We start from the raw sequence: 65,912 nt of genomic DNA, 5'->3' as shown, positions 1-65,912 counted from the left end.
TCAAATTTACCTTTATTTTAATCGTAGAAACTAAAAATGTAATAATATCCAGGGTGTTCCATTTAAAAACATACAACTTTGATATTTTTTACTTATTTGGGACACTCTGTATCTTGTCAAATTATTTTTAAATTGTACCTCTAATAGTCCTTCACGCACCCAAAACTTGAAATTTGTAAAAATGTAATCGTTTAGCTACAATACTCCGTGTCGTATGTGGTGAACAACCCTGTATATTTTTCAAATGAACAATTTTTTTGCATACTTACTAATGAACTTTAACTAGATTTTCATCTTTTGGTGAAAAATACAATAAGCTAAAAAAATGTTTGTTAGATTGTTAGTCATGTGCCAAACTGCTGCATAGAGAGATATTTAAATAATATTTTTAAATTAATAATGCCATAACCTATTACAACAAAAATTTCGTTTACTCAGTACAAATCTGCTGATGTAAAATAGGAGTTTAAAAACCCGACAAAGTAGTCTCTAGCTGTTGAACCTCGTTGCCAATCAAAAAATGACTAATGATGTTTTGGACATCATGAATCATTTAGACGATGATCCGATGTCGATTTGCACACGGCCTGGGGTAAAAGATCGATGCTTACAATGTCGAGTTTCCCCTAAAATCAGCCATCGCTTGATATTGTGGGTCCTAAATGGCTTTACCGTTTAATGGTCGTGGTCTGCTAAAACGGAAACTATCATAGATATTTCGCAAATATCAGAAAACTATAACTTTATCGTAAGCACTGTAGTTGAATGAACACTTGAGTATATTGAAGCTAAGGAACAATGGCGAGTGCAGATTCTGTGGGGAAAATGGGGAAACACCAGATCACCTTATCACTGAGTGCGCCGAGACAACAACCGTTCGTGCCGTACACTTTGGTACGGTTGACGTCAGAGATGGAGAGCTGGCCTCTGGTGGAGCCGTCTGAGATTTTGTCAAAGCCCTGAGACTATGATGAGTTATAACTTGTCATATCTGTATGGTCGCGGTTATTAAACCCCTCCTAGACATTTTACATTCTACAACAGATTTTTATATGCGCTTCTATTGAGTATTATTAGTCCAAATACAGAGACTTTAAAAATACATAACTTAAATGTGGCATTCTTTCAAATTTTTAATTTATAAATATTTTTCTACAGGGTGGACCGAACTGTATTCCGGAAACTGTGGCAGAATATTCTGCTGATAAAAGTACGTATAAATGTATGTCCCAGAAATGCATAGTTTCGGAGATACAGGGTGTAGAAGTTTCATTTTTATTTTTTTTTTCCAAATCATTTCTGAAGTAACATCAATATTTGAATCAAAATTGGTGTCTGGGACGTTTTTGACATGAGAACTTAGATTTTGATGTCAACCTACATGTGTTTTAACTATTTTGAAGAGTAATATTTTTTGTCCGTACCTGTATAAAACTACTGAGTGAAAAAATATACATTGCTGTGATTTTATACATAAAAAAATGTCTCTTGATAAAAGTCGCTACGAACAACCGTTTTTAAGAAATTTAGAATGGAAATAGTCAATACACGTCATTATTGACAAAAAAATAAATATATTTATTTTTTCTGGTATTTTTTTTTTGAATAATTATTTGAGTGGAATGATACATTTTTGAACTTTTTTTAATTTTTCTTCGATAAAATTATGATAAAACAGTTTCTGTTGAACTTTTGGCACATAACATTTCAAATTATTGATTTCAGTCTAATAACTATTTAGTCAACATGTTTAATTTATGTCAATGATGACAGGTATTGATAATTTCGATTCCAAATATTTCGGGAACCATTACTCTTAGCGATTTTTTACCAAGATACTTTTTTTTACCTCAAAAACGTCGTAAATGCATTTTTTTACTCAGTAGTTTTATACAGGTACGGGCGAAAACTTATTATAACTCTTCAAATCAGTTAAAAAATATGTAGGTGACGCCCTCTACATGTAGGAGTCATATTGACATCAAAATCAAATTTCTTATGGCAAAAAACTCTCAGACACCAATTTTCATCCAAATATTTACGTTACTTCAGAAATTATTTGGAAAAAATCGAAATAAAAATGAAACTTCTACACACTGTATCTTCGAAACTAAGCATTTTAGGACATACATTATTTATAAGAACTTTTTTACTTATTTTTATCTGCAGAATATGCTGCCGAAGTTTCCGGAATACCGTTCGGACCACCCTGTATATCACAAACTCATTCTAACTTATAACAACTAAAAAACACTTCAAACAACGCTAAAAAATTATTATCAGATAATTATTTCTAAAGCATTTATTCCAAAACTAGTCACTATACCCTCTTCATTAAAATTCTATTTTATGCTAAATCCTACATTATTCACCATAAAAATTCTACATTATTAATAACAACAAAACTAAAATATGAAACAGATAAATCTATTGATATTTATATTGTAAACCATTGAAAACTTTCAAACGCTCTAAACCCACTCTAACGGCCATGTTTAAAGCTTATAAAGCGCAAGCTCGAAGAACTTTCTCTATGCTAGAGGCAGCTGCGAATATCATTGTGGCCAAGTGCACAAGGGTACTGAAATGAATAGTGCGGCCATATTATGGCGACTGTTTGGCTTTATTATAAAAATTTGCACAAGTTTTACTTATAAACCTTCAGAGATTTTAGTATTATTTTTGTTATTATGTACTTTTAGTTTGTTAGGTGTGTTAATTAGTGTTTTGTGGTATATTAAGAAAAAATGTGGTGATTAGGTAAAAAAGAGTAATGTAAAGAAAGAAAATATCGAAAAACATGAATGTGTTATTTTAAAGTTATTTTTAAACGTTTTTCTTCTTTGTTATTTATTAATGATGTAGGATTTTAAAGTTTAATATGTGATTTTATTACAAGGAAATAGGTATATAAAAATAACTATACAAAATTTTATATTTGGGTATTATTAGATACTTTATTATATCCTTGTAAGGATTATATACAGACAGTTTGAGGATTAGTTGGCTTACTTTTATCTCCTTAGATAATTGTTATCAGGTAGTAATTATTGTTAATTTTGATGTTTAACTTGATATAATAATATGTAATAAGTTACAAAAATATCAGCAACATAAGGTAGCAGTATTATAGGCTTTTTTGAAAAAATATTTATTGTATTATTTTCAAAATCTTCCATAAAAATATCGCTTATCAAAGGAGAGAGAGAGATGATCCCATTGCCATACCGAAATCTTGTTAAAAAAATTGTTATTTAATTGAAAATAAGTAGTTTTAAAGTGTTAGCAATTTCAAAATACTATCTATGTTTAATTTTGTTCTATCTTTTAAATTTTGATCTTTTTCTAAACTATCCCTAACTATTTTGAGTGATTTTTCTACCGGTATATTAGTGAAAAGACTAACAACGTCAAAACTAACCATTAAACTGTTAGATGTTATATTAATTTTTTAATTTTTTTTCTATAAAATGTGTTATATTTATATTATTTCGTATATTTTTAATTTTACTGATTTTATGGAAAGCACTGTTCATTAAAATATTGTATTCTATGTTATAGGGCTTGTTTCTCTCTACAATATTCTGCCTCACAATGTACCGTTTGTGTCGGGGAAGGAATCATAGTTTCATAGTTGTCGATTTTCGAAAGAAATCAGTACATGTATATTATTTCGAATATTTTTCATTTTATCGATTTTATGGAAAGCACTGTTCATTAAAGTGTTGTATCCTATGTGATAAGGCTTGTTTCTCTCTACAATTTCCTGTCTTACAATGTACCGTTTGGGTCGGGGAAGGGATCATAGTTTCATAGTTGTCGATTTTTGAAAGAAATCTATATTATTTCGTATATTTTTGATTTTATTCGTTTATTCATATAACATTATATAAAATGTTATTTGGAATCGGATGTCTAGTAAAAATTTTGCTAACGAATGGCGTGGCGATCTATATGTCTTTTCTTTAAGATACAATAATCTGTTCACTAACACCACTCTTTTTTTTAAAGCATTCATTTCAGAAATTATTCTCCATTTATTTTTTTTTTGGCCCAGTATAATTCTCTTTTTTTTTCTGCTCTAGTTTATGTTGTACCTTACCTCCTTTTTCTATAACCCATAGAAAATCTAACAAAATTTCTCCTCTACCTGACCATAACTAACTCAGAGTCTCATCCCGACCATTAGTTTTATTTATGGCAGTTGTAAAATTAGCAAATGTCCGCTTTGTTGGAATTTCGCCGAGTCAGGATTATCTGTCATAATCTTGTCAAAACATCTTGTAAATTAGGATTTTGGAGGATGCCAAGGGTATATGGAAAGGGTTGATAGTGTATTGGTTAAACAAGCGTAAACAAACTGCCTACAATATTATTATATATCTTTTGAAAAATTAAAATAGACACAATTCAAGCATAAAATTTTATTATCTCTAAATATTATACGTTAAAAACGTTATTTTCAATATATACAAAGTTTGGTTGAATTATTACATCAGTCTAATATCTCTCCTATTTTAATTTGAACTACCTACCTACAAGCTTCATTCAGGACCTCGAAATTACTGGAATAAATTAGTGGTTTCAATTACTAGCGTAGAAGTTTATTAGTCTAATCTCAATGTAAGCATTCAGAGCGTCAAAATTAGTGGTAGTAATTATAGTAGTATAGTTAGAAATGAAAAGTTTATTATTTTATAAGCAATTTATTAGGCTTTCTCTATGGATACAACTGACTACCGCAAGATGTTGCTAGGATATTCTATTAATTTTAAATGTATTTTTTAGACATTTGAATGATCATAAATTTTTAACTATAAAGTGTAACTGAAACCATTAATTTTATCCAATAACTTTGAGGTACCGAATAAGACTATATAAAATGATAATATTGACTGTAAATAATGAGGTACTTTGAGAAAATTTTTGGTTTTTTTCGTTTCTACGTCTTGCTAAACTTAAATATAATATCTACAAGTATACCTATATGTTATATTTTAATAAATGCATATAAAAATGTCGATATGTTTGTATAGTCATAGTATACAATAAATTAGACAAAATTAAAAAAAAAACAGAAAACTTATTTAAAATTGGTTACTATACTATTCTCAAGACTTTCTAGGAGAAATTACATTTAATTAAATTAATATAAAAATATAGGTACCTTATTTTCTGAGCGTTTAATAATATACACTATTACCTTGTGTAATTTAGGAACTATACAATAAAGAGGCACAAATTGTATGAGAAGCAAGGTAATTAAAATATCATACTTATCATGTCAATGGCAGATTTTTCTCCGTCGTCAGACGCAAAAGAAGAGAATAAAAAGTACCATTTAAAATATCTGAAATGCCCATGCCGTGGCATTTTAGCAAAAGCAATTTTTAGATATACTTACTAATCACAAAGTAGGTATATTTTAAATTTAATACAGAAAAAATATACAAATTAACACTACACAATTTTTAATATACTTACTTTTAAAAATTGATATAAAAATATATACCTATTTATATCTCTGAGACACAACATTAAAAAATATATTTTTCCAAATCCTGAATGTCTTTTCACACATAATATTTTACATTTTTATTTTTGATTGTAGCTCCTTAACTGTTTATACCGTACGTTCGAAAAAAAAACGGCGTCCAGTTGGCTTGGAAATCACAATGGTCGATGACATATCATAGCCATCGCTGACGCCATTTTTTTTTTCGATCATAACTAATTTAACATTTTTTCGATCATAACATTGTAGAAGTGTAAACTGTAGATTCTTCAATATAATCACGGTGAAATTGGTGGTATGGGTAAATTTTTTAAGTGTGGGGGCAGTTCTTGGTCGTTTACGCAGAAGGGGTTTCTCGCTTGATCGCCCGTTTGAATCTCCACTGAAACATGAATTTATACATACAAGGTGTTTCAAAAATCATGTGCCATCTCTAGTGGGAAGATTCTTCACTTAAAAATAAGATTTATTTCTTATATTAACATAGGTCCTATTCAGCTTTGTTTCGTAGCTACAGGGGGTTAAAATCTTTTTTTTTTTCGATTTATTATAATTTTCTTCCAAGTGCTTTTGAGTGATTCTAATGAAATTTTCAGGGTAAAAGTTACTATAAGTGTTACATATTTTAATGATAAAAAAGTATTGATATATTCACCAGGGACGTGCATATGGGTTATAACTAAATAACAGAATGAATGATTTTTTTTGTACGTAAAAATCTCCTTACTAGAGATGACACATGTTTTCATAAGTTTGTAATTGATTTTAACTATTCTATTTTTTCAGTTGATTGACAATATTTAGTACAGTGTTGTAGATATTCAAATGGATCATAATATAATTCTAAAATCAATATACTTACAACCATAAGGGGAGTTTTCAGATATGGCACTTCCTGTAGGTGATCCCATATAGAAATTCTTAAAACTTGAATTACTTGGAAAGCTACTACCTTGCTGATTCATATTGATATCTTCGCTAGCCGATGTAAAGTCATAAGACAAGCCATATTTTGAGTCCTTTTTAGCCTTCATTCGTCTGAATTAGAAAAATAAATATCTTTTATGAAAAAAAAGCCGTATAAATTTTTAGGTTAAATAATTTACCTATTTTGAAACCATATTTTTATCTGCCTCTCTGTCAGACACAGGCTGTGAGCTATTTCTATCCTTCTCCGTCTGTTCAGATATTTGTTTGAGTGGAATTCTTTCTCTAGTTCTAGCGTTTGGAATCTAGTGTAAGTTTGTCTAGTGCGCTTGCTACCTTGGTTAGCTGTTTCAGCTGAAAATAGCAATTTAATAGTTACAATAGCAATTTTATATTACTTTAGTGGTGTAAAACCTTGTCGAAAAAAATGTTACGCGCAAAAAAACGTTTTGTCGTTTTGAGCTAGCAAATTGTTAATATAAGGCTGCAAATTACAGAATCTTATTTTATTTAAAAACATAAATTATAGACCCGGAAATTATAGTTGAGTTGAACCTTTGGTGTTACAACAGCAAAATATAACACTAGGTTTCTAATCGTTTTCCTTCAATTAAATTTACCTCTGAAATTGAGAACAACGATAGATTACCATTTCTAGATGTATTAGTTATTAGAATACTAATAATTGCTTGGAATTTGATATCTATATCTATAAAAATATACCACTACCAACCACTACATGCAGATAATATATTCCTAATGAGCTTATCATAGTGCTGAATATAAGATGGCTAGTTTAAATTTCTTGGTCCATAGATTACTTAGTTTTTCATTTTAAAATAACAAATAGGAAGAAATTAAATTAAGAATGTAGCTGAGTGATTCGACTTTAAGAAAGATACGTCAAAATATATTTCAATACCTTTTGATAGAGAGTTATCGCGCGGTTTAAAACCATTCTTAAGAATGTCAATTATAAACTTGTGTATAGTGCTAATAATAAATTACAACAACTATTAGGTAATTCTAAAGATAAAACTCCTCCACTGGAAAGGTCGGATATTTATGAGATTGCATGTAAAGATTGTAATCAGAAATATATTGGGCAAACTAGAAGATCAATATTAACTAAATTTAAAGAACATATGACATAGATAATGTATGGTAGACTGGATAAATCTTGCGTTGCTCAACATATTGTTGATAACAGTATATTGTTTCATTAGGAGTAAAAATGATATGTACTTTTGGTGGCGAGGCTGTATTTTTACAGGCGAGACACAAAAAGTCAATTTTGCTCCGAATAAAACATGCTATTTTTTTTCAAACGCCACTAATAATTTTTTAAACAATTTCAAACGTTCCAAATAATATAAAAATATGTTAAAGTAATACCTTGTAGGTAATTATATATCGAGAAACTATGGCTACGGTCGTTGAATTTTACTCTTTATGTCAGTTTGATAATATATTTTCGAACTTTTATGCTCAGGCGTTAAAATGACTATCTATGTTGTCAATCACATGGCAAAAGTTAACACTTTTGTGACGTTTGAAACAAAGATCATTGTATAGACACTATACAATGATCTAATAATTTAAAATTAATTAAACAAGTCTCAACCGCTTAGCTAGAATCCTTGTTTATTTTATATACAAGGCTAGAATACACACAACCTTACTAACTACTACTTAGAATAGGTTTTGATAAATAAGTTATTACATATTTATTGAGTTTTGCAGAAAAATAATCATGTAAAAACCAAAGAAAATGAGGCAAAATTATATTTAAAACCGTTAAAGAAATTACTATGCAAATAGGCTTATTATTACTGGATTACGTCTGATGAATTTTGATATTGCTTATGAATAAAATCGTTTTAATGAAATCATTATATCCAGTCTAAAAAAGATCGTAATACTTTAATAATTTTCTCCAAGACTTTCAAAAACTAAGTTATTAAATGTCATCAATACGTAATTAATTTTTTATACTATTTGGCAAAATAATCTAGGTAAGAAAAACCTACAATTTTACCTGCAATCAAGGAAGAGATAAATTTTTATTAGACTTAGTTATGAATATATAAAGTTATATACAGGGTCTTGCGATATCCTGTAGACATAGAACTAATACGTGTTTTTGGAATCGTAATATTTAACTGGACACAATTTACCTTTGTACAAAAGTGCTTCATTTGTCCGTTATGCCGTGTCCAGACCAAGCAGACAAAATAACGACAAGACAGAAACATTCATGTTTTACGACAAAATTGCGACAAATCCAATACATTCCTGCGACATTTTTGTTTGGTTTCAAAATTCGGAGACTTTTCAATGTCCCGTCTCGAGTCGGTAAAGATCAAAGTGTCTATGTTTTGTTCGTGTATTTTACGACAAGTTGTCCACGCAGTGTGGATGGCGTGTGCTGCCAACAGTAGGAGACCAGTAAAATTACACATGGTTTATAAAACTTATTCGTAACAACTAAACTTTTGACTTTGCTGTACTTTTGTCCTTGCGGTGTGAACAGTTTATCTCAAGTTTGTCTTGTCAGAATTTCCCATTTTTTGTCGCAAGTTTGTCTTGTTTTTGTCTCAAGATCGTGTTTACTTTGTGTCGCCTTGGTTTGGACTCGGCATTAGAGATAAATAACTATTTTATGGTGTAGATTTTCTTACATGGCATGTATGTAACGAAATTATTTCTTCAAAAAAATTCAATTCTTTTTTGAAGAAATAATGGATGTTAGATCTATAAATTTTCTTAAATACAACTTATAACATCTATCAAATTTAGAAAACAATTCCTTCTTCTTCTTCTTCTTTTAGAAGGCGTATCGCCTGTTTAGTTCCGGTTTCCTCCTCGTCTGAGCAACTCTTGCGAGGTTGACTGCCAACTGTCTTGCCAACGTTTAGGTGGTCGTCCAGTAGGTCTTCTGCCATGGGGTACGTTGTTGCGAATTATTATGGCCATTCTGTCGGGGCCCATTCGATTGACATGCTGGTTCCATTCTCTTCTTCTCTGCCTTATCCATCTGACAAGGTCGTTGTTTGGCACTTTTCTCTTATGTCTACATTTCTCTGTCTGTCCCTCAATGAGCATCCAGTTATCATTCTTAAGGTCTTCATTTCAGTAGTTCGTAGGATTCTCTTTGTTACTGATGTTTCAGCTCTGGTTTCCGCACCATATGTCATCACTGGTCGTATGCAGGTTTTGTATATTCTTGACTTACATTCTGTACTCAAATGTTTGTTTTTCCATACGGGATATTTAAGATGTCCTCATATTGCGGCAGCTTTATTGGCTTGTTTCCTTACTTCTTCTTCCAGGAATCCTGAGCTTGTAATTTTGCATCCGAGGTATTCGAATGACATTATCTGATCAATAGTTTTGTTTTTTATTACCAATTTGCACCGTAGAGGTATAGGTATTGCACCTTATTCGATATCCTAATCCAGTATTCTTGACGGTTTTTATTACTTGATCCATGATTGTGTTGAATAACAGAGGGCTGAGGCTGTCACCTTGGCGAATACCAGTTGTAGTTCGAAGATGCTGCGTTAAAGTAAAGTTTGTTCTTATTTGGGTTGTTGTGTTTGTGTTTAAGTCCTTGATAAGTTCTGTGAGTTCTTTCGAGACATTACTGATTTCCAAGATGGTGATGATGTCTTTTAGTTGGACTCTATCAAAGGCCTTTGTTAAATCTATAAAACATAGATAGGCTGGAGAGTTATATTCTAAGGATTTTTCAACTAGTTGCCTGAGTATGAATAGTGCATCGGTAGTTGATCGGTTTCTTCGGAATCCTTGTTGTTCCTCGCTTATTGGCACTATTGAGGAGATTTTGTCCGCAATGATCTTAGTCAGAAGTTTTAGCGAGGTGCTCAGTAATGTTATTCCTCTATAGTTTGCTGGGTCTGTTTTATCTCCCTTTTTAAAAATGGGTATTGTTATACTTTGTTTCCATTTTTCTGGTATTTTCTTATGTTGTAATATAATGTTAAACAGTTTTGAAAACAATTCCGTATACTATAAAATAACTCGATAACACTCCACAGACCCTACACCATCGATTTTAAAATCCGCTCCATATGGCCGATACAATTCCGAACAATAGTCTCACATCGGTTCAAGCAAATAGAAAAGGAACAAAAAAAGGGCGATCCCGTCCCACAAAATGGCCTGCATATGGCCCCACGTCACTTCTATACACCGACTTAAAATGTCAAAGTGTCAACGTGTGAGTTCACGTCAAATGTTTTTTTTTCTCCCACTGTGTAGCATTTAGATTACATATACCATGTCTCGGATATCGAATAGCGTACTAAATATCGTGTTCCTTGTTTTTATAGAAGTCGTGTTATTTGTTTAGGAATATACAGGGTGTTAGTTTCTTAATATGTTCTAGTTTTAAACGCGTAGTAGTTTTATACTCCTTCGTTAACGGTTTTAGTCAAAGATCTGAATAGAATAGAAGTATTAATCTAATAATCTATACTAATATATAAAATCCTTAAGTGACATACTAATTAATCACGATGCTGCTCAAACCACTCAACGTAAGAAGCTCAATTTTGGCATACAGGTTGATTCTAGGATGTAGAGGTTCGATAAGAAGGGATTTTTCGAAATTCCAGTTCCAAGAGGGTGAAACCACCCCTCAAATATTACAATATTTTTTTATTTAAGAAACGGCCAAGTTTCCGAAAAAACGCTTAAACACGTATATTATATTTTGTTTTTTACATATTTTAAGATTTTTTAAAAATGTACAGTATTGGCCAAAAGTGGACGAACCAATACCAATAATTGCGAAGAAAATCAGATTTGAGGTGTTAAATATCAAAATTATTTTATGTACCTTTGTATGTTAAAAGTTTAATACATTCTCACCAAAATACTACAAACAAATATAAATTCTTCTGTTAGTCCTATCATTTATAGATAAGAATTGGCAAATATTGCATTTTTGTCTTGGACAAAAGTAGATGAACCAAATATTTTTAAAAATCGTTAGTTTCATTTGTTCTGCTTTTATGAACAATTGCGATTTAAAAACATTTGAGCTCTTGTGATATATCATGCCACGGGGAATTAACTTGTCTGCAGATCTTAAGTTGTGAGTAGTGAATGCTTTTAAGGATGGTTTGAAGCAATCGGAAATCGCTAAGCAATTAAGCCTCGGAAAATCAGCGGTACATTATATTTTAAAGAGATATAATGAGAGAGGAGATGTCTCTATAAAAAGAAAACCAGGACGACCTAAAAAAGTTGGTCCCAATATGATAAAAGCCATAAAACGAATTTCTTCACAAGATCCATTTTTGCCGTCAACGAAGATAAAAGCAAAACTTGAAGAAATGGGCTATCCACCAGTGAGTACAAGGACGATCCGACGTAAATTAGTTGACCAGAAATTGTTTTCCCGAAGACCCACCAAGAAACCACTGCTAGCAAAAAAAAATTTGAAGGCCCGATTAGCATTTGCCAAGGAATATCAAACCTGGACTGTGACACAATGGAAAAAAGTTTGTTTTAGTGATGAATCAAAGTTTAATTTGGTTTCATCAGATGGAATTCAACATGTAAGAAAACCTCCCAACACACGATTGCTACCAAAGTACACGCGATCCACTCTAAAACATGGTGGGGGCATCGCAATCCCCAGACCTGAATCCAATAGAAAATTTATGGGAAATTTTGGATCAACACATTAGGACCAAATTCTACAAAAATAAGCAAGAATTATTTGCAGCTTTGGAAGAGTCTTGGAAAAATATGGATTTTTCTATAATTGAAAATCTTCTGGGATCCATGCCTAAGCGATGTCTGAAAGTAATTAAGAATAAGGGTTATTACACTAAGTACTAGTAAATTATAAGTTAATTTTTCAGTTTTTGTTAACATAAGATTTTTTTTTATTAAATATATATTTTGTTCATCTACTTTTGTCCAATAGTTTTTTTCAATTTAATTTTTTTGCTACCTTATTAAAGCACATTTTAAAAAAACAGTGCGATTTATTTTTATAGCACTGACACTAGACTTCAAGTAAATATAGCTCAAATTCTAATTTTAAACATATTAGGAAAAACCCATTATTTTAACAAAGTTCATCCACTTATGGCCAATACTGTATACAGGGTGTTTCGAAAAATCTGGTCATTGATTAATCACGATCCTGCTTAAAGCGTTTGACATAAAAAGCTGATTTTTGGAAAACAGATTGACTTTAGGGTGTAGAGGTTCGATAAGAAGGGATTTTTCGAAACTCGAATTTTAAGGGGGTGAAACTATCCCTCAAATATTAAAATGTTTTTAATTTAAAAACCGGTGAGTTTTTCGGAAAAACACAAACACGTATATTTTATTTTGTTGTTTTACATATTTTAAGATTTTTTATAAATTTATACAGGGTGTTTCATAAAATATGGCCATTGAGTAATTTGATTCTGCTTAAAATGTTTGACGTTTAAAGCTGATTTTTGGCAAACGGATTGACTGTGGGTTGTAGAGGTTCGATAAGGAGGGGTTTCTCGAATCTCATATTCCAAGAGGGTGAAAACGCCCTTCAAATATTACAATATTTGTTATTTAAAAAAACTGTTAGTCTTCCGGGAAGACGCTTAAACACGTGTATTTTATTTGTTTTTTTTACATATTTTGAAATTTTTTAAAAAATCATATATATTTTCGAAAGTCAAATTCCAACGAGATGAAACTACCCCTCAAATATTACCAAGTTATATAATAATATCGCCATATTGTTTTTTCTCATGCTGACATAAATGTAAGAAAATTTTATCTAGTTTGTATGTTAATGGAAATTCTTGCTTTGCTTTATCATCATCATTACAAATGATTAATTCGACGCGAACGAAGTCGCTGGTACACGCTAGTAATGAAATAAAATCCTTACCATTGGTTTTCATCCAGGGATATATATTTTTTGCGACATTGTCAGGACTGTATTCGCTGTCCGGTGCGCTGTTGCCGTCTTTCTCACCACAGACGTACCTATGGGGAGATTCGTCGGATTCTGTGGATTTTCTCAAGGTGGAATAGTCATAAGTAATTTTCTCGTGACTGGGTTTGTTCAATAGCGCTCTCAATGCAGGCGAATCTTCTTTTTTGGATTTAGACGTATCCAGAGGTTTGCACTGAAAAGAAAAAATAAGAGATTTGGATTATTTTTTCTTCAATTTGTGTTTAGTAAACTCGTAATCCGAATATACATATTTCATATATTAAGTTACAGTATTGACACTTTTGTGAATACAGTAACAAAACATTTTTGGCAGTCATTTTGTACTTCGGTGTTCATGACTGATCTAATTCTAACTAAAGTAGAGCCACATTTTGATGTATTTTGTGAAATTTTTTCACTTTTAAATGGATATAAAATATGGAGAATAACTTTTTTATTATTAACATTTTGAGAAAAATGCATTCTCGGTAAAAAGTTTTGCTTGTTCTAAAATGGTTAATCCAGTTTGTACTTTTCCAAATTTCCATACCGTTTTATAGAGAAAAATAAAAAAACTAAAAATAAAGCTGAACCTTTCCGTCCTAAAAACTGAAACGCGTTTCTATGATCTATATTTCATTTTCATTTTTTGATAGATTGTTATTAATTTTGATTAACCTCATATTTTGTGCTATTTTAAAATGTTAAAGAAGCACAAAATTTATTTAGTTCAATGCTACTGAAAAGGTGATACTATATAGTTATCGGTTGGATGATACCGAGGATGATACTTTAACAGCAATTTTTTTTGCGTTTTGATTTTTAGGGCTTAGAAAAAAATCAACAATATTTCCATGTTTATTTCTTTAATTTTCTGAGAAATGCTATGGAAATTTGGAAGAGGAGTCTTGATCTCGATTTTATATTTGCTAATCACTGGAAAGATGGCGGTTTTCGCAGTAGTAGACTGTTTCTTAGGGAACTAGAAAATGCTATAATTCAATTTCAAACAGACCTCTAAAGTCTGTCAAGCAAAAAGATATCTGAATAATCTTTGAATAAAGAAAATAAGAATGTAGTAAAATGCTATTATACTCGCTCAGCATATTTATGCATGGTAGACCTAGATGTGGGGACCTATAGTGTGACCAACGGATCTGTAGCTACGGGGTATCGGCAGGGGAATGCAGTTGTAAACAAAACACGCCCAATTTCATTCATAAAATAGGCATGGGCGTACGGTGTTATATGAAAATAATGTGTATCATAAATATAATACTCAGATTAATATTTTTTTTCAAAAAACTTTATGCTGTTTGAATCGTTACTGTTGAGTTAGCAGATAAACACTAAAAGCTTTTATTAAAGCTCCCTTAAATATTTTGAATCATTTTATTATATTGTTAATATAATAGAAGAAATAATTACAGCTGGGGTTGGAACCTTTGGTGTTACACAGCAAAATAAAACACTAAATCAGTACAATACACCAAAACACTTTTAATTTTACACTGGACGCATGTTTCGCTAACCATGTCTGCCATCAGCAGATGATCAAGACTGAGTCTTGAGGTATATTTATTTATATATCTGTACTAACTATATTTTTTCTATAATACATAGTTTTAGATATAACTATTTCCAGCAAAAATCTTGAAAATAGTTAACTTTGGAAGCGCAAACAAAACATAATTTTACTCACCAGTAGATCAAATATTGCCTATTACACCAGATATGGTATCGCTCCGCCAGCAGTTTTAAAGGTTAGGTCATTGTCTACCCATATGTTTCATCCAAATAGATAATACTTGGCTATATTTTCGAATTTCGCGTATATATTTATATCTCTCTCTGCAATATAATGGGCCGCTCCATTAATATTTATCTGTTATTATTTTACGCCAAAAAATTCATTTGATTTTAATAACCCCTAAGCGTTTCCCTGCAAAGGAAAATTCGATTCTTCCTGCAATTTTTGCAAAAGCTTTCTAATTCCTGACCACTTCGAAAAAGTCGTCGAGTTTTCGACAGCAGTCTCTCGTGGTCGTTTCTTTCCAGAGCTGGATATCATTTTATCGGGGTTAGTTTTCAGCCTTTTTTTTTATCTTCTGTGTGAATCTTTTTATAGCCGATACGCTAACTCCGGTATTATATAACACGTTATTATTAACATACCTATATAAATTAGCTATTATTTCTCTTGTCTGACTATGTAGCGTCTTACCCTTAACAAATTTATTCATTTTAAAACACAAATATACGATCAAACTTGATGTTAATAATTAAAAACTACGAACGAAAAACATTATAACAATATAACAAAATAATAAAACACAACTTAACTATCAAATATACGAAAAACATAGGAATAAAGTTTAGGATAACCGGTAAAAAATAATGAAATAAAGTAATAATGATCAAAAAAATTACACCGCCACTGGATATTTCAATAGTATTCAATATTCCTACTCTTTTCAGAAGAGACCGTGAAGTTGGGGATAAAGCAAGCGAATAGGAAAGGCGTAAAAGCCATGGCAACCGCGTGGTAACAAATCCTGTGGCGTACTCTGGCCAATGATGTTCAATGAATAGGCGGCCATGCGCGGCGATGCCGATTTGCCAATGATATCGTTGAAAAATCTTCAACTTTCATAATAAGCAGATTATACAGAATGAAAGAAATAAGTTATTAAATAAAACATATCGAACAATATGAACTACGTTAAAATTCCTTAATAATATACGTCAGAATATATGCTAAACACATTATATATAATAAAAATATATTAAATTTATAGTTCATGTCTGGCAATTTTGCAATTTTATAGATAAACGTGGCAATATCGATTTTTTTTTCTCGCATTCCTTCCGTAGCTTCAGATCCGCTGGTCAAACAGTAGGGTGATCTTTGACAGTTCTGTTTGACGATTCATTTGACATATTTGAGTTTGATTTGAAATTTTGTGGAGTTGTTGGTTTTTACTGTGTTTATTTTGTATTCCACACCTGCTAGTTGTTTAGAGGTATTAAGTCTAGAATGAAATTGTGGCAGAACTTAAATAAACAGTGACATTTTTGCGATTTATCGAAAAAGACTGTAAAATAGTTGATTGTGTAGCGTGCGGTAGATCTCGGTCACAAATCGAGGTAAATAACTGAATAACTTTTCACTAGTAAGTGACTACATAATATACATACGTATAGTAATAGATCATTTATGAGAAATTCACTTAAAATTAACTAATTATATATTTTTCTTGCATTTCTGTTTTGATTTACTACTTGTCAAAGAATTTAGGTACGTGAATTTGACATGAATTTGACTTACCTGTATCGTATCGGATGTTTGTGTTAATAAATAATTATTATAACTTATCTATTTTTATTAGAATCATATATTTTTATAGCAATTTTAATAACTACCAACATTAATTGCCCAAGTAGCATCTATCTGACTTCGAACTAAATCTGACCTGAAGCGACGTCAGACTTTGTGCAAATTTAGGTAGGGTGCTCGTGATACGACCTGTGACGTCGCTTTCCTATTAAAAGCGACGTCGTTGGATCCGAGTCGGTAAATCCAACGATATGTCGACGTACAAAATAACAACGTACCATTTTTATTAATTTCCCAACGTCGTTCCCACGTTGGCTTGCACGACGTACATATACTTGAACTAGCCCGACGTCTACCCGTTGTCCGAATAAGATACGTTTCACTGATAATCCCTAAAGTAACGTCCAATTATATTTTGTTGTATTTTATGTTCATATTTATAACCTAATTTACGTATCTCTATTTATGTCCGTAAATACAACCCATTAAGTAGCATTTGCGACCTAATGAACATCATGAACATAACCTAATAAAAAGTTTTTGTAAACAAACTTAAATTATTTATTATGCCTAAAAAAACACTAAAAAGGCATTTAGACATTCATCTACATTTTACAGAAAGAGGTCGAGGCTTTTGCAAAATAATAATAGTAGTAGTGATGTCTTGCCTCCACCTGTAAATGCTTTTTATCCGGAAGAGATACTGCATTACACTGGTGCATCTTAATTTCATTTTTTAGCTTAGGATACCAGCAGACCCCATCCTCCTCCGACATGTGAGGTTAGGCTTAAATAAGTGGCTGCCCATTTTTTTTAACGAGAAAACAAAAATTAAAATATAGTTGCACAAATCCACAAATCACTGATATGCAAAATGCAAAGTGAGGTTATGTGGCGTACGTTGGAATTATATACGTCATAATACGATTGCCGGTCGTCCGGTTTGATGACTTCGGTCGTGTGAGACGACTAATGTTGGAGACCCGGTCGGAATTGGTATATTGGTAGTTCATATTAAGTCGGACACAGAAATCCGCCATTCTTAACACGTGTCCGATTGTCAGCCATTTTAAAATCGTTTTTTGTTTTTAAAATTTATATTCACATTTCGATTTCTAGTAGAATAATATTGATAAGGTTGAGTTTGGGGGGAACCACAGTACAGTTTTATGATTAAACCAGCTAGAAAATTAAAAAAATATTTTGCAAGTTACCTTTTTATAGATATTTTTATTTCATAAATCTACCTAATTTTGAAGGCGCTCGTTGTTTTCCGGAGTATTTTAATCAGATATATCAAGAAAGTCACTTCCATTGACAAAACTGGTGTCCGGATTAATGATTCAGAATTATTATAATATGAAATTAGATAGGCACTTATAGTTATATTCGAGGAGTGATTATGAATCCATTTGTAATTAAGTAGTTTGGTTAGGTTTTTATGTATTCTTGGTAGCGAATATGAAACCAAACGTAACGTAAGTGCTTAGCGACGAATTTTAAGTGACTAAAATCCAACGTAATATGACGTTGGTAATTGGTAGAATTACATTCCCTATTAGGTCAGATACCGACGTCGAGGCGACCCGAATCTGTATTCCCCATTTAGGTGCAAATAAGGGTCGTCAGGCGGTCGAACCGACGTTGGTACCGACGTCGGGTTTATTGAACGCGACGTATACCCGACGTTAGATAACGTCCAAATGCTACTTGGGTGACAACGTAAAATAAAACAACAAATTATTGAGTCTACCCTACATCATATTTTTACACGTTTTTGAATAAAATTAGAACACTGATAAACCGGAATTTAAGTTAATTATTTATTTTTTGAATATCGTCCGTGGAAAACTTCTGACAAACTTTAGTATTGCTTTTTAATCTCCGCTCATAAGCGAGATACCCCATAAAACATATAAAAATGGGACAACATTTTACTTTTACATATGGCTGCTAGGAAAGAGAGACATTTCAATAGAAATAAAAAATCCTTCGAAATTACGTAACAGTTCAAAACTTTTTACACCTTCATTTACCTCCGATTCTTTCATAGACCCCGTCGGCGATACGGCTGCTGCAGCCTCATTAGTACCTCTTCTGCGATCGCCATTCACGAATCCCAAATCGTAGGCACCGGCGAAATGGTGTTGTTGATGAAGATGATTGATGTTGGTCGGTGGGGGGCTGGTTGAATTGTCCGGAGTACAGTCCGGATTTGAATACGGCTCGTTTTGGGGGGAACTATAGCGGCAAGTACTGCCGTAAGGCGCGCGGTGTTGCGCGGATGTGGCGGAAGGTTCTTCTTTGATTGGTACCGGGAAATTGTTGGATGATTGTTGTTGTTGGAGGTGGTGGTTTTGGATGAAATTATATGGTGAATAAGCATCTGAAAATGAAAAACAGGCGGAAATTTTATAGTAATTTTTTATACAAGACGATAAAATGGTATTTTACCGTCGAACGAAAATATTTATTCAAAAAAGTAGTAGAAAAAATATTGTGCTGGGTTGGCGTTGGTTTCTATGTAATTTGACAAATAAATAAAGCTGTCTCTTTAGTTGTCAGTTTTGAGTCAAAATTTTTTAATTCTCTTTGGTGTCGATTGCTGATTGAATTGGAGCCAGAAATTCCTCAAAACGAAATAAGTAAATTACCAACAGATATTCAGGCTGAGGCGACAAACGCCATATCCAAACTACTTCCATTTAAATCCCGAATAACGTATGAAAAGGAATACAAAAATGTTCAAAAATGGAAGCAATTAAAAAACATGCGAGAAGAAATAAAGTTTTTAACCTATCCTCGTTGTTAAAGTATCATTTAATCTGCCCTTGCTGTTAAAGTACTATTTTATCTACTATTTTTGATAGATATAAGGCAATGTTAACAGAGTTGCTATGGAAAAAAAAGTTTAATGATGGATTAATAAACAGTGCTAAAAATTGTTTAAAAAAAGATTTTTAGTAAGGGACCAGTAATCAAATGTAATTTTTATAGATATTAAAATAAAAAAAGTAAAAACAATATTTCCATGTCCTTTATACCGTGTGTTTTTCAGAAATGTCTCACCCCTCTAACATTTTTATTCTTTCAGATAAAAAAAAATCGAGATTTGGTATGAATGTATAAGACATAAATCAGGATTGATTGACGTATTCAATTAGTTTTGGCCACCTTCTGTTTCACTGATTACTACAATTTTTGTTTTTTAAATGGTACCCTCGGTATTTTTTTACTTTATATGAATAGAATGACATATCATGTGACAATTTGACATTTTTATTAAATAAAATGGCAATGTAAAATGGCATAAAATAAAATAAAAAAAAAAAATCTATCAAAATAACAATCTATCATAATAAACAAATCAAATATATATATATATATATATATATATATATATATATATATATATATATATATATATATATATATATATATATATATATATATAAATAAAATGGCATTTTATATATATCAATCTAAAGTGTCATATGACTGTGTTAAAACCATTAATTTGTAGTCTAGGAGCCTTTGAGAAAATAGATTTAATCTCGATATAGGTATGTTCAACCATATTAGAGGTTACTAACGATTTCTTTCAAACTACGCACATTTGTATAAAATTATACCGGGTGCGTCTCAAAAGTGGCTCTCCCCTATAACTTTCTTATTTTTTCAGTTAAAAAAACGAAATTTGGTATGTTAGTATATGACATAAATTAGGATTTATTGACGTATTCAATTGTTTTCGGTCACTTCCTGTTTCACCAGAAATGACTATAACTTTTGATTTTTAAATGTCACCCTCGGTATTTTTTTACTTTATTCCATAAAAAATAACACACTGAATAGAATGACATATCATATGTCAACTTTTGAGATTTTCGCATATGGTTTATTTGAAATTATAACTTGCGGTTCGTAACGAAAATTTGACTCGAAATACCAAGTGTGTGGTATCAAATTATTCGTAAAAAATGCTTATTCCAAATATACTAATGAGCCACTCTCGTTTCATTTGAAAAAACTGAGATATGATTAAAAATACGATTTGAGCATTTTCCAACTGGTCAGGACAAGACACTAAAAACATTAGATGATCAAATCTATTTTTTCCAAGGCTCCTTCCTTGATTACGAATTAGCGTTTTTAACATAGCCATGGCACTCTAGATTAAATTTTAAAATACGATTTTTTATTAAGCGAGAATATCAAAAATTGACATATGATACGTCATTCTATTCAGAATGTCATTTTTTATCGAATAAAGTAACAAAATACCGGGGGTTCCATTTAAAAATCAAAAGGTGTAGTCATTTCCGGTGAAACAGGAAGTGACCGAAAACAATTGAATACGTCAACCAATCCTAATTTATGTCATACTAACATACCAAATCCCGTTTTTTATCTGAAAAAATAAAAAAGTTATAGGGGGTGAGCCACTTTTGAGACGCACCCGGTATATCCAACATTTTAAATTTAAACATATTTTGTAATTTAGAGGTAGAGATATGTATCTACTTTCAAAAATTAATAAAACTCTCAGAAACAAAATTATTAGTGTTATAACATAAGATTGTGTTCCGTTTGTAAGAGTTTTTAACAGAACACAATTTAAACAATCAAAAATAGTACATATATTGCTTTATTAGGGTTAAAAATGATACTTTTTGTGGCGAGGCTGTATGTTTGACAGGCGATACATTACAGGTGAGGCATAAAAAGTCATTTTTACTCCGAATAGAACATGCTATTTTTCTTTAAAACGCCACAAATAATTTTTAAACTATTTCAAATTATTATATTATAAAAAGATTTAAAAGTAATACATTGTAAGTAAGTATATATCAAGAAATAATAGTTACACCCGTTGAATTTGACACTTCATGCCAGTTTAATAATATATTTTCGTACTTTTGTGCTTTATTTTTATGCCTATAGACATTAAAATGACTTTTTTATATATTGTCAATCACGTCGGAAATATTAATACTTTTGTGACGTTTTTTAAAAAAATATATATCATACTTACTAAATTCATGACCTGGATATCCAATCTGCCCATTATATCCCCCAAAATAACCACCCTGTCCGAAACAATCACCTTTGTGGTACCCTGCACTCTCACCACCGTTCTGACCGTTCCAAAAATCACAGTACTGTGTCGAACCACTCATTTCGACGACTAGAATCACTAACTCAATGTTCTGTAACCCTCAGCCAACTTTGTCAGTGTCAAATATATGGTTTACTAGCAAAAAAATTAATAATTTTGATTTAAAAAATCTCGGTGCGCAATTCAAGACCAAAAATGCCTCTCGGTGTGACGATATGACCCAACTACGCGACGTAAATGTCGAACATTGTCAACCATATCGTTGAGGGGTGTACCAGGGGGTGAAGGGTGCTGCATTTTCTGACCCCCTAAGGTTCGTCGCTTGCCTTTTGTTCCGTTCAGCTGCCCTCTACTGCGAATTCTACTGCGCCCACCCCCGTCCCATTCATGGGTGCCTTTTCATCTTATTTATTGGGGGTATACAGAATGTGAAAGTGATCGTGGTGCATGGCTAGAAAAAGGGGGCGAAGGGGGGTGGTGGATACGGTGATTTTACGATATTGGGTCGGGGTTTGACAGGCTTTTTTTCCGTCGCTATTCTTTTGAAAGTTCGGGGTCCGGAAGCAGAGGCGTAGGGCGGACTAGTTTTACGCAATTTTGATTTAATTTTTAATAACGAGGTTTTTTTTGGAATGTCACAAAAGTATTTATTTTTGCGACGTGATGACAATATAAAAAAATTATTATATCTATCAAAAATACACACACCGGAAAAGTCTAGGGATATTACAATTTTATCCAGCCATCGTCAGTAATTTTATTATTTGCATTTCTGATATAATAAAATTAAAATAAACAAATAGTTTATTGGAAATAAAAATGCGAAATTTACGGAAATTTCCAAATTTATATTGATATTTATTGAATTCAGAAAAATACACAATTTTTGTTTCATTCTAAACTGTGAATTAAAAAAAAAGATAAAACCATTTATACTTAATAAAGGGTATGGCCTCCTCTACTGTTCATTACAGCCCTACATCATCTCTCCATGCTACTGATCAGGTTGTCAATCTCTTCTTGAGGTACAGCCTGCCACGCTGCATTCACAGCCCGAACCAGATCCATACGAGTTTCACGAGGCATACTCATTATCAAAATTCTTCTTTGGACCGCGTCCCATACGTGCTCGATGGGGTTGAGGTCAGGAGAATGTGCCGGCCAGGGTAAAAGATGTTTAATTGATGAGCATTGAGAAACTCATTTACAACTCTGGCTGTATGAGGCCGTGCATTGTCATGCATGAGAATGAAGTTTCTCCTAAAATCATTGGCATATAGTAACACGACAGGCTCAAGAATTAAATCACGATATGTGAGTCCTGTTAGAAATCTTTCAAGAAAAACGAGATCGGTTTTTTGGCCTAACTGGACTCCTCCCCAGACCATAACTGTTCCACCTTGATAAGGGTGCACTTCCTGAACATGATCCAACTGAATAAGATTTCCCGGTTCTCTCGATACCCTAAGCCTTCTCGAATCCGGATGAATTCCAAAGCGTGACTCATCCGTGGAGGGAACATTGGCCCATTGTTCATTCGACCACTGAACATGATCTTGAGCCCACAAATATCGTACCTCTCGATTTCTTCTCGTTAAGGGTTGAGCTCTCCAGGGGCGTCTGCTTCTTAAGTTGACCTCTCTTAATCTATTGCGAACAGTGTCAGGACTAACGGTTACATTATGTGTTTCCTGGAGAATTAAACTAAGCTCTGGTGCTGTAAGAGTTTCGGTTGGCGTCGAGCATTTAATTGTAAAAAATGATCTTGCTGAGGGGTAGTAATGCGATATCGCCATGTGTGCCTTTCAGCAACATCACCACTTTCAAGGTAGCGTGCACTTAATCGTGATATTACACTTTGCGTTGTATTTAATGCTCTAGCTACGTCGATTTGGCGCATTCCAGCTTCGAGCATACCCATGGCCCTTAACATTTCGTCTCTGTTAAGATGTCTACGCTCCATAATGTCGTTTAATACTAAACAGAGTTATTTGAATGAATTCTGGCCAGTCATCATAACAACATAGCCAGTACAGGTTAAATTCGAACAACTGATGCTAGGTGCTTTTTATACATTTGACAAAAAATGCACAAACACTTCTGCAAATATCCCAAATTTAGAAATAACTGGTGTAACTACTTCGTTTCAATCGAAGTAGAAAGAATCGGCCTACAAATATGTGGTTGTATATTCAAAACATTTATTTTTAACTTTAATAAAATGATATCCCTAGATTTTTCCGGTGTGTGTATTTTTACCTGAAGCTGCTTTTAACATAATTACGGTAAAATTACTTGCTAAAACCGATTGGGACGTCACTGAAAACCTAGGCGTACGACTCCTTCTCTAGCCCTGCATTTTTCGGCGTTGTCTCTTCTGTCACCGGGCCCGTCTTTTTGAGAAATTAAGACATTAAACGGTTATAGATCGCCGAACAGGATAGCTAATTACAAAGGCCCGTGTTAAGTGTTGTAACCATTAGATATTAGAGTTAATTGAGGTTATTAGTTATAATAGGCAGACGAGCATTGTTTACATCCTTATGCCATTAGCGGCGAGCTTACTTTAATCGTGTCTATTTTCTAAGGAAACTGGAAATGATAAGGTGAAAGAGCTTTTTATTTTGATTTTTTTTGGTATTTTTGGTTTCGTAGGTGTGTTGAAATATTGACGTAATTGAATAAGAGATGTAGTATAACATACCCAGGATGTTTCGAGAAAGTTGGAGAGGCTACAATACGGATATAGTATAATCCTTTATCTTCAATTTCCTTCTTCATTTATGTAAAAATACCTAGCCAGTGTTACATAAAACGTTAAATGCCGAACGCTTATTTTCCTACTTTTTCGGACTTTCGAAACTAATGGTATACCTAATTGCTGCAGCCTAACGAAAAAGATAAAAGTGTATCATGATTTGGGCTCATATTATATCAGTATAGGTCAATAGCTCTTTAAAGGTATTTTAAAATCATTACATAATATAATAATAGTATAGAGGTCGAAAAATATGTACAGGGTGTCCAAAATTCGAACCTTTTTATTAAAATTTCGAGATTACATGTGAATTTCGAGATTACACTATTAAGATATAATCTTTTCGTCATACTATATTGTTATATTATTATAACATAAGCAAAATCAGAATGGAAAAGATGCATATAACGTCCGCCGGACGTTATCATAACGGCCGGCGGCCGTTAAGTTTCTAAGGTAATCGTAACGTCTGTCACCTGCAACAATGACTATTTATTGTCAGTTGGACTTTTCAAAAATGGGAAAATAGACCATAGCGAGATGTCGCGAGAAATTCCGTTGGAAATACAGGAGGAAGCGGCTGCGGCTACTCAAAATTTACTTCCGACTATAACCAGAGAGAGATATCAGCAGGAATATGACAATTTTTTGAAGTGGCGGCAGGATAGAAGTATAAACAGCGTAAATGAAGCGGTATTGCTGGCTTATGCTAAAAGAATGTCTGAAATGTATTCTCCTACATCACTGTGGACAAAGATATCCATGCTGAAGCTTGCGTTGAGAGTATATGAAAACATCGACATATCAAGGTAAAAAGCCATTATATTCTTCGATATTTAATCATACTCATCTAAATTATATTTGTTCATAGATTTGGTAAACTGTTCATGTTTCTGAGGCGCAAAAACGAAGGTTATTCACCAAAAAAGCCAAAGTTCTGTCGGAGAATGACATAAATAATTTTCTACTGGATGCCGATGATTACACCTGGTTACTCGAAAAAATTGTATTGGTGCTTGGTATTCTTGGAGCTTGTAGGCGCAGCGAGCTTTGGTCACTCACAGTTGATGATTTCGAAGATTCGGAGAAAAATATTCTTGTCTCATTAAGAAATACTAAAAATAAGAAAGATAGGAAATTTCTTATTCCAAAACGGGCCTTCCGTTTGATGCCTATGGTTTATACAAAAAATACATCAACCTGCGTCCTCGTAACTTTGACAATCCAAAATTTTTCATTGGTTACAAGAAAGGCAAGTGTGTTAAGCAAATCGTCGGTATACATACCATCGGGAGCGTACCGCAGAAAATTGCAAAATTTTTGAACTTGGAGAATCCAGAACGTTATACAGGGCATTCATTTCGTAGATCATCAGCAACCATGCTCGCCGAAAATGGTGGTGATTTACTATCGCTAAAGGAGCTAGGAGGATGGGAGTCTTCAACAGTGGCAGAAACTTACATAGAAAAAATCAGTAAAAGAATGAAAATAACAAATCAACTTTTTCATGATAGCTCCAAAAATAATGTGTCTTTAGTGGATACAAATATTTGCCATTCTTCAGTAGCATCATCTTCTTCTATAAAATCTGTAAATCCCTGGGAAGGATTACAGATTTCTAAGAACAACAAGTGCACTTTTTAATTTCCATGTTCATTATCATGAAAAATGAATTTTAGTATAAGACATTATGTATTTTTTATCCTTACTTGTGTTATTGTTCAATAAAATTTGTTATTAAATAGTAGTGTTTATTGCTCTAAAAAATCTGCAGTATGACGAAAAATCTAGAACGCAACACGGCCGATAACAAATAACGGCCTTGGCTGCTTATGATCAAACAAGCCGGCCGTTATTTGTTGTTTATCGGCCTTATTACGTTAATAACTATAACGTACTAATACTAATGTTTCTAAACTGTTCTTTTTTTCTTTATAATACAATATTAAGAATTCGTCAAAAAAACATCTATGTTAACAAGTGATTTACAACAGGACATGACCTCAAACTGAAACAGATTTCCAAAGACCTTTTTTAACAACCCGAAAAGTTTTTAACGGTGGACGTAGGGTCTAGTATCGGTCAGGTCCGGGCAAACACACCGTGTTGTTGCTCGAGGATGAAAAAATAGGGCATCCACGGCCTTCTCAGAAGACCAGCGAGACAATTCATTGTCCGATTTCACGGCGCTCCGTTTTGAAGTAAAACACGATTTCGATTAGGATGCACTAAGAATTTTTACGATGGAAACGTTAGGAAATAAGAGGGCAAGTTTGCCAGTGAAAACATGAAGTTATTGGGTCTTAACGGTTTATGGACGTTAGTAAAAAATGCATTATTTGATTGATTAATAGTTAATTAATTAATTATTAAAATGGTATTTTATCGTCCACCGAAAAGATTAATTCACGAGCAATGAAATCGCGAGTAAATTAATTTCGGGAGACGATAATGCAATTTTATCGTCGTCTATAAAACAATATTTTTTTCCATAGCGAGTTACGTTTTAAAAAATATTCAGAAATTATTAATTCAAGGAATTTATTAGGAGTAGAAAAAGTATTGTGCTGGATTGGCGTTGGTTTCTATGTAATTTGACAAATAAATTAAGCTGTCTCTTTAGTTGTCAGTTTTGAGTCAATATTTTTTAATTCCCTTTCGTGTCGATTGCTGATTGAATTGGAGCCAGAAATGGCTCAAAACGAAATAAGAAGATTACCAACAGATATTCAGGCTGAGGCAATTAAAAAACGTGCGAGAAGAAATAAAGTTTTTAACCTATCCTCGCTGTTAAAGTATCATTTAATCAACCCTTGCGGTTAAAGTACTATTTTATCTACTATTTTTGATAGATATAAGGAAATTTTAACAGTTGCTATGGAAAAAACTAATAAAATACATTACTATAGTCATATCTGACTTAATAACCTTCCAGTATACCTATCAATTTTGATTTATCTTGCACTTCCAATATTACGCCAATCTAATGGTCCTTGAAATGCGGCGGTTTTCTGTATTATTATATTAACACTTTACGCGCCATTTAATATTCTATTAGAGAAATGAAGTAGGTAATAGAAATATTGAAGGCCATTTTGGCCATACCATAATAGGGAGGATGGAGCGTCTGATTCACCCCTACAATTATATTAAAATAGCTCTATTAACTTCATAATTTGGTTATTTACAATGTATGTAGGGCTATACGTAATTAAAAAATTGAACGTTGTATCGAAATATTCTTAAATTATTTTTTTTTGGACATTAGATTCCGAAAACGCTGAATTACGTTTTGACTTTGTTTAAAAATCTCTATTTAGTCTATAAACAATTAAAATTACGTTTTAGTCAACACTACAGCCTTCATCAGTGTTTATATTACAAAAGAATTGAAAAAAATAAATATCCAAAAACAAAACATAAAATCTATCACAGTACGATATAATATTCACTAAAGTTGGTCAATACAATATAAACTTGTGTTTACTAATACTGCTTGCCTGTGGCTGTATCGTATAGATAGGTGTAGTATCGTAGATTATACTAAAAAAGTTAATTTTTCGACAATGTATTAGTTCCCACCGAGGGGTAAACCGCAGAGGGAAAAGTGTACACCGTAATTCCTTTTACTCAAATAATTCCTCAGAATTCCTCGTAATTCCTTCGGAATTCCTTGGAATTCCTGGTCTTCAAGGTCAAGGTCAATCATTCAAGGTCTTCCTTGGAATTCCTTGGTACGAACTCGGTAACTCTTTCAGTCTGAATCAGCGTTGCCACCGCGTTTCGCAGTTCCGCTATGAATTTTCTGGTGATTTTTATAAATGTCTAATGTCTCTATAAGTACTAGATCTAACAATAAAAAGTACTATTACGAGATTTACGTTTTTTTAGTTAAATTTTAGTACCAATAGGGGATCATGAGGTAAAAATACTGGAAATATGTCGGCACTTACTTATTAAAATTAATTTTTCTCGGGATTTTTTGAAAATGAGAGGTACCTAGTTATACTCGTATCTATAGGAAAGGAAATTAATAAAACTTCAGTTGCACGTCATAATACGATCACCAGTAAATTCCATAAGATTACGCATGGTATCATTGATGAAGTGCACCTAAAGTTGTATTAATTTTCCTATAGTATATACCTAGGTATTATTCCGAGGAAATGAAAAAATCAACTTTACACTTTCTGGAGTACTGAATAAAAAAATCTTATGAGGATTTCTTTAAAATGGCGAAATCAGGGAACGTTATAACTAGATCTCTCGGGGGTGGTTCGGCCGTACTATTGGAAAATATTTTAGATATATAATCGAGGGTACAATATTAAATTAAAAGAATATCTAACCTGTAGATATTTGATATTGGGAAATTTTGGAAGCGAAAACGAAAAACGGATAGTAAAAAATCGCCTGCAAAACGTTTTTCTTTAAATTTAGTACTACCTATTATAGTATTCATGGTTTACTAATGTTCGTTAATTTTTTATAAAGTTGCTTGTAATTCCTCTTAATTCCTGTGGAATTCCTCTAAATTTCTAAGGAATTCATTGGAATTCTTACGGAAATAATTGGAATTTCTAGTAATTCCTATGGAATTCCTTGGAATTCCTCGTAATTCCTTGGAATTCCTGTAGAATTCCTTCATAGTGTACACCATAATTCTTCTGCGGTTTACCCCTCGGTTCCCACTAAAAGAAATATTATTTTAAATGAACTTACTTAATTATTTTTACACTACAAAACTAATATCTATCTATCAACTTATCAAGATATTTTTGACTCTTTCCAATTTTGTCGAAAAAAAAAGATCTATTGGCAGTGAGTGACGCCATCGATAAGCGTATCTTAATATATTTAATCAGCACACGCATTCACCCATACTTCTATTGTTGCAGATCTATACCATTGGTCTATTGAAGGTTGGTTTTAGGGGGATGCAGTCATTTCCAGAACCGTACTTAAAGTGTCTTCTACATTTCTTCTTGTATCTTTATTTTTACAAATTTTAATTCTAGTTTTCTGTTATTTTTTACTGATTGATTTGAACTATTTTAAAAACTAACTAATTCTTTATAATATATATTATTTTTTTAGACATAAATACTAACTTTGAAAGACACAAATTTGTTTTAAAATGTATTTTATTTGAATAATATTTTTAAGATTTAAGATAGTAATGTCTACAATTAACAGATCACTACTTCCTTGTTAGTATTTGCGACTCAACGCTATTTGCGATTTTCAAACAAACAACAAACAACGCTTTATTGTACAAAAAGCCAAAACAGCTTCATCGACAAAGCACTCACAAACAACAAAATCACAAACAAAAAATACACAATACAAATAATACAATTCAAAAAAATTTAAGTCTTTAAAATTACAAAAAGAATATACATGGACAATTTTAGAACAGTACGCAGTAAATAGATATAATTTTAGAGTTAGAGTTATAAACTATTAAATACTTGACCTTTGACCAGTGTGTGAGATGATCAAAATTTTAAAATTCAAAATTGTTCATAATTAAATATCAACAAAAAAGTCGTTTACCGCATATAGGGCTCTCTCCAGTAAGTATGATTTTAGAGCTTTGCGAAATGCGGGAAAGAATCAAAGCGACTTGATATTCAAAGGCAGATGATTGTACATTTTTTTGGCATTGTACAGTATTGAACCCTTAACTAGTTCTGAGCTCGGGGTTGGCAGATAAAGATCGTGCTCTGCATTCCTAAGTGGATAGTTATGAGATGGTCTTTCGGGAATAGCAGATATGTGCTTGCGGATTAAGCAAACGGATTCAAAAATGAATAAAAAAGGAAGAGTCAGTATTTTCAAATTTTTAAAGAAATTCTGACAGTGAGTTCTACTGTTCAGTCCCAATAAATATCGAACTGCTCTCTTTGAAGTATGAAAACACGATCAAATTTTTGTTGCGCAGCAAGTACCCCAGAATGGAAGGGCATAACGAAGATGTGACTCAAAAAGGGCATAATAGGCTATTCTAGAGGTTGAGAAGTTAAGTTCCTTAGAAACTGATCTTAGCGCAAGACAGGCAGCGCTTAGTTTCTTTGATAGAACTTCGATGTGAAAGTCCCATTTTAACGAGTTGTCTACAACAAGTCCTAAGAATTTCACAGAGTCCACGACGTCAATAGTGGTGTTATTAAGTACAAAAGGTTGTATAGTATTTTTATATGACAAAACTTTAGTTGTTGATAGGTTGAGGCATAGGAGATTAGAATCGCACCAAGACTTAATGGTGCGTAAGTCACTGGATGTCGCAACATCTGGGCCGCTCCAAGTGAAACTAGTATCGTCCGCAAAGAGGCAGATTTTACCGCTAATGTCTAGATTTGCAATGTCGTTGATAAACACCAGAAACAAAATAGGGCCAAGTACTGAACCCTGAGGGACACCACATTCTATAGGCTTACAAGAAGACATAGACGTATCAATCCTCACAAGCTGCCTTCTGTTGCCAAGATATGACTTAAGCCATTCGAGCGGCACTCCCCTGAAACCATAGTATTGCAATTTGTTAATTAAGATATTATGATTTACACAATCGAAAGCCTTAGAGAAATTACAGAAAATTGTAGCTGTAGAGTGATGGTTATTCAGGCTAGAGTATACATTATTAAAAAGGTCGAACAAAGCATCATTTGTGCAACTGTTACTTAGAAATCCAAATTGATGGGCAGTAAGTATTTTATATTTAAGGAGAAAAGATAGAAACCTTTTTTTAACCAATCTTTCAATGATCTTAGATAATGTGGGCAGGAGTGCAATTGGGCGATAGTTCGAAGCTTCATCTTTATCACCTCCATTATACAGAGGAATAATTATTGTTGTCTTAAGGCAGTTTGGAAAAACTTCTTTTTGGAATGACTCGTTAATTAAAGTAGTAAGATGGTTTAATGTGCATTCAGGAAGTTCAGAGAACATTTTGAGAGCCCATCAGTCCCAGATGAGGATTTGTTTTTAATACTATTAATTGTACTACGGAGCTCATCTAATGCTACGGGCGTGAAGAAGAAACTGTGTAAATTCTCATTTGCTTTAGGTAGATATGAAAGTGAATCATGGGAAAGAGTTATGGTGTTCACTAAATTTTTAGCCACATTAAGAAAGTAAGTATTTAAATCTTCAGGTGAATTAAAGACTGTACCAGACGAAGAAGTCTTATTCCTTAAGTCACATGATTACTTAAATAATAATTATCCATCTTTTAAACAACAGCAATGATAAGTACTAAGTAATTATTGCTTCATTACTAGATAGCATGTCCATTATCTATTACTGGCTTTCACAAGCTAATACAATTTTTTTAACTGAAGTTTCCAATTCTTAGAAAATTATTTAAAAACATTTTTATAACTTTTTTTATTATTTAAATTCTGTTCCGTTCTATTATCTAAATTCTACCTGTATACTATATGTTTTGTATAAAGAAACAAATTTGTATTATTTAGGCAATATACTTACTGATCTATTTAGAACAACACTACCGATTTAAGCAATACACAATTTTTATAGCAGTTTCTCCTACATCAAAAATCACTGTTCCATCCCTGGAAAATCGCGACCCCTCGCAAAAATCACACACCGACACCCTCCCTATACCCCACGTACACAACACACAATCGGTGTCGATCTCTGTATCGTCGTTTAGACTGTGACCTGAGCCTAGCTAAGGGTAGGTCGCGCCACGGCATCGGCCACTATACTCGCTGGCTCAAGGGGTGAATTTTTAATGGCTGATAAGCGTGTCGAGTAATTCGGTGTTTATGAATATTATTAGGCTTAACGGCTATTTAAAATTGTATCCTAGGGATTTAAATTGTCGGCGCTATTAAATTTAGTTGGGCTGGTTTGGAGAATTTATAGCTGGGCATGATTGATATAGAGAAATATTGAAAAATGTAGGTGAGAAGATAATGCTTTTGGTTTTGATTCTTTGGTATTATTTTTTACTTTGAGTTTAGAAGCTTTTTTCTCTGCTTAATTAGTAGTAATGAGCAACACTGGTCTTAAACTTGCTGTCTTATAGATTGCGGATAGAAGTTATAATATATCGTACAGTCTCAGGGATTTGACAAAAGCCAGTATCTGAGACGGTTTTACATAGGTTAGTTCTCCATCTCCGATATCAGGCATACCAAAGTTTATGGCATGAATGATTGTCGTCTCGGCGCACTCAATGATGAAGTGTTCTGGTGTATCTCCATTTTCCCTACAGAATCTGCATTCGCCCTTGTTTCTTAGCTTCAATACCGAGGTGTTCATTGAGGAGACAGTGTTCTGTCAAAAACCTCGTGACAATCCAAAGATTGTTCTTACTTAAATCTAGGTAAATCTTTGATTTGTCTCGATCATAAGTCCTGAGAAATTTCTTCGAATGTCTTAGACCGGTTGGAGAATTCCCATTTCAGGTTACGGATGGTGGTTGGTCTTTCAGTTACTCCAGTTCTGCATTAAGTTGCAGTCTTTAAGACCAACACTTGCATTAGATCTGCAAGACAAAGACAAAAACAATAACCTAGGAAAAACTTAGGCAAGACCAAAACACGACTTGCAAGACTAGTATTGCATACTTTATATACTGGGTGGTGCATCGTCAGAGGGGACATAGGAAATCCCATGTAAATTTTAATGGGGTCAAATATTGGCTTCCCTAATTATTTTAGAGAATAATTCTATTTAGGTTTATTGAAGAGCACTAAAACCCACATTCAAAAGAATAACTTTAGATATTTTTGATTAGCTCGTTTACAAGTTATCGCCGACTTCTTTTTATTTATTTCTCCTTTCTTACGGCCCTGTATTTACTTATGAGCACCAGTCAAGGTAAAATATAACTGTTAAATGAAGTTGTCATTTCAGAAATTTACCTATTTAGTGCTTGATTATTATTGAAAACTCATTCCTACATCGAAAATCTTAAAGATGTAATTATAAATACAAATTAATATGAATTAAAGTAAAATAAAGTAATCAATTACAAGGTTAATTATAGTATTATTACAATATTCAATAACTTATTAATTTAGGTACCATTAAATTGTTAGAACTTTAGGATATAAGATGTTCAAATATTTCTCCATCGACTGCTAGACAATAACCCAGGCGATCATAAAATTCTCTTACATTCGCTAGTTGGTAAACTGAAATTCTATTGCATTCGGCAGAAATAGCATTTTTTAACTCGTTTAGATTTGGGTATTTTTTATCCTTGTATATCCTGTTTTTTAAATGGCCCAGAGAGAGAAATCATTTGGCATTATCAGGAGACCTTGCTGGCCAATTTACTGTATGATTTAGGCCAATAACGTTTCCGTTAAAACTATTGTCTAAAAATTCCCGAACAGCCAGGGTACTATGTGCCGGGCAGCCATCCATTTGGTACCAAACTAAAGCAGGTAAAATATGATTTTCGAGTAGTTCCAAATAATATTCTGCATTTAAATTTCGCGTAAGAAACAATGGCCCGATAATATTGTGTCCGAATATCCCTGCCCAAACATTTACTTTCTGTGGATATTGCGTCCTTGTTTCGACAAACCTGTATCGGTTTTCTTTGTTCCAATATCGATAATTATGAACATTGGGTTCATTATTTAAGGTAAACGTTCATTCGTCAGTGAAACATATGTTTTCAAAAAATTCCCTATCCGTGTTTGCTCTTTCCATCATATCAAAACAAAACGCCTGCCGCCGTATTTCGTCCCCATCTCGTAGCTCGTGGTGTTTTTCATATTTGAAGGAATAGTATTTATGTCGTTTCAAAATTCGAAACGCTGTAGTTTGATCTATTCCTATTTCATCCTCAAGTTGCCTTGTGCTGATCTTTCCATCGATCTCTTCCACGCACAATAAAACTTCCAAGTCGATATCATTTCTTGCACCTTCTCTTTGTTCCTGCCTTGCTTCACATCTGCAGTTATTTATTAGGGTACCTTTGGTCTCAAATCTCTGGATATTCCTTGCGATTGTAGATTTTCCAGGTATCGGTCTATTCGGATACAGAGCAGCAAACATGTTCGACGCCTTTTGATAACTATTTCCTTGATAATACCATTTAATCATCAATACTTTTTCTTCGGTAGTGTAATTCATGGCTAATATTTTCGATGTAGGTATGAGTTTTGAATAATAATAATAAAGCACTAAATAGATAAATTTCTGAAATGACAACTTCATTTGACAGTTATCTTTTACCTTGACTGGTGCTCATAAATAAATACAGGACCATAAGAAAGGAGAAATATTTAAAAAGAAATCGAATCATATTTTGATTGGATATTCATTCTACGTAACTTTCAGGTAGTACCAAAATCCGAAAATCATCTTGTTGGGTCAATCGCCGACGCGAGTACAGTGACTAATCCCGATTGGCGTGATCAAATCCGTAGATTAAGATGATCCGGAAGGCAAATGATATACCGGTGTATCTTTACTTCATTATTCTTGTTAGCACACTCACTCCAAAGTCTAATAAGTTTAGAGGCTTAGAGTTATTTTACTGTAGTTTTCATGTAATTCTCTTATTGGTAATTTAAAAAAAAATCTATATATTCTGAACTTGCAAAATTCATGTATTGTGTCTTTTACGAAATATAAATTGTATGTGCTTAAATTTTTTTATTCAATATCTATAATATTCTACTTCTTATATTAGGTATTTAATATTTGAGATCAATCATACACACACCGGAAAAATCTAGGGATATCATTTTATTAAAGTTAAAAATAAATGTTTTGAATAAACAACCACATATTTGTAGGCCGATTCTTTCTACTTCGATTGAAACGAAGTAGTCACACTAGTTATTTCTAAATTTGGGATATTTGCAGAAGTGTTTGTGCATTTTTTGTCAAATGTATAGAGAGCACCTAGCATCAATTGTTCGAATTTAACCTGTACTGGCTATGTTTTTATTGATAACTGGCCAGAATTCGTTCAAATAACTCTGTTTAGTATTAAACGACATTATGGAGCGTAGACATCTTAACAGAGACGAAATGCTAAGGGCCATGGGTATGCTCGAAGCTTGAATGCGCCAAATCGACGTAACTAGAGCATCAATTACAACGTAAAGTGTAATATCGCGATTAAGTGCACTCTACCGTGAAAGTGGTGATGTTGCTGAAAGGCATACAGGGCGATATCGCATTACTACCCCTCAGCAAGATCATTTTTTACAATTAAATGCTCGACGCCGACCGGCTCTTACAGCACCAGAGCTTAGTTTAATTCTCCAGGAAACACATAATGTAACCGTTAGTCCTGACACTGTTCGCAATAGATTAAGATAGGTCAACTTAAGAAGCAGACGCCCCTGGAGAGCTCAACCCTTAACGAGAGAAAATCGAGAGGTACTATATTTGTGGGCTCAAGATCATGTTCAGTGGTCGAATGAACAATGGGCCAATGTTCTCTTCACGGATGAGTCACGCTTTGGAATTCATCCGGATTCGAGAAGGCTTAGGGTATGGAGAGGACCGGGAAATCTTATTCGGTTGGATCATGTTCAGGAAGTGCACCCTTGTCAAGGTGGAACAGTTATGGTCTGGGGAGGAGTCCAGTTAGGCCGAAAAACCGATCTCGTTTTTCTTGAAAGGTTTCTAACAGGAATCACATATGTTGATTTAATTCTTGAGCCTGTCATGTTACCATATGCCAATGATTTTGGGAGAAGCTTCATTCTCATGCATGACAATGCACGGCCTCATACAGCCAGAGTGGTAAGTGAGTTTATCAATGCTCATCAATTAAACATCTTACACTGGCCGGCACAATCTCCTGACCTCAACTCCATCGAGCACGTATGGGACGCGGTCCAAAGAAGAATTTTAAGAATGGGTATGCCTCGTGAAAGTCGTAGGGATCTGGTTGGGGTCGTGAATGCAGCATGGCAGGCTGTACCTCAAGAAGGGATCGACAACCTGATCAGGAGCATGGAGAGACGATGTAGGGCTGTAATGAACAGTAGAGGAGGCCATACCCTTTATTAAGTAAAAATGATTTTATCTTTTTTTTTTTAATTCCCAGTTTAGAATTAAATAAAATGTGTATTTTTTTGAGTTCAATATAAATCAAAATAAATTTGAAAAATTCGGTAAATTTCGCATTTTTATTTCAAATACGTCCTGTAAACTATTTGTTTATTTTAATTTTATTATATCAGAAATGCAAATAATAAAATTACTGACGATGGCCGGATAAAATTTTAATATCCCTAGACTGTTCCGGTGTGTGTATTATCGATAATAATTATTTTATTACTTGCTTTCCACAATTTGTCTGGGTATGAAGCATCTTTTATGGAGAACGGTAGTTTATATCGAAAGAAAATTTTGGCAGCATATGTAGGTTAACTGAAAGCATTTTATAAAAATATATAGAATTATACAGGGTGTCCCCAAAAAAGTTACACAGCAAAGTTGTGTTTTTTCTAATGGAACACCCTATATATTAATTGATTTTCGGATTCTAGAAAAAAAATAAAGGTAAGTTTTACTAAAGAAGCATATAGTTCAAATCTAAGGACTTTGACATATTTCACATTTTGTGAAAATGAAGAGTAAATTTTAAATTTCGATAACAGCTACCTACATTTTAGTTGACCTTGTATAGCCTGATATTTAATTACAGTAACCATTGGATGTTAAACCAAATTGAAATTTAACCAGAAAAGTTATACAGGGTGAAGCAAAATTAATATGGAACGTTAGTCACTTTTAAAAGCAAGTTACTCCTTTATTTTAAATGGAACGCCCAGTATATTATTCCGGTTTTCAATGGGAAATTTATTTATCTTTAAAATATTATTGGTTGCCTACCCCTCAGACAAAGATTTTCCTAGGTATTTTATTTTTTTTTGTTTTTGCGTCAGTAGGTCTTTATTATTTGAAAAAAATCTAGGGTGGTTGTGATATACCTTTTGTTAATTTGTTAATTTAGGTAATAAAAAGATACACATTTAAAACATATTTTAATTATTACACAATTAAAACTAGATATAAACCCATAATTATATGACAAAAATTAGCTAGATGAAATCAAATGCTTCGTTTCCTGTTAACTGCATAAAATAATTGTCTTTTCAAAAGGATCTTTTCATTTTAAAAGGTATATGTGGAGTTCTACCTCGAAAAGCAGCTACAATAATTTCTCTCATGTTGTCGACAATAGTTGGTCGAATTTTTAAACACTGTCTAGATAAAATAAAGTCGAGACATTGGTCGAGTTTTTTAAACACACACTAGATAAAATTATGAGCATTTAAGTATTCTATTAATTGGTGAATGCAGACTACATTCAACTAGTTGCATAAATAACCATTAAATTGACTGCTGAGACCCGACATAAGCTAATAAAACATTTCTAAACTAATTTTTACCACTCTAGATCTACGAACTCATCGTTCTAAAATTAAAATCCTCGAAATATTCTCAGATATATCCATGGCGGACTAGACCAGCAGAGGGCCAACTAAACGGCCTCAATGACGGACTTAGTTAATCCGGTGACATTTGAGTGACAGCTCGTGAGGCCGCCGGTGTTGGTAGGCGGCCTTAAAGCAAAGGATTACTTGCAACTATGCCAATCAGACGCAGAAGCGGTCACCGCGTTACAGTTGCCAGCTGATGAAGAAGAAGACGAAGATGAAAGGAAGAAGAGCTCGATCAGATGTTATCGAGTTCATCGGGGTTCATTATTGAAATTGTGCTGCGTAACCGTATTGTAAATATTGGGTAGTACTAATTTTAACAGGAAGAATTGTAATGATTTGATGTGGTTATTGATGATATTGTAAACGTTTAGTTAGGAACACAACAAAAATGTTGGTATTTGTAAATGTATTGGTAATTTATTAAAATTATAAAAAGAAATGTTTTACATTTCACTTAAGTTTACAATAAGTTGTTCACATACCAAATATTACAATCATAGGTTAAAAAATAACCGAGTAATTAGTAAATAACTTCAAAAAAATCGTTTTTTCAATACTATGTTTTGTTTGACTTAGCATAGTTAGCTCCTGGGGTCTTCCCCTAGGAGATGCAAGACCTTGTCGTTGGTGGGGAAGCTCCTAGTCAGGTGCTGGGGGAATCCCCCTAGCACTTGGCTTGGTCCAAGAAGCATCTCACTCATCGTCTTGTCCCTGACTGTAGTGTCGTGGCCAGGGAATTGCACGAAGACATATAACGATACCGGGCGGGGCTACGGACTGCCTCAACCTTGGGGCATCGGGGGGCACCCCATTGTATTTTACCCCTTACTTCTACATGCGGGGCTCTGTAGAAGTGGACCGACTGTCCCTAGCGACTCAAACGAACACTATGAGATCTGGTAATAATAGTAATAAAAACATCACCGGTGAAGCTGTGGGAAAACCCCCTAGCGACACTTGGAACAGTAACAATGAAAGTTCCAAGGGGCCAAACCCAAAGAGAACTACAGGAGAGGTGGCTGACACTTGCGTGAGACCATCCTCCGCAAGTGGCATACAAGCTACCACCTCCTCCAAGGGTCGGGAGCCTACCTCCTACCTCTAAACCCAAGAGGCGACACAAGCTACCGTTTCGTCTACCCGGCCTGGGTCGTAGCTCCTCGACTGTGAGGGACACGGGTGTCCGTAGGAAGTCCTGGGACTGTATGATGAGTTATAACTCAAGAAAGGGGGACACAATAGATCTCTAAGGTCGCAGAGATTAACCCCCCTCCCACTTATTCTAATTCTAATTCTAGCTCCTGGGGTACAGATATATTGTTAAATTCAAGTTTATAGGTAGATGTATGTAGTATTACCTCGAAAGATTCTCTCTTACTTACTCTCTCGTCCCTTTTAAAAAAAGGGAAATAGAACACCTACCGCAAAAACCATCGCACACGCCGCACGGCCTAGCAAATTAACACATTTCCCATCGCCGAAAGACCAAAGGGAAAAATCAATCCATCCGCCACTTTCAACCATTCACCCACACCCCCTCCAGCCAGCAGCCGCCAATAATAAATGACAAAAATCTTCCATCCATACAGCTGGGTTATTGTCGGCTTCCTGAACAGGGACGTAGCGAACCGAGGGGGGACTAGGAGGGGAGTCAAGGGGGGAGGGAGGAAACAACCCGAACGGCGACGTTGATGGATCGCTTTACGTACAAACGCCAAATTGTGAAAAGAAGAGTAGACGAACGATGGAACGGTGGAGACGAGCAAAGGGGGGTTGACGCGAGTGGGGTAAGAGGGGAGGGAGACGGGGGTCCGACTGGGTTTAAATCAATTATCGGTGAATGAAATTAACGGATTGAAAAACCAAAAGGAATATGCAGGGCAAAGAGCAATAGTAGAGTTATTTTATTCTAAATTTCTATTATAGTTTTGGGACTAGCCAATAGGCATATACAGGGTTGTTCACCACATACGACACGGAGTATTGTAGCTAAACGATGAGATTTTTACAAATTGTAAGTTTGGGGTTCGTTGAAGGACTATTAGAGCTACAATTTAAAAATATTTTTACAAGATACAGAGTGTCCCAAATAGATAAAAAATATCAAAGTTGAATTTTTTTAAATGGAACACCCTGTATATTATTACATTTTCAGTTTCTACGATTAAAATAAAGGTAAATTTGATTAAGGTTTATTATACTTAAACCTTACCGTTTACTGAAATATTTTCAATTTTGTGAAATTGCAGTAAAAATTTTAAAGCTTCATTTCTCCAAGGGTATCAATGTTTTTAATATTAAATATTTAATGAAGTTTATTTATTGATCAGTTATTGTGTTGCAATAATAAAAATAATACTACCTTATACAGAGTGTCTAAAAACTTATTTTAAATAATTATTAGCTTCAAACGGCAATAACTTCTTTAATTTAAATGGAATGCCCTGTATATTTTAGAAGAATCAGATGCACAATTAAATTGTCTATCAAATTGTATTATACCATTTTTTACCTATCCCTTCAAGTTTTCGTAGAAAATGCATTTTCTTATAATTTAGACCTCATTTATCAATATATCCATGGAATATTGACATTTTAGATTGTTTTAAAGCAACAAATGTACAAAATGTACAGACTAGTAATATTATCGTTTTTAGCAAAACGATAATATTACTAGGCCATTTGTATGCAAAAGAAAACTATTTAAATCTTTATAAAAGAGTATACCATTAATTAAATATAACACCATTATTTCCGCCCATATACTAATTAATTACATACTTAATTGTGTTCGTTAATAAATTATTATAAATAAATGTGGATTTGAGTCAGAAATCAATATAATAATAAGTTAACAAATTAAAGTCTCTGTTGTTATAAATAAGCATTTATTAAAAAATGAAATATCATTTTTAAGGTGTTACTTTTTATCACACTGTCTAATGCCCATACAAAATTCAGTTTTTTAGTATTTGGAGCAATTATTATTAATCAACGCAAACAGTAAGTTAATGTAGTTTGAATACTGGAATCATATTAATTGATCCTCTTTAACAAATATTTAAACAGTTTTTTTTATTTTTTAATGAAATAAACGAATTATATCGACAATATTAGTATCTGTACTCTTGAAAAATTTGGTACATCTTTAAAAATAATCTAAAATATCAATAGTCCATGGGTATATTGATAAATAAGTTCTAAATTAGAAGAAAATGCATTTTCTACGGAAACTTAAAAAGATAGGTAAAAAATCGTATAACATAATTTGATAGACAATTAAATTGTGCATCTGATTCTCGTAAAATATACAGGGTGTTCCATTTAAATTAAACAAGTTATTGCCGTTTGAAGCTAATAATTATTTAAAATAAATTTTTAGACACTCTGTATAAGGTAGTATTATTTTTATTATTGCAACACAATAACTGATCAGTAAATAAACTTCAGTAAATATTTAGTATTAAAAACTTCGATACCCTTGGAGAAATGAAGCCTTAAAATTTTTACTGCAATTTCACAAAATTGAAAATATTTCAAAAACGGTAAGGTTTAAGTATAATAAACCTTAATCAAATTTACCTTTATTTTAATCGTAGAAACTAAAAATTTAATAATATACAGGGTGTTCCATTTAAAAGAATACAACTTTGATATTTTTTACTTATTTGGGACACTCTGTATCTTGTAAAATTATTTTAAAATTGTACCTCTAATAGTCCTTCATCGAACCCAAAACTTACAATTTGTAAAAATCTCATCGTTTAGCTACAATACTCCGTGTCGTATGTGGTGAACAACCCTGTAGATAGAAATATTATGTTTTTTTGGTTGTATTTCATTAGATAATATTGTTAAATTGAAGTCTCTGCTAAAAATACTAAAGTGTTATCTGATTTCGTTTTATTTTCCTTTTTGTTTGTTTTTGCTTCTGACGACAGAGATATATGAGAGGTTCAGAAGAGAACTGGATCAACTCCTAGAAGATAATTATGGAGAAAATGAGAGTAACTTAATTAAAATTAAACAAGCTTGAGAAGAAAACTTGACAAAATGCTTTATTTTATTTTAAATTTTATAATGGCAAACTAAAGTGTATGTGGTGAACAACCCTGTATAAGGTGGTCCGAACTGTATTCGGGAAACTTCGACAGCATATTCTGCAGATAAAAATAACTAAAAAAGTTTGTATAAATGTATGTTCTAAAATGCTTAGTTTCGAAGATACAGGGTGCAGAAGTTTAATTTTTATTTTGATTTTTTCCAAATAATTTCTGAAGTAACTTCAATTTTTGGATGAAAATTGGTGTATGGGAGTTTTGTGACACGATAAATTTGATTTTGATGTCAATATGACTCCTATTTGTAGGGGGCGCTACCTACATATATTTTAACTCTTTTGAAGAGTAATAACTTTTCGTTCGTACCTGTATAAAACTACTGAGTGAAAAAATATACATTTCCATGACTTTTTACGTAAAATATGTCTCTTGGTAAAATCATTATTGACAAAAACACATGTCATTATTGAAAAAAAATATACACACACCTTATGTATAGCTACTTGACTGAAATAATAAATTTTTATTTTTTTAAATTAATCATAATTTTTCCTGGGAAAAAATGATGATTAAATAGTTTTCGTTAAACTTTTGGCACAAAAACATTTCAAATTTATGATTTCAGTCTAATAACTATTTAATCAACATGTTTAATTTATGTCAATGATGACAGGTTTGATAATTTTGATTCCAAATATCTGGGGAACCACTACTCGTAGCGATTTTTACCAAGAGACATTTTTTACGTAAAAAAATTCGTAAATGTATATTCTTTTAGTCAGTAGTTTTCTACAGGTATGGGCGAAAGTTATTACCTTTCAAACTAGTTAAAAAATATGTAGGTGGCGCCCTCGATATGTAGGGGTCATATTGACATAAAAATCAAATTTCCCATGCCAAAAAACTTCCAGACACCAATTTTCATCCAAATATTGACGTTACTTCATAAATGATTTGGAAAAAATCGAAATAAAAATGAAACTTCTACACTCTGTATGACAGGTATTGATAATTTCGATTCCAAATATCTCGAGAACTATTACTCGTAGCGATTTTTACCAAGAGACCATTTTTACGTAAAAAACGTCGTGAATGTATATTTTTTTACTCGGTAGTTTTATACAGGTACGGACAAAAAGTTATTACCCTTCATACTAGTTAAAAAATATGTAGCTGGCGCGCTCTACAAGTAGAAGTAATATTGACATCAAAATCTAATTTCTCATGTCAAAAACTTCCAGACACCAATGTTCATCTAAATATTTACGTTACTTCAGAAATTATTTGGAAAAAGTCTGGAAAAAATTTTGAAAAATTTTTTAGAGGAAAAAAAGTGACACACTCGTCATTGTAAAGCGTCCCAGAAAGCTACAAGAATATTTCCAATCTTTCAAAATATTACTTCTAAATATATCCACTACTATTAGCACGTGTGAATCTGCCTTTATTGTTATCCATCCGTCGCATCGAGCGACCAGAAATGATGAACGGTCCCGGTGCTTTTTTACCCGGCCGGATCGCGTTTCGGAATATTTTACATTGTGGCCCTGTCACGGACCTCAGCCTTATCACATATCTATCGACGGCTTTATTTGGACGCGATGGGCTGGCTCCGCGGTTTTTTATCGGGGTACCCGCCGGTGGTCCGCCGGTATCTACAACGGCCGAGAGAGATAGAGTCTGAGTCTGGAGAAAAATGGTTTGTTGGCGTATCGGTGACGTAAAGACAAATTAAAACGTTTTGTGAATCGAGATGAATGAGAATAAGGTATAATAAAAGGTTAATTCAGAGCACTTTTGAAAAATATAGAAAGTTCTATAGGTGGTCCCCAAAAAAAGTTACATATCAAAGTTGTGTTTTTTGTAATGGAACACCCTATATATTAATTGATTTTCGGACTCTAGGAAAAAAATAGAGGTGAGTTTTATTAAACAACCATATACTTAAAATCTAAGGATTTTGACATATTTCACATTTTGTGAAAATGAAGAGTAAATTTAAAATTTCGATAACAGCTACCTAAATTTTTATTGACCTTGTATAGCCTGATAATTATACAGGGTGAGACAAAATTAATATGGAACATTAGCCACTTTTAAAAGCAAGTTACTCCTTTAATTTAAATGGAGCACCAAGTATATTTTTCCGGTGTTCAATGGGAATTTATATATCTTCAAAATATTATTAAGGTTGCCTACCCCTCAGACAAAGATTTTTCTAGATTTTTTAATTTCTGTGATTTTGCGTCAGTAGATCTTGATTATTTGAAATAATCTAGGTGGCTACGTGATATAACTTTTGTTAAATTAACAAAAATTAATTGGTGGATGCACATTGCATTGACCAACTAATAGAATCATATCAATTCTTTCTGATGTAGGATAAGTTTGCATTTTCGGCAAATTTCTGAGAAATCTTTTTGTTTTAACTAACATAAAATGATAACTAGTTGTTAAAGTTGGACTAATTAGACACCTAGTTGAACTAACGCCAGACATATCATAGCCACCTAGATTTTATCAAATAATAAAGATCTACTCAGATCAAATCATGTAAATGAAGGTATCTAGGAAAATCTTTGTTTGAGGGGTAGGCAACCTTAATAGTATTTTGAAGAGACACGAATTCTCCATTGAATATCGGAATAATATACTGGGTGATCCATTTAAAATAAAAGAGTAACATGCTTTTAAACGTGACCAATGTTCAATATTCATTTTGAGTCACCCTGTATAACTTTTTAGATCAAGTTTTAATTTGATTTAAAGTACAATAGTTAATTTAACTACATATTAGGCTATACCGGGTAAATTCTAATTTAGGTAGCTTTTATTGTAATTTAAAAATTGTTCTTTATTTCTAGAAAATGTTAAATATGTCAAAAACCTTACATTTTAGTCATATACTTCTCTTATAAAACTCACCTTTATTTTTCTCCCATAATCCGAGAATCAATTAATATATAGGGTGTTTCATTACAAAAAACACAACTTTGATATGTAACTTTTTTTGGGGACAACCTATAGAACTTTCTATATTTTCAAAAAGTGCTCTGAATTAACCTACATAAATATGCTCACAAAATTTCATTTTAATACAAACTGTCATTTTCCTTGGAGCCTCCGCGGCGTATGATAGGCGCCCCCCTGTACAGTTTTATATTAATTCTAATTTTTTTGAAGTTTAGAAAAAGCATTCATAAAAAAATATATATCCTTCAAATCCTTCAATTTAATAGCTGTTAGCGAGGAGTTTCTCTTCAACTATGCGCATATATTGTACACACGATTTTTTTTATTGCTCAGTACTATTAATTTTAATTACCGATAGGAAAATGAATTGAGGCAATCCGAGAGCCAATTACTTCAAATTCCAGTCTGTTCCCCATAAAGAACAACAACTACTTCGTCGTGTCTTTTTGTATCGGTAAAGTGAAGACCCACCATCCGGCTGTCGCATTGTTTATCTGCCACGACAGTTCCGTCAAGTCAGAACGAGACCGATTTGAGTAATGATAGCGCGCATATCTCGAGATTTAACAACGTTCAATTGTGGAATGAAGAATTAAAAGATGCAGCGTTGATTCTCTGGCTTTTTAATTAATTAATTTTTTATGCGAACGATCTCATTATTCAGTTGTTTTTGTGTTGATGTTTGGTAATTTTTGATTTTAATTTATTTAAATATATTTTTGTCGTCTCGCTCTTATTCAACGTATACTAAAATCAAAAATACAGATACTCTATGGGTATCTTGAAAACTACTGAATATAGAGAGTCGGTTAAATGGGGAAATAATTGCAGTTTTGTGGGGTCATAAATATGCGCCTTTCAGATTTTTGAAAAAGTTAATGGCTTCCTAGATATTTCGAAAAAAACAAATCTAATACCATTATAAGCTATTTTAGACAAAAAGTTTTCAGATAAAAGTTGTAGATAATCACATCCTTAATAAGAACGTGTTCTCCGTTTTTTTAAAGCTTGCCATTTTTGACATATGACACAAACATATGTTTTTTTAAATATAAAACATAGTTGGCCATGACTTCATAAAAAGCGACATATTTTAAGCTTTTCAGCGATATAAGCTATAATATGTTTTCTTCGAAAAATTACTGAGTCAATTTTTATAATTTTTAAACAATTTCACTTAGCAAATTTACAAAATTTGCTAAGTGAAATTTTTACCAAACTTCGTAAATTAAAATAAACAAAAATTGTAAATATGTAAATAAACTTTTCAAATGAAGAAAAGCGTGTAGGATTATTGGTTCAACTTTTCTTGACCATACATTTTCGAGGATACGTTGACCGGTGAATGATACGTTTTTTAGAGAACGGTTTTGAAGACATGTTAGAAAATTTAAATTTCGTTATAGCCAATCTTTCTTGACTAATTTCACTCAGATTGCATGCTATTCTTATGCTGTTATGATTTATAACTTATAAAAAGTCAGAATATATTATTAAACGGTTCTTTACAATTTACATTACACAAACTAAAACTTAAAAATATAATATCATTACCTACACTTTAAGTTATTTTAGAAAATGTTAAAAAAATCCGCCATTGTTTTGAGTTGCATCTTTTTAAAACTGAATTACTACCTATTCTCACCGAAGGACCGATCGTTAGGGAACCAGCAAACTTATAGAATACGTATTTGTTTTGCATAACCAAATTGTCACTCTAAATCGCTGTCTTTTTTAGACAGATGTCATTTGTCTTGTCATTATTCGAATTCTCAGAATGTTTCATCAATAAAATTTTAATCAATCAAAATTGTTTATCTCCATCATTTACCGTATTAATAATATAGAAATTATAGCTCATTTACAAACAATTCATTATTTAAAGTGATTTACAGTAATTTTATTAAATTATATGAATATTCTCGTTGATTATTGGTTTGCAATAAAAATGACAGTACCCTCCAATGAAAATGCGAGTTACTATTAAATTAAAGAATCTAAGACATGTTTGAAATGCCATATAATGCTGTTTTAAAATAAATATTATTTTCAATTTATTTCTGTACTCTGTACATTTTCTGTTTCCTTCATATAAAGACTCTAATGCAAATTAAAATTTATTTAAGAAGAGAAGAAATTTTGAACCTAGCCAACAAGGCGGGTTGAGACAAAACTGACTACATCTTCGCAAGGGTGGTAAAGGGGGAAGGGGGGGGGGGATAAAAAATCTCAAATCGCCTCAACTCAATAATGCTCTATGAAACTACGTGTATAAATATTTTTAAGACCTTGGTGAGGCAAATAATGAATTGCTTAAACATACCTGTGTTATGTATACACTAGAAAAAGTAAAAAAGGGAAAAACTTCCTACAACGAAAAATTCGTTAGTTGGGAAAGAAAATTTCATTTTGGACCACTTCGAAACTTCATCAATTACCCGTTGTGCGAGAAGGAATTTCCAGTGTGAAGACCTACTGACACCCGTGAAACGAAAACATTCGAGTTTTCGAAGTGGGAGCCGACGAGAATGACAACTTACACTGAGAGAAAACACTTTCTTTAGTAACTGCCCTATTATGTTTAATTTCAGGGTTACTAGGGTTTGATCTAGTGTCTATCTTACTAGTGTTTCTCGCAATTAAAACATAAAAACATTTATTCTATAGTAGAAAAAAGAGAGGAAAAACTTTCCTGGTAATGACGCAAAAAATCTGTAAAATTCTTAGGGCTTGTTGTAGACAATTCTCAGAAGTGGGACATGCATATCGACGTTTTGTCGAAAAAATTAAGCTCTGCCTGTTTTGCATTAAGATCTGTTTCTAAGGAGCTTAACTTGTCAGTGGCTAGAACTGTTTTTTATGTACTTTTTAAGTCGCACCTCAGATATGCCCTTCCATTCTGGGGTACGTGTTGTGCGACTCAATTTGACCGCATTTTCAAGCTCCAGAAGAGAGCTGTTCGATATTCACGGGGACTAAACAGCAGAACTCATTGCCAGGACTTTTTTAAAAAATTAAAAATATTAACTCTTTCTTCCTTATTTATATTTGAATCCGTTTGCCTAATCCGTAAGCATGTATCAGCTTCTCAAGAAAGGCCATTTCAAACTTATCCACTCAGGAACGTGGAGCAAGACCTTTATTTACCTACCCCACGCTCAGAGTTAGTTAAAAGTTCAATATTATACAACTCGAAAAAAATACACAATCACCTGTCATTTGAAATCAAATCCATAACATCATTTTCTTCATTTCGCAAAGCATTGAAATCATATTTACTTGATAAGACTTTCTACGCCGTAAATGACTTATGTTTTGATAGTCGAATTTGATCTTGTAAACACTGGTCTAATATTTGCTATTACTATATTTACTATAAACTTACTAAATATTTTTGAATCTTATTTTTATTTTTTTTTATTCTTTGATACTGTAAACATTTATAAATGTTTATTTTAAATAATAAGACTGACAATGTAATTTGTATACTCGTTTTGTGTTCTCTTTTGTTTGTTTACTTTACCTTTGTCTTCAAATTGTAAAAAATTTTGACAATAAAGGGATTTACTTATTTATGTAGCGAAATCATATTTTGGTAAAATATTTCGAAACATAAGACGATTTATGTTACGAAACTAATGCTTTTGGAATACAGTTCTTTCTATTGGTGTACTTAATGAGTTGTTCCATCCAGTTCAAAACCCCGAAAACACGGCGATATTGCCCCCTCGTCTCGTCTCTCTGTTCTGCATGTCGTTCGCTGTCGGTTGAACCGAACCGCCGATCCGGAAGGTTGACAGTTGACGGGCCATGCCGCCAGCTCGCGAGGAAAGGGCCTGGAATTTTCGCTTCCACTACGGACAGCTCGAATGGCAGTTCAGTGACGAGAGCTCGGGGTTGGAGGAGGCTAGCGCCAGTGGTCGCTAGGTGGATGGTTTCCTTTTTTGGGGTTATTTTTGCAAAGTCATGCAAGGAAGAATGGGTTTGAATGAAGAAATTGCTAAGGGATGGCGGCTATTTTGGGGAGTTGATTTTATTGGACGTTGTATGTTGAAGGTCGATTGTATGGGAGGGAGGATGTTAATCACCGCGACATTTTGGATCTATTGTGTCCCCATTTTTTCAGTTATAACTAATCATACTATTGGAGGGTTTTGACAAAAGTTAGTATCTGAGACGGTTTTATAGAGGTTAGTTCTCCATCTCCGATATCAGTGGAGCCAAATTTTAATATTTTAATTAAAAAAAAATCAGTGTGTGCACTGGACATGTTTGAAGCGCCATATAATGCTGTTTTAAAATAAATATTATTTTCAATTTATTTCTGTACATTTTCTGTTTCCTCAATAGCCTGCAAATTTTCTGAAATAACACCCATTACACACACTTTTTCACACGTATCAAAATATGTGGACAATACTTGAATCACCTAAGATATGCGGATGATATCGCCTTAATAACGGAAAAGAAAGAAGAACTGGTAGAAATGCTGGAAGAACTGGATACGAACTGGCTAGAAGAATAGGCCTAAATATGAACTACACTAAAATTAAAATCATAACAAACACAGATGAAAACATAACAACCAGAATAAACCAAGAAAAAATAGAACAATTGAAGAGTATATATATCTGGGACAAATGATTAAATTGAAAAAAGAAAACCAAGCATCTGAAATAAAGAGACGAGTAAGACTGGCCTGGGCAGCATTTGGGAAATTAAGTTACATATTAAAAAACAAAAGATATCCACAGTACCTCAAAACCAAAGTATATAATCAATGTGTACTCCCTGTACTTACTTACGGATCCCAGACCAGGACACTGACAAAACCAAATATGGATAAGGTAACAAAATCTCAAAAAACTATGGAAAGACAAATGCTACATGTAAGGCTGGCAGATAGAAAAAGGAATGAGTGGATCAGAGGAAAAACTAAAGTAAAGGATGTTAGAAGTGAAGTAGCACAATTGAAATGGAAGTTTGCCGGTCACAATGTCAGACAAAAGGATGATCGATGGAACAAATGCATCTTAAACTGGAGGCCCTGGGAGAATAGAAGAAGTAGAGGAAGACCTCAGATGAGATGGGCGGACGATCTGAGGAAACATGCAGGCACAAGATGGATGAGCACGGCGGCAGATAGGGAAGAGTGGAAGAGATTGGGGAGGCCTATGTCCAACGATGGACCGAAGAGGCTGAATAGATAGATAGATAGACACACACTTTTATGCAAATGCCTAATAATGTTAACATCCCTTAAAATTTATTTAAGAAGAGAAAAAATTTTGAACCTTACCAACATTTTCTGTGGTCTGTTTTTGTTTACATGTTTTGTTCATTATTTATAGTGATTTACAGTAATTTGGTTAAATTGAATCGTTTATTATTTAAAGGGCATGTGTCCACATTTTTTAATTTTTCACTAGAAACATAACCTTCTAAATCTTATTTTTTAATTTATATTTTAAAATTCTAAATGGTAGATATTATGTCACATTGAAACCGCCTTCTAGACATTTTTTTAAATAACTGTATAAGTTTTTGGGGCTTTTTGAAGCAAATCGAGTAATGGACTTGTGCCCTTTTAATAACAAACGTAAAAGCACTATAAAAAAGACTATAAAACGTATTTTCATAAAGCACTATAAAAAGTATTTTAAGCATCTTTTTTTTAAGGGAAAACAAACTAAAACAACCCAATTAAATTCGCAGCAAAAATCGTATTAAAACTAAATAACGGGTACTAAAAATAAATTCCCACAAAATTCTCAATAAGGCTGCGAAAAAAACCTTGTAAAACGATACGTTAGTTTTCACTATCCGAGTCAGGAGACCTTGTTGTAGTCGGCCAGACGATAATAGTATAATAGAAGTTCTTATATTTTTCTGGAATATACCTAATGGAGTACTTTTCTAACGCCATTAATTTTCTTTTCGCTGATGGGATTCAATCCAGAAAATACCTTTTTACAGGAAGGTCTATAAGACGTATATTAGGGTGAGTAAGGATAAACGTGTGTCTTATTAGACCTTTAATGGTGTTAGAATTTATTTTGGTGATATAACTAAATACGGAAAACAAATAATATGTATATGGTAAATGCATGCTACTTAAAAATAAAATAATTTCAATCGAAGAAACCACTGGCGAAAACTCTCCCTAGCTCCGCGCCCTATTCCAACTTCTTCTCCGAAGATTTATGGTCCAGAGAGTTGAATGGTCGTAGAGGTGAATATTTACCACATATATCGTTCTTTATTAGTGTTTGAAGCGTTATAACAGCGATAACATGTGTATAAACCCGTTTTGCCACCTCTAATTCGATATTAATGGATCCACCTTGCTTGTTTTTGCTTGGTTTTTGTTTGTAATCTTGGTATGACCAAGAAGAAGTAGGTAGTTTATGCAGGAGGAGGCTACTTTATTAAGGAATAAAACTTCTTTTAACCGTTTCTAAGTATCAAGACGAGTCTTTAATAAGTGCAAATATTTTCAGGGCTGGTAGATCTTGATAAATAAAACATATTTTTTCTTTACCGTTTTTGAGTAAGTCCAAAATACATGATTTATTTTATTTTGAAAATTAAAAAAATGTAATTTGCTTAAATTTTAAGAGCAAAATAAAAACACTAAATCACCACAATACACCAAAACACTTTTACTTTTACACTGGACGCGCGTTTCGCTAACCATGTTAGCATCATCAGCAGATGATTATAAACTAAAGTACAATCTACAAGGTGAGCGTTTATATACTCGCTCAGTGGGCCCCGACTGGGCGTGGCAAAATCTAGCCAACCGAGTCAGAGCCAACTGAGCGTAACAGTTAGATTTCCGCCACTAGAGTAGTAGGAACAAAGAACTTGAAGGAATTGGACCGTTGACTCTGTTCATACTATCTTTACATTTATTAATTCTGATGCTTTCATATGCATCTAATTGCCTGTAATTTGAGACTTGTTTAATTAATTTTAAATTATTAAGATCTATACAATGTTCATTATCAACAATATGTTCGGCAACGCAAGATTTATCCGGCCTACCATATCTTATCTGAGCTAAATGTTCTTTAAATCTAGTTAATATTGATCTTCTAGTTTGCCCAACATATTTCTGATTACAATCTTTACAAGAAATTTCATAAATACCGACCTTTCCAGTGGAGGTGTTTTATCTTTGGATTACCTAATAATTGTTGTAATTTATTATTAGCACTATACACAAGTTTATAATTGACATTCTTAAAAATTCCTTTTAGACCACGGGATAACTCTCTATCAAACGGTATCGAAAAATATTTAGACGTATCTTTCTCCACTTGAAAAGTCGAATTTTCAGAAATCATTAACCTATACCTACGTTTTCTAATTAATTTATCAACTGAATGAACTAAGAAATTTAAACCAGCCATTTTATGTTCAACACTATGATGTGATTCATTAGGAATATATCTGCGTGTGGTCGTATTTTTCCTATAGATATCAAATTCCAGGCAATTATTAGTATTTCTAATAACTAATATATCTAGAAATGGTAATCTGTCGTTGTTCTCAATTTCATGCGTAAATTTAATGGAAGGAACACGATTATTTAACTTAGAAATAAAATTATCTATGGTGTCTGAATGTGTATCAAAAACAGCAAAAATATCATCCACATACCCTCTGATTACCATTTCTAGATATATTAGTTATTAGAAATACTAATAATTGCCTGGAATTTGATATCTATAGGAAAAATACGACCACACGCAGATATATTCCTAATGAATCACATCATAGTGTTGAACATAAAATGGCTAGTTTAAATTTCTTAGTTCATAGATTACTTAGTTTCCCACTTTCCAACGAAAGATATGAAATAGAAAGAGATTACATTAGGAATGTAGCTGAGTATAATGGATATTCTCCTTCACGAGTTGATCAATTAATTAGAAAACGTAGGTATAGGTTAATGATTTCTGAAAATTCGACTTTTCAAGTGGAGAAAGATACGTCTGAATATTTTTCGATACCGTTTGATAGAGAGTTATCCCGTGGTCTAAAAGGAATTTTTAAGAATGTCAATTATAAACTTGTGTATAGTGCTAATAATAAATTACAACAATTATTAGGTAATCCAAAGAATAAAACACCTCCACTGGAAAGGTCGGGTATTTATGAAATTTCTTGTAAAGATTGTAATCAGAAATATGTTGAGGAAACTAGAAGATCAATATTAACTAGATTTAAAGAACATTTAGCTCAGATAAGATATGGTAGACCGGATAAATCTTCCGTTGTCGAACATATTGTTGATAAAGAACATTGTATAGGTCTTAATAATTTAAAATTAATTAAACAACTCTCAAATTACAGGCAATTAGATGCATATGAAAGCATCAGAATTAATAAATGTAAAGATAGTATGAACAGAGACAACGGTCCAATTCCTTCAAGTTCTTTGTTCCTACTACTCTAGTGGCGGAAATCTAACTGTTTTGCTCAGTGGGTTCTGACTCGGTTGGCTATATTTTGCCACGCCCACTCGGTGCCCACTGGGCGAGTATATAAACGCTCACCTTGTAGATTGTACTTTAGTTTATAATCATCTGCTGATGATGCTAACATGGTTAGCGAAACGCGCGTCCAGTGTAAAAGTAAAAGTGTTTTGGTGTATTGTGGTGATTTAGTGTTTTTATTTTGCTGTGTAACACCAAAGGTTCCAACGCTCAACTGTAAATTTTAAGAAGCACTGGATCTTTTCTGAGTTTTATTTTTTTTTGAAATATTCGTTTTTGAAGAAGATACTAACATTTTATCGTAATTTTTACATTAAAACCGTGCCTGTGCTTTTGGTCCTAGTCAACAGACCTAGTAAGTTATAGTCCTGAGACAGACCTCCTTGACATAAGATTTGCTTCGTTTAATCTTCTTCTTAACACATTACACATCTTCCTTGTATGTACGTTTCTTAGGTGCAATTTACTATAAATTTGAAAAGCTGACAAACGGCGGTTTCTTAGCAATAGACTTACAATAAGTCTATCGTTTCGGTTCGAAGTTCTCATACGAAGGTTCCTGGACGTCTAGCATTTGAACTTGTCTCGAGGAAGCGACTGCACTGTACTTCGTGGACTATTAGTTTCAAAGTAAAGGAATTTTTCCAATTTTTTTTTATCTCAAAAACTGCGACTTTGACTGATTTTGAGGTTATTACAAATTTTGTTGCAAATATTATTCCTAATCTTAAATTGAAAACCGCGTTTCGCTAGCTACTGTAATTTTGGAGTTACGATTTTTTTAAATTTTTAACCACCTCCCATACCCCCCCAAGTAGCATCTATCTGACTTCAAACTAAATCTGACCTGAAGCGACGTCGTTGGATCCGAGTCGGTAAATCCAACGATCTGTCGACGTACAAAATAACAACGTACCATTTTTATTAATTTCCTAACGTGTCGTTCCCACGTTGGCTTGCACGACGTACATATTGTCAAGAAAAATGGCGTATCCGCCAGAAATTAAAAATGTATTACTGGTTGCCTGCACAACCGCAACGTATCCGCCAGAAATTAAAAGACTTTTTCAGGCGCCTTCTTTTAGTCAAGTCGAGAAGTAAGGGAATCAGACAATGGAATTGTCTGGTATGAAGAAGTACGCTTTCCGAGAATTGGGGAAATTTCGAGAAGCAGTCAATAGAGTATATAAGCCGGAGCCATCGACAACTGAGACAGTTTTTGAAATTTGAATATACCGCGTGGAAATTGAAAATCGGACAATTTGGTGAAGGAATCTTATAAATAGTTAGTTTGTTGTGTGTTATAAGTTAGTAATTGTGTATAAAGTGAGAAAATAAATTCGTTAAGTATTTTATCGTGAGTTTAAATTAGTGGACCCGCGGAATCCGTAACAATATACTTAAACTAGCCCGACGTCTACCCGTTGTCCGAATAGGATACGTCTCACTGATAATCCCTAAACTAACGTCCAATTATATTTTGTTGTATTTTATGTTCATATTTATAACCTAATTTACGTATCTCTATTTATGTCCCTAAATACAACCCATTAAGTAGCATTTGCGACCTAATGAACATCATGAACATAACCTAATAAAAAGTTTTTGTAAACAAACTTAAATTTTTTATTATGCCTAAAAAAACACTAAAAAGACATTCATCTACATTTTACAGAAAGAGGTCGAGGCTTTTGCAAAATAATAATAGTAATAGTGATGTATTGCCTCCACCCGTAAATGCTTTTTATCCGGAAGAGATGCTGCATTACACTGGTGCATCTTAATTTCATTTTTTAGCTTAGGATACCAGCAGACCCCATCCTCCTCCGACATGTGAGGTTAGGCTTAAAAAAGTGGCTGCCCATTTTTTTTAACGAGAAAACAAAAACTAAAATATAGTTGCACAAATCCACAAATCACTGATACGGAAAACGCAAAGTGAGGTTACGTGGCGTACGTTGGAATTATATACGTCATAATACGATTGCCGGTCGTCCGGTTTAATGACTTCGGTCGTGTGGAGACCCGGTCGGAATTGGTATATTGGTAGTTCATATTAAGTCGGACACAGAAATCCGCCATTCTAAACACGTATCTGATTGTCAGCCATTTTAAAATCGTTTTTTTGTTTTTAAAATTTATATTCACATTTCGATTTCTAGTAGAATAATATTGATAAGATTGAGTTTGGGGGGAACCACAGTACAGTTTTATGATTAAACCAGCTAGAAAATTAAAAAAAATATTTTGCGAGTTACTTTTTTATAGATATTTTTATTTCATAAATCTACCTAATTTTGAAGGCGCTCGTTGTTTTCCGGAGTATTTTAATCAGATATATCAAGAAAGTGACTTCCGTTGACAAAACTGATGTCTGGATTAATGATTCAGAATTATTATAATATGAAATTAAATAGGCACTTATAGTTATATTCGAGGAGTGATTATGAATCCATTTGTAATTAGGTTTGGTTTGGTTTTTATGTATTCTTGGTAGCGAATATGAAACCAAACGTAACGTAAGTGCTTAGCGACGAATTTTAAGTAACTAAAATACAACGTAATATGACGTTGGTAATTGGTAGAATTACATTCCCTATTAGGTCAGATACCGACGTCGAGGCGACCCGAATCTGTATTCCCCATTTAGGTGCAAATAAGGGTCGTCAGGCGGTCGAACCGACGTTGGTACCCGACGTCGGGTTTATTGAACGCGACGTATACCCGACGTTAGATAACGTCCAAATGCTACTTGGGCCCTTACGTTTAGCGGTTTTTGAGTTATCGTGTTACAGACAGACGGACAGACAGACACCATGAAAATATTTTGTATTTAGGTCATTTATCACCCAAATAACTCATTTTGAGTGAAATTAAAAAAACTTTTTTTTGCCGATCTTATAGCCTACCATACCTGTTGGTATAGTCGGCTAAAAATATTTTTTTTCAGAAACTATTTGAGACAGAGTTTACCAAAAATGTTTTTTATACCTACTACTGGGTAAATGAATTTGTAGATATAGTATGACTTTTTTTGAAACTTTAGTTTCGGAGATATAAATTTAATCGGACCTTTTAAAAAAAATATTTTTTTTCAGAAACTATTTGAGACAGATTCATGACAAATTTCTGTAAGTAGGTACCTAGTTTTTAACGTTTTCTGGAAAAGATATTTTATTTTAATTTTTAGGAGGTGGAGACAAATTTTAATAAAAAAAATGTGTTCTGGAAGGACATTAATCCATTGTTATTACAAATTATTACAAAAGGAAAAATTCTTGAAAGCCCAGAATGGACTAGAAAGCAATATTAAGCATTTAATGTCCTCTGTATTGTTTCCTAATGGAGCATTCGCGTGAATGCAACACAATGACAATTTTCAGTTTTCTTACTTTAAATTTATGCTTCTGAATTATTATTGAATTCTATGAGCATTACGGAAGATAATATCAGTTGCAGTTTACTGTCATTGTACGTTTTTGTATAATTTATTTTATTTAATATATTTTCAGGTATAATACCACGAGTTGGATATTTATTTGTTTCAAAATTGTAGAAATTGATAAATTATGAATATTTTATTAGACTAACAATGCCTTTAATTTTGATATTTTGTTCGATATTTTACCCGTCATCAAGTGAGAAATAATATGATACAAAATATATCCTAAAACTACTGAGATTATATAGTTCGTTTACTTTGGTACAGTTAAGAGTGAGATTATCCAGTGATGACACCAGCATTTGAATGTTTAATTACCGGTTGCCATATTGTCGACAGATTTGTCTTTTGTTAAAAAAAAACGTTTTTTTTTATCGAAACTTCTTTTCGCGCGCTGTGAGTAAAAATTCAAGGCCGTGACACACGAGCTAGCGAGATGAAAAGTTGTAAGGATCGCACGATCGCCCAAACGCCAAAAACATTTGATTTAGAGCTAAGAAAATCATTATAAAAAAATTCATACTCAGCCTGTGTACCAATATCCTGTGGTTATGTGCTAGAAAGTAAATTTTCATGCATTTTTCATCGATAGGTTTGTAGCTTCAAAATAATGGTCTAGGTAAAGCATCTAGCTCATTTGCTAGCCTAGAATTAGAATTATTAGAGTCAAGCGATTCGCATTTTTATTGGAAGACATTTTCGTATTTATTTCAAACCAGTAATAAACGAAAAAATTCAAATAATTTAAGAAAATTACTGTAAATCAGTAATCTAATACCTAACTTTTCTTAAAAAAAAGATGTGTCCTTAACTATCAAAAATATTATTATTTTTAGTTTTTGTTTTAAATTTTTGAAGTAAAGCTGGTCATTCTTTAAACCTTAGGTAAAATGTCCTGGAAATTTAAAACATTCTGTATTCATTTCAGCATTCATTTCTTGGTTTCGATTAAAAAAAAAATTTAAGAGCAAGATGAAGACCAAGACTACTGTTTGATGTGCAATACCAAAACCAAGATCGACTAGTGTTATTTTAGAAGTCTTCACCAAGAACACCTTGGACCAACTATTTTTTTGTAAAATAATATAAACTATTTTGAAATTAAAATCACAGACACATCTATCACTGTTAAAAATTTTATCTTTAGACAGATTATAACTGAAAGCGTCACCAAGACTATAACCTTACTAAACTTCAGAAATTCACTTTTTTTATCATTATGCTTCAACTTTCTTCAAAACAATTTAAATAATTACATCTTAAATACAATACGACATTTTATAGCGACCTATCTAGAACTGTATCTTCAGAAAAAGCACAGCAGGCCTGGTTTCTTTCGTTCTGTGACAGGAAAGTGGTCAGCCTTGCCCAAATCATGTAGGCGATTAAAAATGGCCATCCTAAAGCTGCCTCTAATAGACTTTAATATAAATACGAATAAAATTGATGTCAATGGGCACGATCGAGATAAGAATCGTATAAATTGCATCAAAACGTTTCAATTTTATTGTTTTAGATTAATCGAAGTTATATCTGGTTTCATAAGTGACAGTTTCGGAACGACAAGATTAGATAGCTAGAAGTAGATTTATTTATTTTTTGGTGGTTTAGTAAGATTTAATTAATGTAAATTTATTTATAGGTTTTTTTCCTTTTGAAATTTATTTCTACAGGTAAATAAGCTTTCTCTTATTTTGGAGAACTTTCTACAGGGTGAGTTTTCTATAATGTTCTTTATGGGTATCTCGGAAACTACTGGAGCTAGAGAAACGCTTAGATGGGGAAATAATTGCAGTTTTGTGAGGACAAACAAATGCGCCTTTCGAAATTTTGAAAAAGTTTATGCTTAAAAAACAAATTTAAGCTTTTTTAAAAATGCTTCCTAATTCTATTATAATCTAGTTTAGGCAAAAAGTTTTCAGATAAAAGTTGCAGCTAATCACATCTTTAATGAGATTGTGTTCTCCATTTTTTTTCTAAAGCCCCTCATTTTTGACATATGACACATTGTGTTCATATGTTTTTTTTTTAAATGGAAACCATTGCCACAGTTGGCCATGACTTCATAGAAAAAGCGCAATTTTTAAGTGTAATAATATGTTTTTTTTAATTACCTAATGAGTTATAGCCAATTCTTATCTTCCTTGACTACTATCACTTAGTTGGCATGGTACCTATTCATATTCTGTTGTGTTTTATAACTTATAAGAAAAACGGAATATTTCATTAAACGGTTCTTTATAATTTACATTATACAAAACTTAAAAACTAACATACACTTTAAGTTATTTTATAAAAAGCCACGATTTTAAAGTTATTTCAATGCGTTCAACATGAAAGGTAACCGGGACTGCGTGAATACAGAACCGAAAGCTTCTGATTTCTGCCGTACCGAGCACTGCTCTCGAAATTCTTAAAATCAACAGAAATGCACCAAGCCTATACTAAATACTTGTGTGATTAAAAAAAAACACTGGCTTTGAACAAAAATATTGCTCTCTTCCCAAAATTACAGTTTCCTATACAAACCCTGCCGGCCCTTTTATTTTTGCTTCAGTTAAGTTCTCGGCCTGGAATGTCGGGGTCCAAATTCAATTGATCTCGTTCAAGCGCTCTGCGTCGTCCGTCTTCGTCAGATGTCAAAACAGGCGCCGCGACGCCGGATGACGTCACTGATAAAGGTCTCGACGAAGGAGATGTCATAGGAGCGTTATTAAAATCGCGATGCTTAAATGTTGTTTCTATTCGGCAAACAAATTTATTTCAGGAAGTTTTGTTCAAAATTTTAAAATATGTTTATTTTTTTCCATAGCAACTGTTAAAATTATTATATCTATCAAAAATAATAGATAAAATAGTACTTTAACAGCAAGGGTAGATTAAATGATACTTTAACAGCGAGGATAGGTTAAAAACTTTATTTCTTCTCGCACGTTTTTTAATTGATTCCATTTTTGAAAATGTTTGTATTTCTTTTCATAAGTTTTTCGGGATTTAAATGGAAGTAGTTTGGATATGGCGTTTGTCGCCTCAGCCTGAATATCTGTTGGTAATTTACTTATTTCGTTTTGAGCCATTTCTGGCTCCAACTGAGACATGTTTGACTATTGACTCAAAACTGACAACTAAAGAGACAGCTTTATTTATTTGTCAAATTACATAGAAACCAACGCCAACCCAGCACAATATTTTTTCTACTCGTAAGAAATTCCTTGAAATAATAATTTCTGAATATTTTTTAAAATGTAACTCCATGGAAAAAAATATTGTTTTATACACGACGATAAAATTGCATTATCCATTATCCAATACCATTTTATCGTCTTGTATAAAACATAACTATTAATTACTTGTCGATGGAAATTTATCAATCAATATTAAAATATTTTAAAGACCATATTAAATCTGCATATTCTACTGTGACCACATAAGAACCGTGACATTTCTGGGTAATTATAATCTTGTCATGATCATCAACGCCGGCGTTTTCGCAAAAAGAGCACACGCTCCATTCTTTGAATCGAGATGACTTATAACTTTGCCAGTTAAATTTAATTTCCGACTATAAGTGCTGCTCTTTTTTTCCAAATGTATCGTAAATTAACTATAAGTAACAAAATATAGTATGTCCAGTGGGAGAATCACTGACACTGACACTTTAGGCGATAGTAAGTAATTTTTTGCTTATATACCTATACAGGGTGCTACAAATTTGAGGTACGAGCATTAATATCTCGGAAAATATAATAGATATAAACATGGTTAAATTGGAGCAAATTTACGCCTTGGGATGTTCATCAAGATGCCATCAAAAAAGCTTTAAAAGTTTCAAAGATGGCGTTGCTTACTTGGCGAAAACAACCCAAGTAGCATTTGGACGTTATCTAACGCCGGGTATACGACGCGTTCAATAAACCCGACGTCGGATACCAACGTCGGTTCGACCGCCTGACGACCCTTATTTGCACCTAAATGGGGAATAGAGATTCGGGTCGCCTCGACGTCGGTATCTGACCTAATAGGGAATGTAATTCAGAATTAGGGTAGAATCTACCAATTACCAACGTCATATTACGTTGGATTTTAGTTACTTAAAATTCGTCGCTAAGCACTTACGTTACGTTTGGTTTGATATTCGCTACCAAGAATACATAAAAACCTAACCAAACTACCTACTTACAAATGGATTCATAATCACTCCTCCAATATAACTATAAGGGCCTATCATTATAATAATTCTGAATCATTAATCCTGACATCAGTTTTGTCAACGGAAGTCGCTTTTTTGATATATCTGATTAAAATACTCCGGAAAACAACGAGCGCCTTCAAAATTAGGTAGATTTATGAAATAAATTATCTATAAAAAAGTAACTCGCAAAATATTTTTTTAATTTTCTAGCTGGTTTAATCAGAAAACTGTACTGTGGTTCCCCCCAAACTCAACCTTATAAATATTCTGCTAGAAATCGAAATATGAATATAAATTTTAAAAACAAAAAACGATTTTAAAATGGCTGACAATCGGATACTTGTTAAGAATGGCGGATTTCTGTGTCCGACTTAATATGAACTACCAATATACGAATTCCGACCGGGTCTCCAAAATTAGTCGTCTCACACGACCGAAGTCATCAAACCGGACAACCGGCAATCGTATTATGACGTATATAATTCCAACGTACGCCACGTAACCTCACTTTGCGTATCGGTGATTTGTGGATTTGTGCAACTATATTTTAGTTTTTGTTTTCTCCTTAAAAAAATAGGCAGCAACTTTTTTAAGATAGTATATATACAAAATTTAAAAGAATTGGAACCAGTACCTCTCATGTGGGGGGAGGATGGGGTCTGCTGGTTTCCTAAGCTAAAAAATGAAATTAAGATGCACCAGTGTAATGCAGCATCTCTTCCGGATAAAAAGCATTCGTGGGTGGAGGCAAGACATCACTACTACTATTATTATTTTATTTACTAGCTTTCTGTAAAATGTAGATGAATGTCTAACTGCCTTTTTAGTGTTTTTTTAGGCATAATAAAAAAATCAAGTTTGTTTACAAAAACTTTTTATTAGGTTATGTTCATGATGTTCATTAGGCCGCAAATGCTACTTAATGGGTTGTATTTATGGACGGAAATAGAGATACGTAAATTAGGTTATAAATATGAACATAAAATACAACAAAATATAATTGGACGTTACTTTAGGGATTATCAGTGGGACGTATCCTATTCGGACAACGGGTAGACGTCGGGCTAGTTCAAGTATATGTACGTCGTGCAAGCCAACGTGGGAACGACGTTGGGAAATTAATAAAAATGGTACGTTGTTATTTTGTACGTCGACAGATCGTTGGATTTACCGACTCGGATCCAACGACGTCGTTTTTAATAGGAAAACGACGTCACCGGTCGTATCACCAGCACCCGACCTAAATTTGCACAAAGTCTGACGTCGCTTCAGGTCAGATTTAGTTCGAAGTCAGATAGATGCTACTTGGGATAGTATGTCCAGTGGGAGAATCATTGACAGTGACACTTTAAGCAATAGTAAGTAATTTTTTGCTTATATACCTATACAGGGTGCTACAAATTTAGGGTACGAGCATTGGTATCTCGGAAACTATAATAGATACAAACATGGTTAAATTGGGGCAAATTTACGCCTTGGGATGTTCATCAAGACGCCATCAAAAAAGCTTTAAAAGTTTCAAAGATGGCGTTGCTTACTTGGCGAAAACAAACGATTTCCTTGAAAATCAATTTTATTTTTTCCTGTCGTTACTTTTTAGAAAATTCTAAAACTAATCTCGCATTCTCATGGCAACAAAGATTTTCCTTGATTTCAATAAGAACAAATTTCGGAATGTCACTGGATTTTTCAGGACACTGTCTCTTTAACGAACACCTCAGTAGATGTGAATGAACATGTGATAAACAACTTCATGTGATGAACACCCTGAAGCTGAGAAACAATGGGGAATGCAGATTCTATGGAGAAAATGGAAAAATACCAATTAGTGGCCTTTTTCAAAGCCCTGAGACTGTATGATGAGTTATAACTCGTTATAACTCAAGAAAGGGGGACACACAATAGATCTGTATAAGGTTACGGTCATTACCCCCCTCCCCAACATTCTACATCAAAGAATTAATAAGAAATAATTTTATCATAGAAACGCGCAAAAAATATAAACTAAATTAGCATTTTAGAAAAAAAATTATGAAGAAAAAAGTTTATAGTAAAAAATTTTGCCTCTTGCAAAGACGATAAGGTTAAGTCTCAAATAGTGTATTAAGTTTAAAGTTACCTATTGATACTTTTATATTATTTGAATAATTTTAAGAGAAAATTTGAAGATCTTCTCGACATTTTATTATAAAACAAATAGAAACCCATACAACTTTTGTACGAGTACAATAAATCACCATTACAAGACCTTCTCCTTTCGCCAAGAAATCGTTTCTTAGCGGCGTTAAAACAAAACCGCAAACACCTGAAAGGTAGCGCCAAGTTTCCCGGAATGGTGACCGGAAAGTTTGAAGCCCCTGTGTCGGCTTAAATGTAATCTGCTGCGCGATTTTTTACTCATTTCGAGTCGGTCGCCGCCTTTAACTAACTTTATGTAACGTTATAAGCATTTATTTTTTATCAAAATTGATATAATTACATTTTGAGTAGAAGCGGCATTTTTAAGTATTACAAGAGAAGAAAATTCAGTTATGAATAATTTTTCGGAACAGACGATAGACTCAGAGAGATGATAATTGGATTCCTTTTTCAATCATCTCAATTCACGAATTAACTCAATCAGATTTACGATTGAGAAAGAGAAAAACTTCTGTCTGTCGTTTCTGGATGTGTTTGTCAGTGGAAGCGATGGATTTTTTAGCACTGTTCTATACCAGAAAACCCATACATCCGGGACGATATTTAAATTCTCTGTCAAACCATTCTGAAGCAGCCAAAAGAGGTATAGTGAAAACATTATGTAATATTCACTATATTATGTAGTTACCAAGAATCTCTGAACTCTGAACTAAGTAATATTAAAACCGATTTGCACAGAATCGTTACTCTACAAAATCCTTCGTTCGAAAAAAGTTGTTAAGTGAAGAACAAGAAACCGAGACCTCAACAGAAGCACCTTAGTGAATTGTTCAAGCTGCGACATTAAAATAAACTCAAAAACAAATTTTTGTATTCCTTTTCATAAGTTATTCGGGATTTAAATGGAAGTAGTTTGGATATGGCGCCTCAGTCTGAATGTTGGTAATTTACTTATTTCGTTTTGAGCCATTTCTGGCTCCAATTCAATCAGCAATCGACACGAAAGAGAATTAAAAAATATTGACTCGAAACTGACAACTAAAGAGAGAGCTTTATTTATTTGTCAAATTACATACAGGGTTGTTGACCACATACGACACGGAGTATTGTAGCTAAACGATTAGATTTTTACAAATTGTAAGTTTTGGGTTCGTTGAAGGACTATTAGAGCTACAATTTAAAAATATTTTTACAAGATACAGAGTGTCCCAAATAAATAAAAAATATCAAAGTTGTATTTTTTTAAATGGAACATCCTGTATATTATTGCATTTTTAGTTTCTACGATTAAAATAAAGGTAAATTTGATTAAGGTTTATTACACTTAAACCTTACCGTTTTTGAAATATCTTCAATTTTGTGAAATTGCAGTATAAATTTTAAGGCTTCATTTCTCCGAGGGTATCAAAGTTTTTAATACTAAATATTTACTGAAGTTTATTTATTGATCGGTTATTGTATTGCAATAATAAAAACTTTACTACCTTATACAGAGTGTCTAAAAATTTATTTTAAATAATTACTAGCTTTAAACGGCAATAACTTATTTACTTTAAATAGAAACCCTGTATATTTTATGAGAATCAAATGCACAATTTAATTGTCTATCAAATTGTATTATACCATTTCTTACCTATACCTTCAAATTTTCGTAGAAAATGCATTTTCTTATAATTTAGACCTCATTTATCAATATACCCATGGAATATTGACATTTTAGATTGTTTTTATAACAACAAATGTACAAAATGTACAGACTAGTAATATTATCGTTTTTACTAAAACGACAATATTACTAGCCCATTTATATGCTAAAAGAAAACTATTTAAATCTTTATAAAAGAGTATACCATTAATTAAATATACCACCAGTATTTCCGCCCAAATACTAATTAACTACATACTTAATTGTGTTCGTTAATAAATTATTCTAAATAAATGTGGATTTGAATCAGAAATCAATATAATAATAAGTTATGAAAATGAACGTCTCTGTTATTATAAATAAGCATTTGTCAACAAATTAAATATAATTTTTAAGGTGTTACTTTTTACCACACTGTCTAATACACATACATAATTCAGTTTTTTAGTATTTGGAGTAATTATTATTAATCAACGTAAACAGTCAATTAATGTAGTTTGAATACTGAAATCATATTAATTGGTCCTCTTTAACAAATATTTAAACAGTTTTTTTTATTTTTTAATGAAATAAACGAACTATATCGACAATATTAGTACTCTTTAAAAATTTGGTACATCTTTAAAAATAATCTAAAATGTCTTCCATGGGTATATTGATAAATGAGTTCTAAATTACAAGAAAATGCATTTTCTATGGAAACTTGAAGAGATAGGTAAAAAATGGTATAATACTATTTGATAGACAATTAAATTGTGCATCTGATTCGCATAAAATATATAGGGTGTTCCATTTAAATTAAACAAGTTATTGCCGTTTAAAGCTAGTAATTATTTAAAATAAATTTTTAGAAACTCTGTATAAGGT

General features: G+C 32.8%; 1 protein-coding gene across 1 annotated transcript; it reads right to left on the bottom strand.

Annotated features, from left to right (window-relative positions):
- Positions 1 to 5,793: 5,793 nt before the first annotated feature.
- Positions 5,794 to 21,929, bottom strand: LOC115883898 (homeobox protein Hox-B5b-like). The gene is made up of 6 exons (XM_030902321.1): positions 21,785 to 21,929; positions 18,786 to 19,135; positions 13,365 to 13,605; positions 6,622 to 6,796; positions 6,378 to 6,553; positions 5,794 to 5,897 (listed from the first exon to the last, which is right to left on the bottom strand). The coding sequence occupies exons 1-6, from the start codon at positions 21,927 to 21,929 to the stop codon at positions 5,794 to 5,796; spliced, it is 1,191 nt and encodes a 396-aa protein (XP_030758181.1).
- Positions 21,930 to 65,912: the final 43,983 nt, after the last annotated feature.

This window comes from Sitophilus oryzae, unplaced genomic scaffold (assembly GCF_002938485.1).
Source record: "Sitophilus oryzae breed Bouriz unplaced genomic scaffold, Soryzae_2.0 scaffold_2006_pilon_pilon, whole genome shotgun sequence".
Taxonomy (NCBI): Eukaryota; Metazoa; Arthropoda; class Insecta; order Coleoptera; family Curculionidae; genus Sitophilus; species Sitophilus oryzae.
Note: the sequence above shows the minus strand (reverse complement) of the source record. Positions and strands in the feature narration are given on the sequence as shown.

What these genes read in the sequence shown, in the direction of transcription:
- LOC115883898 (XM_030902321.1), bottom strand. Translation starts at nt 21,929, where the DNA reads ATGAGTGGTTCGACACAGTACTGTGATTTTTGGAACGGTCAGAACGGT. An exon ending in TCCCTGGATGAAAACCAATG is followed by an intron (nt 6,797 to 13,364) that starts GTAAGGATTTTA and finishes TGCTATTTTCAG; the next exon opens with CTGAAACAGCTAACCAAGGT. An exon ending in TGAAAACTCCCCTTATGGTT is followed by an intron (nt 5,898 to 6,377) that starts GTAAGTATATTG and finishes TTCATGTTTCAG; the next exon opens with TGGAGATTCAAACGGGCGAT.